At 38.4% G+C, this 56,447-nt stretch overlaps 4 protein-coding genes and 1 pseudogene across 4 annotated transcripts; all 5 read right to left on the bottom strand.

Annotated features, from left to right (window-relative positions):
- Window positions 1–476: 476 nt before the first annotated feature.
- On the bottom strand, window positions 477–50,517 carry LOC140156786 (dynein axonemal assembly factor 3-like). The gene is made up of 10 exons (XM_072179765.1): window positions 50,321–50,517; window positions 9,008–9,153; window positions 7,402–7,589; window positions 6,779–6,925; window positions 5,882–6,098; window positions 4,775–4,897; window positions 3,821–4,055; window positions 2,432–2,546; window positions 1,850–2,006; window positions 477–676 (listed from the first exon to the last, which is right to left on the bottom strand). Exons 1-10 carry the CDS (start codon window positions 50,385–50,387, stop codon window positions 605–607), a joined length of 1,467 nt encoding a protein of 488 aa, XP_072035866.1. The 5' UTR covers window positions 50,388–50,517; the 3' UTR covers window positions 477–604.
- On the bottom strand, window positions 15,526–18,512 carry LOC140156790 (tubulin alpha-1D chain-like). Its single transcript, XM_072179769.1, has 3 exons — window positions 18,295–18,512; window positions 17,009–17,157; window positions 15,526–16,520 (listed from the first exon to the last, which is right to left on the bottom strand). Exons 1-3 carry the CDS (start codon window positions 18,413–18,415, stop codon window positions 15,537–15,539), a joined length of 1,254 nt encoding a protein of 417 aa, XP_072035870.1. The 5' UTR covers window positions 18,416–18,512; the 3' UTR covers window positions 15,526–15,536.
- On the bottom strand, window positions 21,793–26,733 carry LOC140156789 (tubulin alpha-1C chain-like). Its single transcript, XM_072179768.1, has 4 exons — window positions 26,605–26,733; window positions 24,858–25,080; window positions 24,330–24,478; window positions 21,793–23,868 (listed from the first exon to the last, which is right to left on the bottom strand). Exons 1-4 carry the CDS (start codon window positions 26,605–26,607, stop codon window positions 22,885–22,887), a joined length of 1,359 nt encoding a protein of 452 aa, XP_072035869.1. The 5' UTR covers window positions 26,608–26,733; the 3' UTR covers window positions 21,793–22,884.
- Window positions 28,326–33,775, bottom strand: LOC140156788 (tubulin alpha-2/alpha-4 chain-like; annotated as a pseudogene).
- On the bottom strand, window positions 36,310–43,125 carry LOC140156787 (tubulin alpha-1 chain-like). The gene is made up of 4 exons (XM_072179766.1): window positions 42,876–43,125; window positions 41,795–42,017; window positions 40,888–41,036; window positions 36,310–39,523 (listed from the first exon to the last, which is right to left on the bottom strand). Exons 1-4 carry the CDS (start codon window positions 42,876–42,878, stop codon window positions 38,540–38,542), a joined length of 1,359 nt encoding a protein of 452 aa, XP_072035867.1. The 5' UTR covers window positions 42,879–43,125; the 3' UTR covers window positions 36,310–38,539.
- Window positions 50,518–56,447: the final 5,930 nt, after the last annotated feature.

The following is a 56,447-nucleotide window of genomic DNA, read 5'->3' as shown; positions in this document are numbered from 1 at the left end:
TTTAATCTGGAAAAGAGGAAATTCTTCATTATGTTTTATTAAAATTTTCCATAATTTTGAACAGAAAAAGTTACAAATTAGTACTATACTTTTGGGTATCGATTTCTGACAATTTGATATATTTTGGGGTATGTTTTCAGGAATCCAGCTGCACATCCCTGCACAATCCAAAATCAATGCCCCCTTGAAATTTTGCTCATAAAATGACTTCTTTGAATCATTCACAGAATTAAAACCAGAGAACCAGGACTCGACCGCCATCTTGATACAGACATGGAGCAAAAATTGGGGGTATTCGGTTTCCCTCGGAATGCGCTCGAGGCATTCGTTGTCATGCAAGCGCGACATAGATGATGGGCGCATTTGAGAGACGCACTTGATGCGACCTGCACTTGAGTACCAAGGCGCTACAGATGAGGCAGAATTGTTTTTGTTCGATCTCCAAGCACCGTCGGCAAAGACCGAATACCCCAATTTTCTCCCCATAGCTGATGGCGCGATAGTACGTGGCGGTATAAGGAGTCCCGGTTCTCCTTCTCTAATTCTGTGGAATCATTTCATCACATTTACAGCACACACAGTTATTTATCTACACTGCTTGTGATCATGTTTTTCTCTCAAATTTGAACTTCAAGAAAGACTGCTTGGTAACATCTACTTTTGATTGGTCACTCTCCTGAAAAAAAGAAAAGGGAAAAAATATTATAGAATCTAATTAAAGTAAACACATTTCTAAATAAAATTACCTGAATAAGTGTGTCATGGAAAATATAAATCCTTTCCTTTTAATATGAAAATGAACTAGCCAATCTTATTTCTTATTATTTGGCTTTGTCATTGCAACTTACTTTAAAAGTGGAAATTTTTGTCTGAATAATTGTTTGCGCTTTGACAATCTTGAACTGTTTCAAATATTTTTGAAGTCGCAATTTTAAGCTTCCTTACATTGACCTATACACAAAAGGAATATATTTGTGTGTTGTCATTTTCACGACAGCTGCTTGTACTACAAACAGCATAAAACATAAAAACAGCACAAAAATATCCACTCTTTACAGGCTTTCTGGTTTAATACATTCATTTATCTTTAACCTGTTCTCTTTCTATAAGTTGTTAATGCCTGCATGAATCAAGTCCCAACTAAAATTTGTGTATATTCTCAAAAGTGTGAGCAGTTATCATTCACATTCTACATAGGTACCATCTTTTAAACTCTTAAAACTGTGAGCGGGCACTCAACAATATGCCAAGTCCGGTTGTTTAAGACCATCACATACTGGTCTGCTCATTATTTGATACTGTATTTAGATCTTCTGTTTAAATTATGTAGATTGTAGTTGTAGAGGTTACTGCACAATCCAATATATCAATACTTTGTATTATATCTATTATACATTCTCTATATTAATTAATTTTTATACAATTATATAATATTTGATCATATTACTCTTCTTTATATTATTAAATTTTATTTATAACACTACATTACTTTTGCAATTTATATAAATGATATACTGTGCTGTATTATTTAATAATCTTGATGTGAGACAAAATAAAACTGAACTGAACTGTGTATAAACCATTCTATATCATCCACAATGTTGTGAGTCTAGTCTATTACTAAGCAATAGATTTATATAAGGCAAAAAAAAAAACACCCTGTCCTATGGGCCCGACCGTTCAATATTTTGTGGGGATCTTGGATCTTTTTTGCTGTATGGATGCAAAATCAGCTTTTTTGTGAGGGGGGGGGGCAAAAGTGGATTGAGTTTGACTGAAAAATGTGTGCAGAGTGAATTTGTTTTTACAGAATTGGGTGATGGGTCATTTCAGACATTTTCAAACTCACCTTACAGCCTGCATTTGTAGCCATACCAGTGACCTTTGACACAAACTGTTCACATTGTTCTGGATTGAGTTCTAACATGAATTGTGCCGTCTCTGTGATGACAGTTGTTCTGTCTGCAAATATTGCACTGGTATCTTGGGTTAGATGATGAACCATACTGAGGAAAAATATGACAAAAATTAAGATTTCTATTAAGTATTGCTTATTTCTAGGAACATGGTTGCTCCAGGGGAGATTCCCACAATTAAGTTTACATGCAGTGGTGTGGTATTCAAGATCACAGGGACAAAACATTGCAAATGTCATTCATGGTGGCTTATAAATGCTGACAAGGTTTTTTGGAAAAACAAAGTCTACACCACATTCAACCAAGTAGAAAAACTGACAAGAAATACAGAAGGGTTTTCATGCTTTTAATGTCAGAAACTCTTACTTTTACTAAGATTTTACAAAGTATTGGTTTCACATGTCACATCAAAACTGCTTTCCATCAATATCTTTCTTCTTTACACTGGAAGGATTCTGAATCAGCTGGATTCACTCTTTGGCATACAGGATGGAGTTTGGAATGGAAATAGTTACCTATTTGAGAAGTAAACCAGATTGAATTGGTCTCTATACTTTGCCTTCTTGTGTAGGTCTGTAACACATCCAAGAGGTAGAAAATATACCTTTACATTATCTAATGGAATAGGTTCTGCAATGAAAAATTAAAAAATAAAGTAATTATAGAATTAGACTTTAATTTACATATTGCATACATGGAGTGTTATGCTAAATAGGTGAAATTCACCAACAAATCACAATGTGCAGAAAAATACACATTTCTAAATAAAGGCAGAATTATTCATACTCAAGTTGCATGTGAGGCTACTGATATCTGACCAATAGGGTGGATCCTTCATTGCTGCTTTGGAAAGAACAAGCCATTTGATTGGTCCAAAATCAAACACCTGATGGGCATGTCATTTTCAGAATTCATTACAAAGTATTTCAGCAAAATTTTAGGAAGGACAGCAAACAAACCAATATTAATATTGAATCTTTCAGAACTTGTTAACAATATCCTTCTAAAGGGTCTTAACAAAAAGATGTTGATAACTGACCTATTCCATTTACAGGATGTGAGTGACTGCTCATAGAAAAGAGGAAAACTATCATCAAAAAGCTGAAAAATGTTGAAACTCCTTTACTTTTGTACAAAGCAAGTGAAGGAAAAAAAGGAGGAATATCAAATTGAAAAAAGAGGAAATCAGCTTAAAAGAGGAATTACTCTCACATGCCAGCAGTTGAAATCCCCACCACTCTGTTGAATATTACAATGTTATCTCAAGAGTCAATTCCAGTTGCACCTCCTAATCAATCTATCTAGATTTTTCAGACTTTTATGCTAAATTCCATCTGAAAACTTTGAAATCAAGTGGGGTTTTATACTTTCCTTATTGGAACAATTTTGTTTGGAATTTCATAATCTTCCATACATTTTCCCTTTTTATCTTCGTCCAGTAGTTCCAAAAAATCTGTTTGATGATGGTGTGTCTCCGCTGTGTACAACCGTGTAACAAGATCAGTGACCACTTGTTCAGTCCTGAAGAAACAGTTATTCTTGACGAGGAGAGGTGGTTTGAAAGAGCAGTCGGAGAATCCATATGTGAGAGAGTGGAGGAACCTGCCTTTAACAACAAAGATGGACTCCGTTTCCAGTTGTCACATGCATGGAACAGGGCATTGTGAGACATTCCTCACCATCTGATGTCACACCATCATCAATCAGATGCCTGATGAAGTCTGATGGTTTCGGACGCAATGTAACAAAGTGAGTTGCAAATTTTAGTTCCAGTATTAGATTTATTTTACAAAACAATCTTTTTCCTTTTTGCTAGGTCAGGAATGGCTAATATTGTTTGGAATTCAAAAATCTTCTTCAAGAAAGTGGTGTGGTTTTGAAACTGATTAGTAAAGTCTTCCTACCTGTATCTTCTTTGTTGTCATGACTACCCTGCACACCACTATCTTGAGTTTGCTCATCACTCTTAGTCTCCTCCTCATCTTCTTCCTCTTCCTCAGTGATTTCTTCCAACTTAGCTGGTTCTGGTTTATTAGTCCCTTTCTCATCAGCCTTGGGTTGCGGAAGAATGTATTTCTCTTTGGTGGTTAATTCATGTAGCATTGATAAGATGTTATATTCCGATATACCTTCCGCAGTCTGGAACAAAATGCATGTGAGCAACAATGACATAATAACATTAGCCAGAAAGATCTAAGATAGGGATAAGGATTGTACAGTAATTGAAGTTACCATGAGATCACCTGTCTTTCACAGTTATCTTTGAGCACTCATGAATAGAGAGGTCAATATTATTGTCATCATTATATGTAAATAAGATAATGGTCACTATAATGGTGTTATATATAATGCTCAAGATGTTTATAGTATATACTGTTTGGTTGCTTGACGCATAGTAGTGACCGGATTCCAGACTACAGGCATATGATCTTCAGACAGATGATAGGACAAAAGCCTTAGGTCAACATTAGTGGATTGTGTTGGTGTGAAAATATTTAGCTCGCAGAGAGCTTTCAGTGCTTTTGAAACTACTTAACTTAATTTGACACCCTTAAAACGTAAACAAAAACAAAATTTGATATTTTATTGTGGTGGGGACAACCTTATTCTTTGCATCGCAAAAATCTGTTTTACAAAATAATGTAAACTGTAAAAGTTTTTAGAGTTACCAATTTGCCAAACGGCCTAATTTATTATAGATCCTAGTTCTAAAAGAGTGTAAGTCACACTGAGTGTATTTTGAGGTAAACAGCAAAGAATGTGGTTCCAAGATAAAGCAGATGTGTGCAATTACAAGAGTCTAAAATAGCGTATAGCATTCATTCAATTTCATTCCTGACTATAAATTAATATCTTACCTTGACATGAACACCATTAGCTTTCTTAAGCAGACTATCCTCCTCACATTCAATGCCAAAAGCCAAATAAGGACTGCTTACTATATCACCCCAGTAACCTCTCTGTGCAACTCTTTCACCACCCTGAAATATTATATGAAATTGATTAAAACAATCAGTAACATCTATACTACATTTGCTATGACAAAACAATTTTGAGCATTGCAGAGTCTGCATTTCATTATTTCAAAGGGTCAATGTTACTTAGTGATTTGCAATTCAGAGCACCCTAAAAGTCATCAAAATTCAGATTTGTTACTGCTACGAATGGGCTGTAATGTCAACAAAACTTGTTTTTGAGATATGGTCACTTGAACCTCTCAGTAAACAAAGGATTTCTCCACTCTTTTACTGATTTTTACTACCTTGTAAACAAGCAACAGGAACAATATATCAATGTAAAGCTTATTTTGGTGAAAATGCTGACATTACAGCCCATTTAATTTGTGGTGAACATCACATTTTTGGAACAAGCATAGGCTAAATAGCAACCCTAACAACAATCTAGAAAAAACAAAAATCTGACATATAACATAAGAGTATGAACATGTTTTTATTGTTGAAATTAGAAAATAAGGTTGACATATGAACTGAACATGAGCAGTCAATGCTGGGTACAACCATTAACACTTACAGAACAAATTTTGTGCCATGTTTAATGAAATAGGCATGATCTATTGATCAAATTGGGGACTGACCTCTATTTCAATGGTTCGCTAGTCTTAAGGCTCGCTAGTCCAAAACTAAGGTCTGCTAGTCTGAAAAAAGGCTTGATAGTCCCCAAAATAACACAGGTTTGCTAGTTCATAATGCTTAGGGTTAGTGTTATGAGTACATACATACATACAACGGCATTTATATAGCGCAATTTCAAAGAAATGATCATTGCACTTTACAGAAAAACTTACCCTACTACTAACAAACTTTCGTATTTGTGACCCTTAGGACTAGTGACCCTTAGGACTATTGGATCAAATTGACCTCTTTGTGCTTGTTGATCATTTGGGGGGGGGGGGGGGAGTAAGACAAAATATTGTTGCTTTAATTCCTTATACAAGAATCACTTACAGCTTTGACGAAGAGCCCAGATGCTAGCGTTCTATTAGGTACATCATATGTCCCCTCTCTCACTTCAAAAGCGACACCACTTTCCCTCCACTTAGCATAGTGATGGTGATTGATGATCCCAGCTCCTCTTTCTAATAACTTCATATTGTAATCCCAGTCATATGCGCCACGGCGTGAGTCATATCGTACTTGCAGGTGCTTTCTTAACCTATTATCCCTATTTATAGGAGATACATAGAAAATAGATCAATAGAAACAGAATTGCTAAGAGTACAGTGAATTTCCTTTGACATAATCTTGACAATTGTGGTTCCAGCACCTCTTTCTAGTAACTTCATACTGTAATCCAGGTAGTATGCACCTTTGCCAAACAATATCTTACTTATGAACATAATGAATGCTTTCTTAATCTGCTATTGTAACCAAAGGACATACAGACATACTATTGGCTTGAAAAGGTGCATGTGAAACAAATAACAACAACACAGCAGCCAGGACATCTCGAAACTACCAACTTGCCGCTTTACGCTTAATTTGTGTAGCAGGTCATAAATGACCTTTGACCTAGAAAATAACTTGATAGCTTACTATAGATGGAAGTGACAGGGGCATGATATTTGGGAAGAGGCCATTTTACCAGACCTTAACATATACATCCAGCCACACACACACATCCATCCATCCATCCACATAGCGGATTATAGTGACCCCCTCAAAAACTAATGTTGTGCGACCCTAATACCAAGGGTTTAAGGCAAAAAGGCATATCTGCAATAGCTGGCAGGTGTCATATTTTTAGATGTATGCAATATAGAATGAAGAAATTGTATAATAGAATAAAGGGCAGCTAAATTGCAGATAGGTCCTTCTTGAAAACTAAATTCTATTGATACTTACCAACACTTGGATACATCAAATATCCTGTTGTCAGGATTCCTCCAAAATTTGAATATAGCTTCCAGGTGATCTCTTTCTTTGAATTTCAAAGCTGACATATCCATGATAGGCATCCTCTCTGCCATGTGGTCAAAATCTGTCACCATTCTGAGCTCAGGAGAAAGAGACAAGGTGAAAGTGAAAAAATAATGAGAGCATCGATTCATTATGTAAATGAAATAAGTGCAAAGGGCTATTCTAGTTGAAATCCATACACCCCCTATGGAAGACATACCCTTAACCTCCCATACAGTGGGTGTAGATTTCGAACAGGGTCTCTCCCATTAGCAATTCTCACTCCCTGTGTGGGCGATTATGGCCAAGTCTTTCATATGGGGTGTATGGATTCTGTGGTATTGGGGGTCGATGCTTTGCGTCACACACACTATGTTTTAAAAAACATGACACATGGAGAGCCTGGTGCGCTTGGCAAGTACAAATCGCACAGCAGTTGGCACGCCAAAGAAACATTTACACACGCATTGCACTGAAATAATTATTCTCATACCTCCCGTTTCTGAGGTCTATTTACTTTGTACTTCTGAGTTGACGAACTATAACAATAATTGTTGTAATGGACTTACTTTATAAATTGATTTGCTTTAGTGATAACATAATCATTTGTCTGTTGTCGTATGAGTGTATTGCCAAACAGCTCCAAGAACAGCTCTGTTTTCTCTTGTAATCCCATTCTATCTGGAGACTCCAGGCATAATGATAGGAACAGCAGGTGTCTTGCAAGGACCTCATGGTTGTTTTCTATTATATAAAACTGAAATGAAATAGATGGTGATAAAGTATTTTGCTGCAAACCTTTGACGAGAGCATACTTCCGCAGTGTTAACAATGCACCGCCGAAGTGTATTATGCGCATACGCCTTGTCAATTCCACCACCACACACGTCTTAAATGTTATGACTTGTGCCTTGTCGACATGAAACTTGCGCTCTTGTCAAAGGTTTACAGCAATTTACTTTACAATGTTATCACAACATGCAAAGTAAAGTAGAAATGCAAAAATTTAAAAACCATGTAAAATTTGACCCAATTCATGTAAAATTTGACTCAATTCATGTAAAATTTGACTCAATTCATGTAAAATTTGACTCAATTCATGTAAATTTTAGCTCAATTCATGTAAAATTTGACTCAATTCATGTAAAATTTGACTCAATTCAAGTAAAATTTGATTCAATTCATGTAAATTTTGACTCAATTCATGTAAAATTTGACAAGTAATTGGATTGGATTTTGACAAGCAATCTAGTGAGATCTTATTTTACTAGGTATCTTGTTAAATTCAACTAGACATTTGTAAGAGTGTAGATATAACAGGTATCATGTAAACAATCAAATTCAACATTCTTCCTAAAAAAAGGAACAACTCATCGCTGTTTGACATACTGTCGTATGACGAAAAATGCAAACTCATACGACAGTATGCCAAAATATGCACAATTTGAAAACCTATGTATTAATAATGATACAAAATTGTGACACGACAGTATGTCAAAACAATATGCAACTACAGTTACACGGTGGCCTATGGCAAAGTATCATGATACAACTGTATGTCAAAATACAGAATGACGTTTTGGGGGGGTTACATAAAAACCATGTCGTATCATACTAATTAGTGCCATATCTCATTAACTAATTACATTTAGGTCTCAAAACTTTGTGAATATATATAGAGTTTCATTCACAGATTTTGAAAGTTTATATAACTCATTTTCCCCAAAAATCGTTATATGACAGTATGTCAAAACAGCGACGAACTGATACTTATGCAGAGTTTGTTGGTACAGAAGAAAAAACTACGTAGAAGGACCTGTAGATTCCACACCACGAAATAGAAATCTGGGCAAGCACAATCACAATTTTTGAAGATTAAATCAAGATTAAAATGAGCAAAAATATGCATGATTTTGGCTATAAATTAGATTGGTCATGATTAGCAGTGTTCAACCCTGTAAGTTTACCACAGATGTGATATAAAGTATTTTTAATGATTTCAAGCACCCCTTGTCTTTTGTGTCTAGAAACTCTAACATGATTTGTAAGGGAGTCTCAAACACCATGGACTTTGAGGGCCAGTCATAAAAAATGATTATGATCAATCTATTGTTTTTCTGATATCTTTTCCATTTCCCTATAATGTCTTTTGAATTTTTTCATCAAGTCACTTACATTAAGCTTTCTTTCCTTGTGTCTTCCAGCCCTGGCAATTGTCTTTATAATGTGTCTTGAGTCTCCTGCTCCTATAATCAAGGCATGGAGAGCACCTTCATCCTGCTTCTCATTTATGGACAGGTTACTGGCTGCACCACACAAATCTGAAAAAATTATAAATAAAATAAAACAATATGGTAAGACATTGCTTGAAATTGCTAAATGTGATGCGATCAAGCAACATGAGTCAGATGTCGGGAATATATATAGCCAATTATATAGTATTGAACTTCCTTTGTATTTTATTGTTCTGACCAACACTAAAATAACCATATCTCTGGAACTGTAAGTCTAATTATGATTAAGAATGGCTCATGTAATCATGGTTATGAAATTGAAAACTGAATTTTGATTTTGATCAACATCAGACTCATTTAGGGACCCTTCACAAACACTTGTAAGGGGGGGCCTGGTGCAAAAAGGGGGGCCCTGAAAATTTTTGACCCTCCTAAGGGGGGGCCCTGAAAAAAATGACGACAAATTTTCCTGGAAAAATTAAGTTTATATGCTTTTCTATGGGGTTGACCTGTAATTTTCATGTTAAAAAGGGGGGCCCTGAAATTTTTGAGATCTGTAAAGGGGGGGCCTGAAAAATTTTCGCGATGAAATTTTTTTGCATCAGGCCCCCCTTACAAGTGTTTGTGAATGGTCCCTTAGCTTGATCCATCACAAATGTTTTTTAAACATTTTAATATCAACATAATTATACAAGCAATCAAAGTGGTGAAAATCTCCAAAGGTTTGAATAGTTAAGGGTAATATTTCAGAGATCTGTCACTCAAATTGCTCAAACAAGCACTTCACCATTACTGTTTCTCTTTATGCAGGGGTGCATGTTCCACCTCACAGATCACTTGTTTGGTGGTAATGGGCAATAAAATTCGCACTTTAATTTGTTGAAAGCCTTAAAGTTTTATGTTTATCCAATTTTTGCTCTTATTTAAAAAATTTTCCCAATTTAATTGAATAAAATTTGGTGCAACTTTTTTACAATGACTCATCTGTACTTTACAACATCCGCACATTTTCTCCAAAATAATCACTCTCCTACCCTCTCCCAAAAATACTCTTTGTGGAATGTGGATGTTGTGGACCATTGCAAGGTTGGGTTGTGTAAAAATTGCTGCCAAATCATCATTTTAATTTTATTAAACTGTTGCATAAACTTCAAATAATGTGACATAAAACAACCAATCATAAAGCAGCTTTATACGGAACAATTGCGAAGACAATCCTTGCTGCTATAAGCATTACAGAATGTATGTACAATTGTACATAGTGCAAGTATGGCAGTATGCAATGTAAAGATCCAAAACGGCATAAGAATGCATTACAGCCATTGGCCATATTTGCCAATGGAGGGTTAGGGCTGCATGTGGATAGTTAACATTTTTAATTTTTAATGAAGAATGCGGCCTGTATGTGTCAGCCTAGCAGAGCGGAAGACAAATAATATATGTGAGGATGAAGGATGCAAGCCCAAGAATTTATAATTTAAAACTTGGGACAAACTAGACTCGCTTACCAGTCCTATACACCGTGCCTATGTATTGGACTGGCTTACGCCATTTTGGATGTCAATGGGAAATACACACTTAACAATTTGTGCAGGTCAGAAATTTCCAAAAATTTCTTTAAAATGTCATCAATGTATATAAAATTGATACCCACCTTATTGTGCTTGCTAATTTAAGACTCGGTTGAAACAAAATTAAGGATCAAATGCATTTTAGTGTCCAAAATGCAAAATTATTGTCAAAGTTCTGCCGAATTCTGCACCCAATCAGGAATAAAAATATCCAATCTTTGCGATCAAAAACACAAAATTACAACTTTAAACATACTATTGGCAAAACACATTATTGCCAAACAATATAGAATAGAACATTCGACATCAACTTCTCAAAATATTGGAGAAATGTGCTCACCAAACATTGGGAAAGTATGCAATCCAAATCCCATTCAAACATGTGGGAAATTGAAAGTACATAACTCTGGCCAGGGCAAACTGACATATAAACCAAGAGAGTTTATTTTTGAAGTGATTTCCACCAAGGATGTCTTGTAGAAAAGTGTCACACAAAATGGACCAAAATGACAATATGTATATTGCATTAGTTTTCTATCTAACAAGATTGCATGCTAGACAATAAATCTGGAACCAGTTCCAGTACCATAACTTCATGCATCGTGCCATACTTAACATTGCCTGAGAATCACCTGAATGCACTGCACAGAGCACTGTGCACAGGAAACTCAACATCAATACTCATACTGAAGCAGTGGTGTAGCCAACATAGCCAATGGGAGAAAAGGAAGAAGCTGCTCCCTGTGAGAAGTCCCCCCATCTTGCCTCTCCCCTGTGGGATGTTGGCTGTCCAGATATTTAAAATTTGTATGGGTTTTTTTTGGTACTTTTTGGCACATTTTTGAGTTGACCATTTTCTTCAAATTTCACTACCCCTTGAAAGTTGCCTTCACCCTTTGCCCCCCTCCCGGCCCTTGCAAAAATCCTGGCTACACCACTGGGTTAAGGTACATGCACTAATATAAGAAAGCATTTACAACATTCAATTGGACACATAAAACATGTGACAAGTTACATAAATTGTTCAATTTGGGAGTTGACTAATGTTTAACTTAGTGACAATGCTAAATTTCAAATGATTTGGAAAATGTCTCAATTATTAAAGGTTTTTATTTTGAGACTTATGTTTAAGTCGCATCCTCCTTGTATTAAATACAGTTTGTACCGGTACCATGTGATACATTCAATAAGACACGATGCACACAAAATGTAAAGTAAATCCACATTTATTTGTGTACACTATTAGCAAGCATGTTGATAAAAACATGACAAAAACGTAATTTTTCAAAATAGCGAAATTAACAGAAGCAAATAACATCATCATGGTGTTCATATAGAAGATTAGCTTTGATAGTATTTCCAAAATGCTTTTTATTGCTTATAAATATCTCAAAATTATTCAAAAAAGGGCAATTGAATTACAAATCTGTAAAATATGTTGGAACCAGAACTTATTTCTGCCCATTTTGACACCTCATTTGTAGCAATTGTCTAAATTTTGCTTCCTACGCATTTTACAGATTTGTATGCCTAATCAATAGCCTCTTTTGAATAATGGCCATTATTTAAGGGGGTTGGTTACTTTTTTTTTGAGATGGCTTAATTATGTTTTTGTTCTATATCTCAATAATATCAAATTGGTCACTGATTACTTTTGTCGCAGTAGGGCAGTATATAACTCCTGTTCTATATTTATAGAAAGTAGGAAGATGAATTTCAACCCAGAGTTTGTTCAATCAGCAGAAAATAGGAATTCAATTTATCTCTTTTTATAAAAAAAAAAATAGCTGGTCCTCATGTGGGAAAATGACATCATGTGACCTGATACATACATACATATTGGCTTTTATATAGCACCATTTCATTAAGATAGCAAGAAGAAAAAACTCCAAGATTGGAAATCAGTCAAAAGTTGAAAATAAAGAGAAAAAAAAGACAAAAAAACTAACAACAATCAAAATGTAACTTCACAACAAAGCAGGCTAGAATTATGCAGTTTTAGGCATTGTGAAGCTTTTATAATGGGCAATGATTCTATGGTCATAACTAACATTTCGAAATTGCAGACAGTTATGAGTGGATCAGAATATATGTCACATGTATTGTAATGAACTATTAATTAAACCCACGATTGTATATACTTAGTCATAATGCTCCTTGGTCCTGAATTAAATTAAATCTTGAGGAACTTGATGAGCCTGAGTTTTTGAATGTCACACATGTTTTCCTCAACACAACTAAAGACAATGACAAATGAAAAACCTGCATTGATCATTTGATTTGGCTCTGCATGCATAGCATTATTATATTACCATTAGCGAGCATTTACAACATTCAATTGGACACATAAAACATGTGACAAGTTACATAAATTGTTCAATTTGGGAGTTGACTAAGGTTTAACTTAGTGACAATGCTAAATTTCAAATGATTTGGAAAATGTCTCAATTATTAAAGGTTTTTATTTTGAGACTTATGTTTAAGTCACATCCTCCTTGTATTAAATACAGTTTGTACCGGTACCATGTGATACATTCAATAAGACACGATGCACACAAAATGTAAAGTAAATCCACATTTATTTGTGTACACTATTAGCAAGCATGTTGATAAAAACATGACAAAAACGTAATTTTTCAAAATAGCGAAATTAACAGAAGCAAATAACATCATCATGGTGTTCATATAGAAGATTAGCTTTGATAGTATTTCCAAAATGCTTTTTATTGCTTATAAATATCTCAAAATTATTCAAAAGGGCAATTGAATTACAAATCTGTAAAATATGTTGGAACCAGAACTTATTTCTGCCCATTTTGACACCTCATTTGTAGCAATTGTCTAAATTTTGCTTCCTACGCATTTTACAGATTTGTAATACAATAGCCCGTTTTTGAATAATGGCCATTATTTAAGGGGGGTTGGTTACTTTTTTTTGAGATGGCTTAATTATGTTTTTGTTCTATATCTCAATAATATCAAATTGGTCACTGATTACTTTTTTGTCATGAGTAGGGCAGTATATAACTCCTGTTCTATATTTATAGAAAGTAGGAAGATGAATTTCAACCCAGAGTTTGTTCAATCAGCAGAAAATAGGAATTCAATTTATCTCTTTTATAAAAAAAAATAGCTGGTCCTCATGTGGGAAAATGACATCATGTGACCTGATACATACATACATATTGGCTTTTATATAGCACCATTTCATTAAGATAGCAAGAAGAAAAAACTCCAAGATTGGAAATCAGTCAAAAGTTGAAAATAAAGAGAAAAAAAGACAAAAAAACTAACAACAATCAAAATGTAACTTCACAAAACAAAGCAGGCTAGAATTATGCAGTTTTAGGCATTGTGAAGCTTTTATAATGGGCAATGATTCTATGGTCATAACTAACATTTCGAAATTGCAGACAGTTATGAGTGGATCAGAATATATGTCACATGTATTGTAATGAACTATTAATTAAACCCACGATTGTATATACTTAGTCATAATGCTCCTTGGTCCTGAATTAAATTAAATCTTGAGGAACTTGATGAGCCTGAGTTTTTGAATGTCACACATGTTTTCCTCAACACAACTAAAGACAATGACAAATGAAAAACCTGCATTGATCATTTGATTTGGCTCTGCATGCATAGCATTATTATATTACCATTAGCGTACATATCAATGGTGTTTACACTAATTTGTACATCTATTTCTTAACACATAACATTACTTTAACAGCAGAATATTTATTGTAACAAAAACATACATGGTAAGATGGGAAAATCACTCAACGCATAAATTAAGTCAATTTTAAAGAAGTCTCCGGCAATAATAACGTTATGCCTTCTATGTAAGAAAAATAATTATCAAGCACGAATCACATGGTTTTATTTAAAACAACGATATTCAAAATTCCCGGGCACATATGGAAAAGTTTTCCTATGAAAGTCTCTTTAAATAAATTATACTCGACTCCAGTGTGTGCACGCTGTGTGTGCAGAGGCGTTCGAGGTCAATGCACAATGCATACATTACCACACAGCACACTAAGCAGGGCTGTAATGGAAGAGGGTATGGTTTTCCCTGGTTTTTCCTACTGTACGACGGCATTTTATAACCAATCAGATTCCTTTTTAGAGAGTAGAATCTGGCAAAGTATTTCTAGGAAATATTGTGTGAGCCAAGTCAATCGGACTGACTATTATCATGTGAGGGCCGTCTATAGCATGCTACTTTAATAACACGGGGTGCATGTCAGTGTATTTCGCAGTAAATTGAGTGAGATTTTGGGAATACCTTGCAGTGTTTAGTGCTCCTGTACGACGAGGTCTTTCATCAGATTTCCTTGAAAATCGGGGAAAGTAGAGTTTAATATATGCATGAGACAATTAAGAGTGAGCCAAAAAATAAAAGACTTTCCCTTTATAATAATTGAAGTTGAAAGTGAAAAAAGACAATTTTCTCCCATTGCTTAACTGTGGGACCCCTTTTATTTGAGCAAAAGAGACTACTTTTCCATATGCGAAATTGTCGAGTGCAATGACGTCCCAGTAATACAATGAAGGCTGACGACAATTGAGCACAAATAATCATTACGTCACTGCACTTAGACCATTTCAGCGCAGGAATTTTGAATATCGCGTGTTGAGAGTCGACTGTTTTTATTTGTTTATATGGTCAGTACGAGTTTGTTTTAAATAAAACCATGTGATTCATGCTTGAGAATTATTTTTCTAACATATAAAACATAATGTTATGATTGCCAGAGATTCCCTTTCAAGGAATGACTATAGGAACTGTGCAAATGTAATCTACAGTTTATTGTCAAAATTCAAAATCATCTTCCAAACAAGTTATGGTGCTCAAAATCAACATTTTCTAAATCTTCTTCTGTTCATTTTCATTTAATATTCGTCTTGCTCCTCTTCACCACCTTCCCCTTCAATTGAATCCATGCCAACCTCTTCATAATCTTTCTCCAGAGCAGCCAGATCTTCACGAGCCTCAGAGAACTCACCCTCTTCCATACCTTCACCCACATACCAGTGGACGAAAGCACGCTTGGCGTACATCAGATCAAACTTATGATCCAGACGAGCCCAAGCCTCTGCTATGGCAGTTGTATTACTAAGCATACAAGTGGCTCGTTGGACTTTTGCCAGATCACCACCGGGTACGACAGTTGGTGGTTGGTAGTTGATGCCTACTTTGAAGCCAGTTGGACACCAGTCGACGAATTGGATGGTACGCTTGGTTTTGATGGTACCAATAGCTGCGTTGACATCTTTAGGGACCACATCACCACGATACAAGAGACAGCAGGCCATGTATTTGCCATGACGAGGATCACACTTGACCATCTGGTTGGCTGGTTCAAAACAGGCATTGGTGATTTCTGCAACTGTGAGCTGCTCATGGTACGCTTTCTCTGCGCATATGATCGGAGAATATGTCGCAAGTGGAAAATGGATTCTGGGATATGGCACCAAGTTTGTCTGGAACTCGGTCAAATCAACATTGAGGGCACCATCAAAACGTAAGGATGCAGTGATGGACGAAACAATCTGAGCCATCAAGCGATTCAGGTTGGTATAGGTTGGTCGCTCAATATCCAAGTTGCGGCGGCAGATATCGTAGACAGCCTCATTGTCAACCATAAATGCACAATCTGAATGCTCCAGTGTGGTGTGAGTTGTCAGAATAGAGTTGTAAGGCTCCACCACAGCAGTTGAGATCTGTGGTGCAGGGTAAACCGAGAACTCTAGCTTGGATTTCTTGCCGTAGTCAACGGAGAGTCGTTCTAGGAGGAGGGATGTGAAACCTGATCCGGTGCCACCACCAAAACTGTGGAAGACTAGGAAGCCTTGCAGACCTGTGCACTGGTCAGCCTATTGGACATAGAAAGGGAAAATAAAATACATTAGACAATAGAAACAAATAAGTTCGATCTTTTGATCGACCATCGATGCTTGGTCGATCCTTATTATTTATGAAATCAATTAAATTACTGTTGTTAATTGTGATAAAATAGTAAATTGTGCCTGTAGTGATATTGACACATATAAATTTAATGTTAATTTTGATTAATTAATTTAAGATTGTTATGCTGTTCTCAAAATGCTGAAATATTACTAGTAATAATTGTCGGGGAGGGTTTCTGTCCATAATAAAATAATTATGACTTTACGTCACACTTTGTTCTGTGGACCTACAAAGACAACAAATTTGGCCAATTCCATTTAGGTGCAAGTTAGGACATGTGTAAATATTACAAATATGCAAAACAATCAGGTTTGAAAAAAACACACGTATATATGGCTTTAAAGTATGTTCATTATTTTACTGGCCTTATTATTAATATCAAACTAAAACTCACCAATTTCCTGATTCTATCCAATACCAAATCAATCAACTCCTTGCCGACAGTATAATGTCCTCTTGCATAATTATTGGCTGCATCTTCTTTGCCAGTAATCAGCTGCTCGGGGTGGAAGAGCTGACGGTAGGTACCAGTGCGGACCTCATCTGTTGACACGAATACATAAAATCATGTTTAAATTATACAAAAACGGTCACATCCAACATTGTTTAACCCACTCCACATGGGTGTCAACTGCAGACGACAAGTTTCAAATTTTTCTTTAAACATTTCAAAACTGTCAGAATTGTACATTTTCATGACCATATTTGGAATCAACATTAAAAATACATTACAATGTGTACAAACAAGCCTAGTACTGGTTCAGTGGTTCTAAAGATACTGTAAAAGTCAATATTTTCGCGAGAAGATATTTTCGCGATTTTGAAGATTTTGTCAATTGCGCGAGAATTAAATTTCGCGGTTTTGATATTGATACAATAGAAACCTAATGCAAAAGGTTATTTTCGCGAGTTTTTATTTTCGCGATTTTATGTCCACTCATGAAATTCGCGAAAAATAAAAACCTCATGAAAATTTCTACTTTTACAGTAGCTCTTGATATTGAGAAAATATCTCAAAACTTGGACTTTTTATGTTAAAGCCTTTGACCAGCATGCAGAGCATTAATGTTGTGAAATCTTGCAGTTTACTTCTTTCGCACGGATGATATCAAACTGCACGACAAAATTAACAATGGCCTATACCATGACCTTAATAGCCCACACAGGGAGTGTAGATTTCAAATGGAGTACCTCATTGAGGTAACTCAATTTGAAATTGAAACTCCCATTTCTTCCATAGGGGTGTATGGATCTCAAGTGGAATAGCCTAATTCTGTACACTTCCATACCTATGTTTCCAATCACCTATGAAATGTAAACAAGAATTGCTTAGTCCCCAATTGGGGGGGGGGGTACTCATACTTTTTTTTAATGAAATTCCATTTTCTGAAAGTCAGACTACTCATAAGCCTCATGTCAAAATGTTGTTTTCTTTTTGAATAATTCTTGTGACCCCAAATTGAGGTTGTGATGACCATAGGGTGAGAAACTCCTGCATAAATGTTCGGCAACTACAAAATATGCAGTACAAAGGTGTAATTTATAACATAGATGTGAGCAAAACTTACAGATTTAATGTGTGCTTTCTTTTACAAGATGTTCAAGGTGATTTACAGCATGTTACAATAAACCCACAAGCCTCAGCACATTTCCAATTTTTTTCATACATAACGCACATACCTATGACAGTTGGTTCCAGATCCACAAAGACAGCTCGTGGTACATGTTTCCCACTGCCAGTCTCGCTGAAGAAAGTATTGAAGGAGTCATCACCTCCTCCAATGGTCTTATCACTAGGCATCTGACCATCAGGCTGGATACCATGCTCCAAACAGTACAACTCCCAGCATGCATTGCCAATCTGCACACCAGCTTGACCAACATGGATTGAAATACACTCACGCTGAAAAACAATTCAAAGTTGACACATGTAAGAGAACATCTTCAACCAATTTTGTGCATGTTATCAGAACTTTACACTGGGGCAAAAATTGCACAGTCACTATGTTCATTTACATCTTTTGAACAAAACAAAAATAAGTTTGATGTTTAATACACTTTTCCCAATTTATACTGATCAATCTTTAACTTTAAGGGTTTTTAACCCTGTTTATATGTCTTATGTTACTCCCCCATTGGATGTTGTGTCATATTTTCCCTGTTTTTAATTTTATCCATTGCTAGTGTGACACTGTTGTATCCTTTTGGATCCATCCTTTGGTTCACCGCTGGTCAGTTGGAACAGATTTTCCCTGTTTTTATATTCAATCTTTAACTGTTAAATGGTAGCCAAATTGCACACTATATCAGAAATTAATTAAAGTTGTCTTACCATTATAAAACCCAAAGTCAAAATAATAATATAATGCACACTCTTACTGTTTCACACAAGGAAAAGTTAATAAATCACATAAAGTTAATACTTTATTCTATATGAATTCTTAGAAATCAACTTACCATTTTGAAATCCTGAAATTCTCCTGAATATGTAACACAACTGCAACTTTAAACCTGAAATAATTCCCGAATATTTAACAAAAGTGCAACTTTCAACAGGAGCGAGAGTCAACACCCTACTGTGATGAATGAGTGCAGAATTGTAACTGAAGTTTGTAACGGTTTACCGTGTAAATATACCGCTTCAACACTGGGATCATCTTTCACTTTTGATTAGCATTACAATGTTGTCATGGGAATCAATGATGCATACATTGTAACATATCTGGTTCCAGGGTAGGATTCATGTTGACCGTTGTTTTGTAAGCACCAAATAACAGTCAACAAAATTGGGTTCCGCTTACAACGGTCAAGTAGATATCAACAAACACAACTCTCTTCTTCTTAACATCCTTGTTATTATCTTCTGAAGTAATTGTATAGGCCCCACAAGATGGTCAGGAGTAAAAGGGTAAATATACATGTATCGTATCCCTTGACCATTATATATGACCCCAAATGATTGTTTCATTCTCATGATGTAAAGATAATGAGAGAGTCCTGTGAAAACATTTTCAATGAAATGTGCATTTTTGTACTGCAATCTGATTTGCTCACTCCTGTCGATGTGAGAAGCTAAATCCTCTCTATATAGAGACCTTTGTAAATAGCCCAGGAGCAGCAGGAAAGCTAGGGCCCAGGGGAGGGGGACTCACATAGATAAGGCATGTGCTGCTAAAATCTTAGAAATTATAGGTAAGGGCTCGAAAGCTCAAGCCGCACATCCCTTTCAAAAAATAAGTTAAGTACCCCCCTAAAAGGGCCCTGTACCCCCTCCCCCTAATAGGGTCCTGACCTCCCTGGCTAGGGCCTTGACTGTGGGGCTAATTCATATTTTCAGATTCTGCTTATAATGCTCTAGATAACAACATTAAATTAAATTATTCTTGTTTCCAAAACTTTCCTAATTTGGAGCTTCTTTTGTAAAAAAATGCAATATTTAGTATTCATTGCACTTTTTTAAAATTCAATTTTAACATCTGGAGTGATCTTTAGTAATTACTAAATCAATCAGATCATTATCAATGATGATAGTAAAATAATGACAAGATAAATTACCCCGTCATATCACAACAATACAGAAACAATAATACATCACAGAACCACCTGCCGCACAGAACATGATAGTCTCTAGAAACACTGTCACCATGGTAACCCTAAAACTGTGTCTCCTAGCACCATGGCAATGAAAAGGTACTATTCTCAGGTTTTGTCTGGTCTGAAAATCAATCTGGTCTTTACAGATATCTGATATACTTTGCTTTGATGACTTTTTTGATGCTAAGAATTTTTAATGTAAACAGATTTAATGCAGGTTTGGTTGCAGAAGCAGTTTGTTAGCAAATGGTTTGAAGAAAAAAAACTTGATACAACCATGCAGTCACTTCATAACTTCATAAAGTAAAAAATATCTTAGCAGTGATCCAATGTGCTTTTTATGATCTGATTTTTATTGAGACAAATTGACATTTGAGAGATAACTTGTGATTTTCATGTGAAGCAAACTTCACAAAAAGAGTGATTTTGAATTGATTCCAACTGATGTTTGCGTTAAGTTTGTAATTGTTGAAAACTGCAACCTGCATTTTTGTCTAGTCTTTTTAGTTTCTTTTTATTTTGGTTTATTTTGATTTAAAGCTTTATTCAGGGATTTATTCATTCAGAAACTTGCAAAAATCATCAAAGAAACAGAGTCCATCTCTCAATGAACTCAATTTCACATCAAGCTCAATTTTCACATGACAAACCAGAGGCAAAATGGGCATTTGGGGCATGAACCTGGGATGAGTAATGGTACTTTCAACAAATGTTGTTTCAACAAGCTGCATGGAGCAGGGGCGTAGCCAGTTTTCTTGGTCAGGGTGGCAAAATAAAATTCTGAGGGCACAGACAAAAAAAATTGCAACTTACATAACCGGTTTTGTTTTTTAGAGAGACTGTATGTGTCTTAAAGCTTCCAAAAAAGCTTTTACTGGGATGATGTGCGTGCATAGCGCACAAAATGTTTGTATTTTACACTATTTATGCCCATGATTGGGATAACAGGGGCTTTATTGTGGCAATGTAAATGTAAAATTTAAAAAAAAGGCCGAGATGGCCGAGTGGTTAAGGCGTTGTGCTGCCGGCCGGGAGATACGATCGACGAGGGTTCGAGCCTTGGGCTTGCCTTAGGTGAAAATTCTCTTCCCTCCCAAAAGTTCCTATATGGTCAGAAATCCTTCAATTCAGTTCAGTTATTTAATTTCAGAATTTAATTGAAGAATTTCTTCTCGCCCCCATACACTGCTTATCACATGCAGATATAGGTAGTGTATGTGCTTTGTCCGTGATTCGGAAGTCACGTAAAGCCGTTGGTCCCGTGTACAGGAAGAGTCAAACCCTGTGCACGTTAAGTGTCAGAGCTATTCGAAAAGAGAAGGGGGACCATCCCCGGTTCTGATATCTGCAATCAATCCTAGGTTCCAGGATCGTGCATAGGTAAAAAAAAACCTGTGCACGTTAAGCCCGTGCGACAATACTCAATTTGAGGTATGCACGTATAGGAAGAAGAAGAAAATTTTGTATTTTACACTATCTTAGCCCATGATCTGGTTGAGGTTGAATTTTTTTCTTTGCCCTCCAGATTTTCTTTCATTTTTTGAAAGCGCTTTGATACATGTGAAAAGCGCTGTATAAATGACAACATTTATTATTTTTATTTATTTATTACCCAATTAAACAAGATTAAGTGTTTTATTAATTAAACCCATAATGTACAACTTTCATCAAATTTTGTTATTCTTTCCCAAAAATATTGAAATAATATTAGTCATAACTGTTAGACTGTTATTGGACTATGTCATCATTGGCATTTGCTTAAAAAGTTACCTTTTTCAATTTCAGAGTCTTGGTTTAGCAAAGCTGAATACGACCTGCCCGCATCTACGATGTTCTGCTGATACTTGACCACCCATTGGGTTGTCATGTGACTGGAGGATTGTAAATACTATGCTGAATGAAGACACTGTGATGGTGTCACAAGCTACGTCGCTGCTAAACCAAGATTCTAAACTATTATTAGATCGTACATTATGGATTTAATTTCAAAGTACAATCGAAAGAATATTTGAGGTTCTTTGAATTTCTTTTTTGTAAATGGAAAAACATGTGAAAATTTATTTCACATGATAAACAACTCATTTAGCTTTATAATGATCACATTAAATTAGCCTGACAGATTCTGTAATGGGCAAGTGTTGGATATTCACTTTAAAAATCTGTAAACAATATTTTGCTTATATACATAATATTCCTGAGCTAGTACCTATCATTGGTTCACCTCAAGTTCGGTAGTAACATAAGTGCGTATTCTGCTGGTCTCACAATCAAATCGCATGTGTAAAGTTAATCACGTGTACAGCCATGTATAAGGGCGGTTTGTCAACATCCTTGCCGCGCAACCGCAAAAAAGGATTGACATCAATGTCGAACTTGAGGCGAACCAAAGGATATATTAGATTGACCAAAGTACAGAGAGCATGACATCACATGTTTGCAATCTTTTAGGTACAGACCTTTTATGGGTGCCTTCAGCATTCAATCCTTAACGCACAAACACAAAACACTGTGCGAATGCAGAATAACAGTTTGCATGATCAGATGTGATCAGATGCACTGTGTCCAACGTATATACACACAAATCAATTTATACCCAAAAGATGGCAAAAGGAGGAATAACCTCTATACATGTAACTTATCATTGTTTGTACCAAATGTCTCTGTCTTCAAAATGTGTTAATATTCTTCTTGATCCTCTCCATGATCTTCTCCTTCAACTGAGTCAACACCAACCTCTTCATAATCTTTCTCCAGAGCAGCCAGATCTTCACGAGCCTCAGAGAACTCACCCTCTTCCATACCTTCACCGACGTACCAGTGGACGAAAGCACGCTTGGCGTACATCAGATCAAACTTATGATCCAGACGAGCCCAGGCCTCGGCAATGGCGGTTGTGTTGCTCAACATGCAGACAGCACGCTGGACTTTAGCCAGATCACCACCAGGTACGACAGTTGGTGGTTGGTAGTTGATGCCTACTTTGAAGCCAGTTGGACACCAGTCAACAAACTGGATAGTACGCTTGGTCTTGATGGTAGCAATAGATGCGTTGACATCTTTAGGGACCACATCACCACGATAGAGGAGACAGCAGGCCATGTATTTGCCATGACGAGGATCACACTTGACCATCTGGTTGGCTGGTTCAAAGCAAGAATTGGTAATTTCAGAAACAGTCAACTGCTCATGGTAGGCCTTCTCAGCAGAGATGACAGGCGCATAGGTTGCCAAGGGGAAATGAATACGTGGGTATGGTACCAAGTTGGTTTGAAACTCTGTCAAATCAACGTTGAGGGCGCCATCAAAGCGAAGAGATGCTGTGATGGAAGAGACAATCTGAGCAATCAGACGGTTAAGATTGGTGTAAGTTGGTCTCTCGATGTCTAGATTACGACGACAAATGTCATAGATGGCTTCATTATCGACCATGAAGGCACAGTCTGAGTGCTCAAGGGTGGTATGAGTGGTCAAGATGGAGTTGTATGGCTCAACAACAGCAGTAGATACCTGTGGTGCTGGGTAGACAGCAAATTCCAGCTTGGATTTCTTGCCATAGTCGACGGACAGACGTTCCATGAGTAGAGCAGCAAACCCAGATCCAGTGCCACCACCAAAGCTGTGGAAAATCAGGAATCCTTGAAGCCCTGTGCATTGGTCAGCCTACATAAAAAAGGAAACAAAAAACTTCAAATTAGTATGAAGAAACCACCTGGTTTCACTCTTGCAAAGAAAAAATGTGAGAATGACCTCATTGTGATACTTTTTAAAGTTTTGAAAATGAAGAAGATGAAAATTATATCCTACCCTAAAGAAATTGCGATGTATCATATTTCACTTAATTAGACCCCTACCATAATAAATGTTTCCTTGACTGATGCAACTTATACCTGTCTATGAGAGTGTTTCACGCTTTCGCCTTCAACCACATTTTAATCCTTTAAAATCATTTGTACATCATCACCGGGCTATTTCTACTGTGCTGTAAATGCAAGGTAATGATTTGCTACTCACATATTTGGTGGGGAGGGTGGAACTCCAGAAAATATTTTTCTGACCTTCAAGATCAGATTTTGACTGCATGTGCTGTATTTTCCTTTTTCAAAATTTCCTCCAAAACTTACCAATTTCCTGAGTCTATCCAACACCAAATCAATCAACTCCTTGCCAACAGTATAATGTCCTCTTGCATAATTATTGGCTGCATCTTCTTTGCCAGTAATCAGCTGCTCAGGGTGGAAGAGCTGACGGTAGGTTCCGGTACGGACCTCATCTGAATGGTAGAGAAAAATCAATAGTAATTAACAAAGTCAATCATGGATGAATCAAGTATTGATTTGATTATTTAATCAACAATTTAAGTCAAAAAGTACTATGTTTGGGCATTAATGGTTTCAAGTTGAGTTGCAATGATCCCCATTTTTTTTATAAAAGGAAACTCATGCATCAAGCTTAATATATTCTCTCTTACAATGAAAATTATTTGTAATATTGAATCAAATTATAATTACAAATATCTGAAAAAAATACACATGATTCTTGCACTTACAAAGAAAATACTTCCACTAAATGTATTTGAGCATTATTAAGGCTTTACAGACCTCTTTTTGTGTTTTTTTATGTTTTCTGATACAATTTATTCATGAACTTACCTACTACAGTTGGCTCTAAGTCCACAAATACAGCTCTGGGAACATGCTTGCCAGCTCCAGTCTCACTGAAGAAAGTATTGAAGGAGTCATCACCTCCTCCAATGGTCTTATCACTAGGCATCTGACCATCAGGCTGGATACCATGCTCCAAACAGTACAACTCCCAGCATGCATTGCCAATCTGCACACCAGCTTGACCCACATGGATTGAAATACATTCACGCTGAAACAAAATGATCAATACGTTATATAATATTTCATTTTTTGTGTTATTTGCACATTTTTACACAAATTTTAGAGAAAATGTTTTCAAGTTGGAGTGGCACTTGCCATGATTTTGATCTTTATCATCCCAATTTTGCCTGTGGTTTTCTTTTCTCTGCTGCTGGAGCATGCACTTTGCAAATCACCCACACTCAATGACCCACCCAAAACCCTACCTCATCTACAAATCAGCCACACCCAATGACCCACCCAAACCCTACTTCATCTACAAATCAGCCACACCAAATGACCCACCCAAACCTTACCTCATCTAAAATCACTCACACCCAATGACCCCCCCCCAAAACCCTACCTCATCTACAATATACCCTGCTCAAAATGAAACAATTTCAAAGCCAAGTATTATGTTATAATGTTATAAAAATACAGCAAGTAAAACTTTAAAATTCCCCTGGCAAGTTGTTAATATCCAGCTTTCACAGTTCTTAAAAAACAACAGAAAAAAAAAAGGGAAATCAGTTACATAATTTTACCCTGAAATTGAATCAGGCCCTCATATCCCCTAACAAGTTAAAGCACTGTACCCCATACACATGAAAAACCTAACCAAAATGAAACACATCTAAACTCCTCAACAAAAGTTTGGAAAGTTTTTTCAAGCATCTGTATTTCAAATTATTTGCGACATATTCATATTGTGTTGCATATCAATGGATAGCTACAATACTCCCCTTTACAATGATACCCCATTTGAAACAATAACATTTTACACGGCTGAGTACACGCCTTGTGAATGTAGTGGGGTCTCAAAAAGAATTTGCCAAATTGATCATTATTCTGTGCAGCAAGCTGCAATCCCATAACTTTACATCTGGGACCTAATGGAATCCTCCAAGATGAAACCGCTCGCCACACATAGCCACGGTAGTCAACGACTACCTACAGAATATGGGAGTAGAGTAAAATGGCCTGCCATCAGGCCAGACCGGGGGCCAGACATCACCCGATCGAACATTGTGGGACCAGCTTGATTGTGCTGTGAGTGCCAGAGAAGCCCGTATGCAACCACATTGAATGACCTGCGACGAATACTTGTTGAAGAATGGAATTCCATCCCACAGTAACATGTAACCAGGTCGGTGAGCAGCATGAGGAGAAGGTGCCTGACTATTGTGGCTGTCTGTGGTTTTTCTACCCGCTATTGAGGCTAGTGGCTAGCGTTGTTTGAGTACAAAATAATGATCAATTTGGCAAATTCTGGTTGAGACCCCACTACATTCGCAAGGCACATACTCAGCCGTGAAAATTTTTATTGTTTCAAATAGAGTGTTATTGTAAAGGGGAGTATTGTAGCTATCCATTGATATGCAACACAATATGAATATGTCACAAATAATTGGAGATACAGATGCTTGAAAAAACTTTCCAAACTTTTGTTGAGGAGTTTATATACCTCTACACACACCCCTCCATCTATATACATACATATTGAATATTCAATCTAATCTAATATTCCACTTACCATTTTGAGTTAGTTGTCCGTCTTTTACGTCACCAAAGTCTTCACAAATTGAAGAAATCCTAGCAAGGCTGATAAAGATTCAGTCCGTTAAAATACAACTATGATGGTTGAGTGGAGATCAATAACTGAGTTTACAAAAAAAAATCTTACCAACAGTATCTCGGAAACAGAGTTGCCAGATTTTTTTTTTTTCACCAATTTAGTTTTAGCTAATTGTGCATGACCTGAGTGCATCCAGGTTGAAGGAAGATACCAGATATTTTATCATTTGTAGAGTTTGATTAGTGGTATATTTTTAACAATAAAAACAGCACAATTGTGTGCGTCAGATGGCAACTTTGGTTGGATAGGGGATCTACCAATCATATGTTTGTTGGTATGTTACCATAGCAACAATAATAGCAGGTGTTTCTCTTTTCCTGTTTTAGGCATTCATCACCATGGGTGAGTATAATGAGTATTTAAAACGTTTGCATGACTAATTCATCATGCAGTTTTTGCCATGGCAAATGTCACAGTAAACCACTCTCTCTTTTACTCTATACAACACAGTGGATGGTGCAATCAATAATTACCATTTTGTATTGACTAAAGTCTGATTCTTACTCCACATTTTAATTTCATCGCGCAATGCTGCGATGTTTTAAAAGCATGTGGGGTTTGCATCTCCTTTTATGGTCATTCTGCCGACCTTGATTTTCCTGCAGCCAATCACAAGCGTGCACGGTTGCGATATCGCAACGCGATGCTATAAAGTTGAACAAAATCCAACTCCATCGCGGACCGAAATTTCCATCGCGCGATGAGAATTTTCACTGCTGAGCTCGTAAAAACCTGGCTCAGATTACAGTTTTAATGCATTTCTGTCGGACATCATTTACCATGACATCCATCACATACTTTCTCAAAAGTCGATACTCTTTTGAGGTTTTGCACAGTACCGGAGAAGAAGAAGAAGAAGCCAACCAAAGTTCTTTTTGACACATTTTTTCCGATAAAACCTGACAAAAAGTTTTGTGAGTATAGATCAAGCCGTTTTCTGACCACACCAATAGAAGTTTTCAGATAAGTTGTGAGGCACATTTGCTGTTTGATATTTTGAGAGGAATAGCTCTGACATCAACTCATAGAGTCATAATGTATTACCGTAACCACTCAGGTATAAGCCCACCCCCTAGATGGCAGATTTCACTTCAAAAATGGGGTGGGCTTATAACCGAGGAAGGGCTAGTGCTTGAATTTAAAAATAAGAACAATCACCCCCATTTGAATATGCCCAATGTACCAGTAATTTCTATCACCTATGTCAATTACTTAAAATTGTAAGTGTGGAATGTTAATTTTCAACTGATATTGTTTAAAATTTGTTCTTAAATATGAGAGCAAAGCATTGATTTGATTTAAGAACTTGGCCAAAATTTACTACTGGGCTTAAACCCGAGTGCACCCTTGTTCCCAGAATGTTTTGAAAAATAGGGGGTGGGCTTATAGCCGAAGGTGGGCTTATACCCGGGTGGTTACGGTATATGTTCTGAATAATAACTTATTTTGACAATTGGAACCATGAAAATAAAATACATTTTCTAGATTGTGTGAATGTTCCATTGAATTTAAGAAAATAATTTTGCCAAACCTATGCTAACAAGCAATGATCTGATTTTAGACATATAATCACACACAGATTCAACTAATTACAAACAACATTATAACTTTTTTTCTCATTTTATTATCAATATCTGTATGAGCATATTTCTATAAACAATAATAAAAATGATAATAATAACAATGATAATAATAGAATAAACAATTATAGGTTTAACATGTATCACTTGTTGGGGAGTGAAATTGTGCAAAATAATGCATGCGTACTGAGATGTTGATGCGTCTAATGCACGAGCCCCAAAGGGGGGAGTGCATTAAACGCATCAACATCTCAGTACAAGTGCATTATTTTGTACAATTTCTCGAGCAACAAGTGATTCGTGATTTATTAACCTTTTTCATACATGACTAAAATCCCGTGATTTTTGCTACAAAATTGTCTTTAAAAATGTTAGAAAATGCATGCAAGCAAATTTAAATGCATCCTCCAAGAAGAAAAATTAACACGTCCTGCAAGTACTGCGCGTACTCACGCAGAGTGTGTGCAATTATACAATATTTATGTACGGCTAGTAATTTACTAACATTTGCTCTGATTGGTTCTCACTATCTTGGAGTGTATGAAATGAATTTAAAACAAATTTTTATGTGACTCAGTTCCATAAACTATTGTTTCGGCATCATATTCAACATGTTTGTAACATAGATAGATATGAGATTAAATAAAGCCATTATGCACATTTCTGTTAAATTTTAATTCTAAAGTTAAAGAATGAGCTGTTGGAAAGTCTTTAGGGGCCGGAGCTGTTGATCCTAGCAATTGTTATTCTTTACCAAAAAAAAGCCAAACTTTACAGAAAGTGAAATGTTTGATCTTGTAAAAACAGAAGAATGTAATATCATGTGTAATATACAATTGGTGTAAGACTAACTACTAGCAACACAGTGATGCAGTGAGCCCTGGTTACATAAATACATAATGTCATAACATCAGAAATTGAGTTGCATCATGCATAATCTTGCATTTTCAGCTTACTCGATATTCAATGTTAATAAATGGTCACTACAAATCTAGGCATAATTATATAAGTGGTCTGATTTTCAGTAACCATATCTGTTCAATCAAGAACATTGATTACAAACATAGTCTTTGTCAAAGATGCTTGGGAGGGGCCCGCACCGAAGATAAGTAAACCACACAGACCCGCTGGACGCGAGTTGTTAATCGGTACGGGATGAACAACGGTGAAACATGATTCAATCCCTTGCAACAACGAAAACAAGCTAAATATCGTCTAATTCTCATGATTTCCATTCGGAATATCCGTTTGTTATTGCCACTCAACCTTAACATCTGTGATTTCTATGTTGATAGCATATCACCAATAAAACAAAAGAATGAAGCAGTTATGTTTCGCTGCTACTTTAATAACATTAAGAAAGTGTTTACGCATAAGTTCCACTCATGACGAATTTTACGCTCATGGGTACCGCGCATACACGAACCCTGCATTCAGCAGATACGCTACTTGAAAAGTGTGGATTCATCACGGATTAACAACGCTTGGCTCCTGTACAAAGGAATAGGAAGGAATAGGAAGAGTTGTTGAATTGTCAATCAAGCTTGCAAAACTGCTCAGACTGAGGGAGTATGGACTATGGTCACTGAAAAGATCGGATTAAATCCACCTTTGTACAGGTGCCTATAAATATTAGATTGACTAATTTCATAACAGTTCATTTTATGTACCAAATATCTATCTCCATCTTCAAAATGTTCTAATATTCTTCTTCCTCCCCTCCTTCTCCTTCTCCTTCAACTGAGTCAACACCAACCTCTTCATAATCTTTCTCCAAAGCAGCCAGATCTTCACGAGCCTCAGAGAACTCACCCTCTTCCATGCCTTCACCTACATACCAGTGGGATCTAAAGCACGCTTGGCGTACATCAGATCAAACTTATGATCCAGGCAGCCCAGGCCTCGGCAATGGCGGTTGTGTTGCTCAACATGCAGACAGCACGCTGGACTTTAGCCAGATCACCACCGGGTACAACAGTTGGTGGTTGGTAGTTGATACCTACTTTGAAACCAGTTGGACACCAGTCAACAAATTGGATAGTACGCTTGGTCTTGATGGTAGCAATAGATGCGTTGACATCTTTAGGGACCACATCACCACGATACAAGAGACAGCAGGCCATGTATTTGCCATGACGAGGATCACACTTGACCATTTGGTTGGCTGGTTCAAAACAGGCATTGGTGATTTCTGCAACTGTGAGCTGCTCATGGTAGGCCTTCTCAGCAGAGATGACAGGAGCATAGGTTGCCAAGGGGAAATGAATACGTGGGTATGGTACCAAGTTGGTCTGAAACTCTGTCAAATCAACGTTGAGGGCGCCATCAAAGCGAAGAGATGCTGTGATAGAAGAGACAATCTGAGCAATCAGACGATTGAGATTGGTGTAAGTTGGTCTCTCGATGTCCAGATTACGACGACATATATCATAGATGGCTTCATTATCGACCATGAAAGCACAGTCTGAGTGCTCAAGGGTGGTATGAGTGGTCAAGATGGAGTTGTATGGCTCCACAACAGCAGTAGATACCTGTGGTGCTGGGTAGACAGCAAATTCCAACTTGGATTTCTTGCCATAGTCAACGGACAGACGCTCCATGAGTAGAGAGGCAAACCCAGATCCAGTGCCTCCACCAAAGCTGTGGAAAATCAGGAATCCTTGAAGCCCTGTGCATTGGTCAGCCTACATAAAATAAAGAATAGCAAAATACTGCAAATTAGTATGAAGAAAGCAATTTGGAATCACTCTCTGATGGACAAAAAATGTCAGATTTACCTCGTTGTGAAACGTTAAGGTGATAAAAATAACTACAATGCCCTTATTGCCCTACCCTTTCCATAAAGAAATTGTGATGTAAGACCTCTTACAGAGTTTTGCAACATGTTTAGGCCTGAAAAAAAGAGAGATTTGTATTGCCCTTTTTGACCGACCCTAAAATCTGAAAAAATAGGGTCACATTTTTTTTTCAAAATGTAAATTTCATATTTGGTATAAAATACACAAAAATGTTGCGAAAATGTTTTGTCTGTTTGTAATTCATACTGCACAATTCTGATATACTAAACACAAGACTATGAAACTCTATAAATCATTGCTTATCATGGTATTTTATGGTGAACTTGCATTTCTTGATATTGTATGTGGTAAAATAACAAAAACGAAAGTAAATGGACCGACCGAGACTTTGGAGCTCTTAGGGCAATACAACTTTTTAGGTCTTATGTCTATTTTTTTGCCTTATAAATAGGAGTTTACTATTTGCCATCCTAATATTTTGTGTCCTTCAGAAGGGTCAGAGTAATAGGTTCCCTTTGTCACTGCTTGTCTTCCCCCCCTTTTTTTAACAAGCAAGGGACCTCAAACAAATTCAATGTACCACTGTTTCTTGTCTTTGACATTATAACATTCTGATCAAATCATACACTTTTTTAAATCGTCAATGCTTTGCCAATTTTGAATTATCCCTCTTTCTTTAATTTAGTTCACCAGTTTGTGATTTTGAGCTTCCTTTTATCCATGTTTACCTTCCTCCCCTCCCCCTTGGGGCACCAAAGCCACCACATCTGAAGAATGTGAACAAAGAAAAGTGACATGTATTTGAGAAAACAGTTTTAGTTCTGTGCCTTTAGAACATTTAGATGCAGTTTTTATCACTTTGAAATTTTAAGGTAAGTTGTTATAGTGGAAAAAAATTGGCATGGAAAATCAAATTTTGCGCTTTTCTCAAAAACTGCTAATTGTTTCATCAAAATGCCATGCTAGTTGGATTCCAGGCATTTCCTTTCTGAAAATGTATACTTTTATTTTGGGTGGTCTCCTTAAAATTTGAAGTTCAGGTGAAGTACATGTAGTAATGCACCATTGTTTTTTATCATATTTAAACTTCCTCCAAAACTTACCAATTTCCTGAGTCTGTCCAACACTAAATCAATGATCTCCTTGCCAACAGTATAATGTCCTCTTGCATAATTATTGGCTGCATCTTCTTTGCCAGTAATCAGCTGCTCAGGATGGAAGAGCTGACGGTAGGTTCCGGTACGGACCTCATCTGAATGATAAAAAAAATTCAATTATGAATTTAATTAAGTATTACTATTAATCTTAATACTTAAAGGAGTATTTCGAAATCCTAGCATCCTCTTTTTATGACATTTTTCAGTAGATATTCACAAAAAAGCCTATTCCCAAAATTTCAGTTGATTCCGATTTTGCGTTTGCGAGTTATGCATGATTATGTGTATTACACTGCTCCATAGGCTACTGTGTGTAATTTCGTTCTGGTATACCAGAACGAAATTCAAATTTTACGATATTTTTGCTGAACAAATTAATCCGCAAGAAATTTTTGGTACATAAACATTAGGTAGCCAGAGGCTTCCAGTGGGATGAGGCTGTGGATCACGAAATGCCCTTTTAATAAATCAATAATTTAGTCATGAATATTTTCTTTAGCTGCGTGTCATAAAAACAGTTATTTTTTTCCTGAATTTGATTGATTTGGACTAAAATTTGTTGACTAAAATTCAGCAAATTTTCCAAATATGTTTTGGAAAGTCTGTCTGCCCATAGAACAGGGTGAATTTTATTTCTTTTCGTGTTTATTCATGAACTTACCTACTACAGTTGGCTCCAAGTCCACAAATACAGCTCTGGGAACATGCTTGCCAGCTCCAGTCTCGCTGAAGAAAGTATTGAAGGAATCATCACCTCCTCCAATGGTCTTATCACTAGGCATCTGACCATCAGGCTGGATACCATGCTCCAAACAGTACAACTCCCAGCATGCATTGCCAATTTGCACACCAGCTTGACCCACATGGACTGAAATACATTCACGCTGCAAGAAAATTATCAATTTTAATGTCATTTGCCCGAGATTTTGTTTTCTCTGCTGCTAGAGCAGGCACTCACACTCAATGACCCAACCCTAAAACACTACCCCATCTCCTGCCTTTGGCTACATGCCCTGCTCAAAAATGAAATAAGTTCTAAGCATTATAGTATTAAAACGTAACATACACTTACAACTAGTGCATTTTTATTTAACAACGCAATCAAGAAGAAGTTATAAAATGAGTTTACATTTTGCATACAGTTTACACTGTCATATTCTTTGGGATTTACAGTTTTTAAAACCAAAGAAATTCTAGTTAAGTATCTTGATGTTGTTATTTCCGAGTTTTTTTTAATCATTTGATTTTTAATTTGAAAATTCAATCAAATCGAATAAACTCACCATTTTGGATTAGTCGTCACGTCTTCACTGAAGTCACAAATTGTTGAACAAATCCTACCAAGGCTGATAAATATTCAGTTCCTTAAAATACAACGGTCGATGGTTGAGTGCAGAAACTATATGACTGAGTTTACGAATAGATTTCTTAACAACAGTATCTTGGAGTCGGGTTGTCAGGTGTTTTTTTTCACAATTCTATTTTAGCTGATTGCGCATGACTTGAGTGCATCCAGCTTGATGTTATAATCATTTGTAAAGATATAAATGATATATTTTTTAACAATAAAAACAGCACAATTGTATGTGTAAGATATGGCAACTATGCTTTGATCAGAGATGGAAACAGATCTACCAATCATATGTTTGTTGGTATGTTACCATAGCAATAATAGCAGGTGTTTCTCTTTTCCTGTTTTAGGCATTCATCACCATGAGCAAGTATCCCGAGCACTGTATTTACTCAAAAAGGGGAATGTTTAATAGAAGGGGAGCGTTTGATAGAGTAAATATGGTATGTCTAACATTTTCATGACTAACAAAGCACTGTTTAATTAACCCGTCACATGTACTAATGCAGACAGTGTGGCGCTGTGGGGGGGGGCAAGGGGCATTTTTCTTACCCCCCAGTTTTTCCCCATCTTTGTGTGCATTTTGAACAAATTTAACATTTTTATAGCAATTTTATCTTCAAATGGCAAATTTGTGCAAAATTTAACACTTTGTCCAGAAAGATATTTTTCATGGTCAATGACACCCAAATTTTAGCATTCCCACACATAATGACCCCCATTTTCTTGTGACCCCCACTGTATGACCCCTTTTTTGACAAAAATCCCCACTGAAAGATCCCAAAAGTTTGTTCAGTTTATCGTCGAAAGTAAAAAACAAAAGTGTATTGATATAGATTCATGCACTCTTATACAGCGCGAACCAATCAGAGCAAGTGTTAGAAAAATAAATGCAAACCATGCATTGATTGTGTATATACATACATGCACGGGTGTACTATCTGCAGTGCTTTTCAGACGTGTTTATTTTTCTTGCGGGTTGATGGATTTAAATTTTCTGTGTATTTTTCAAGACTTAATGACAATATTATTATAACATTATAGCAAAAATCATGGATTTTTTTTCTCGTGTATGAAATAGTTTGATAAATGCGTATCACTTCTTGCTCGAAAATTGTTCACAATAATGCACTTGTACTGAGATATTGATGCGTCTAATGCACTCCCACTTCGAGGCTTGTGCATTAGACGCATCAATACAATATCACTCAATGCCTGTGCGCTGTACAGGTAATTCAGCTGACGCCAGTACATCATTCAGACCTCACTCATCATACGTACAAAAGTTTCTTTTGTGTACACTCACGCTATTTGCTCTATTTTTGAGTTCGTTCAGATCACACAAACCTGACTTAGCATTGACCCCCAAGGGCAACATGCCCCCATTCCGTGGTATGTAAAAGACGAACAAACCTAAGTGTCGTACTCCGGTACCACACTTTCATATTTGAGTACCCCCAGATGCTACCTTAACATCACTAGGTGAGTCAGACAATACGTTGATAGTATATTGGTGAAAAGCCTAGCGCCTGAATTTTATACATAAGGACTCGGACTCGGACATTGAGGACTCGGACTCGGACATCATAAATTGGCAGGGACTCAGGACTCGAACACCAAGGACTTGGACTCGGACATTGAGGACTCGACTACACCACTGAAAATAATATTCCAATAATACAGCATTTTTGAAGTGTTATAAGATTTATAAGTAGGCACATGTCTGCTTATTGGCTATTTGCCATGTTTCTTAGCCTTTAAAAACAAATTAAACTAACACCATGGGTTTTGTACTTTATAGTACACAGCATACATTGTGTTAAAAAGACTGTCTGTGATCACAGTTAAAGCACACACCAACCCCCACCCACACACACGAAATTGAGGCAAGTTTTCCCCAATGATGTTCACATGTTTAAAACATGCTGTTGTTTGATTGCTTGCCTTGACAGTAATCAATGTGGGCATACCTAACTATCTGAGAAAAACTATGTTTTTCACAAGAGATAAACTAAGTTTATTTCAGATAAACTGAGTTTATCTAGTAATTAGAAAACAGGGTTTATCAAGTGAACTTTGTTTATCAAGTAAAAATCATAGTTTTCCTGACAGATAAACAGGGTTTTTTCCTGATAAACTTTGTTTATATGAAAGTTGATCGAAAAGGTTTTTCTGTGATAAACTAAGTTTATTGTTTATCTGTGATAAACTAAGTTTATAGTTTATCTGTGATAAACTAAGTTTATCTGTGATAAACTATGTTTTCACTTGATAAACTATGTTTTCACTTGATAAACTATTATTTGAAAAACTGTATTTATCACTTAATAAACTAAGTTTATGTTTATTTCAGATAAACTGAGTTTGTCTAATTACTGTACATCCAGCCTGCCGTCACAGGTCCAGGGAGATCTGATTTTAGACCTAATCACACAGAGTCAACAAATTACAAACAACATTGTAATATTTTCCAATTTTATTATCAATATCTGTACACATATTTCTAAAACAATATCTGTACTCATATTTCTAAAACATAATGTTTCTAAACCCATAATAATAATAATAATAATAATAATAATAATAATAATAATAATAATAATAATAATAATAATAATAATAATAATAATAATAATAATAATAATAATAATAATAATAATAATAATAATAATAATAATAATAATAATAATAATAATAGAATAAACAAATTTAAAACAAATATATAGAAATAGTATGTGACTCAGTTCCATAAACTATTGTTTCAGCATCATGTTTGTAAACATACATAGATATGCGTTCAAATAAAGCCATTACGCACATTTTCTGTTAAATTTTATTTTTAAAGTTAAACAAGGCGGTTCTCGAACCACGAGTCTTGCCTGCTTTCGCGACCGCCTGCTTTTACGATTACTTTTGGTAAATCAATTTGGCGGTTATCGGCTGGGCACAATTATCTGGCTGATGGTGACTGTACCCACCAAGTTTCATGCCCATGCAACAGTTTTTACTAATTTGACTTCAGATGACCCCTGGTGACCCTGAAATGACCTTCCAAAAATTTGGCTCTAAATGTTGACTGTACTCACTAAGTTTCATGCCTATCCGACAGTTTTTACTAATTTGACCTCAGATGACTCCTGGTGGCCTCGAAATGACCTTCCAAAAATTTGACTTTAAATGTTGACTGTACCCACCAAGTTTTATGCCCATACAACAGTTTTTACTAATTTGACCTCAGATGACCTCAGTGACCTTGACTCACTAACCAATACATAAAGGTCTGACGCATAACAAACTATACATTTTTGAAATCCTCATGACCATACTTTTTTGATATTTTGATATATTACTTGACATAATTGGAGCATTCTGAAAATTTGACCCCCATGTGACCTTGATTGACCCCTCCCCGGAATGCCCGGAAGTTTCAGGAGGTGAGCCCAAGCTAAATTTATTCAGAATCAATCAAAGATCCCAAAATGACTCTCAAACTTTTGTTCTATGATTTGGTCACGGAGTCTACAGGCTGGTCCTGTACTAGTACCCACCAAGTTTCATGCCCATCTGCCAGTTTTACTAATTTGACCTCAGATGACCCCTGGTGACCTCGAAATGACCTTCCAAAAATTTGGCTTTAAATGTTGACTGTACCCACCAAGTTTCATGCCCATATGAGTTTTTACTAATTTAACCTCAGATGACCCCTGGATGACCTCAGTGTCCTTGACCCACTAACCAATACAAACCGGTTATGTCTCGGGTCAAGATGCACCCACCCACCAAGTTTGAGGAACATGCGACTCCTAGTCTCCGAGAAAATTGGCGGAAGGCAAACTTTAACCAAATTTGTCACATACACACATACAAAAAAGTGATTATATAGTCTCTTGCATTTTCAGGCGAGACAAAAATGAGCTGTTGGAATCCTAGGGGCCTGAGCTTCTGATCCTAGCAGGATCTTTGATAAAGATCCTGCCTGTCATAAAGATCCTACTAGGATCGAAAGCTCAAGCCCCTAAACCTTTGACATTTTAATTTTGTTATGCTGGGCCAAAAAAGCCAAACTGTACAGAAAGTGAAATGTTTAAAGACAGAATAATGTAATATCCTGTGTATATACAATTGGTGTAAGACTAACTACTAGAAACACTGTGATGCAGTGAGCTTTGGTTACATAAAGACATAATGTCATAACATCAGAAATTGAGTTGCATCATGCATAATCTTGCATTTTTCAGCTTACTCAATATTAAATGTTAATAAATGGTCACTACAAATCAAGGCATAATTATATAAGTGGTCTGATTTTCAGTGACCATCTTTCGTGTAAAAAAAATTGACAAAGACACTCGGGAGGGGCTTGCACCAAAGGGGGGTCTGTGCTAAAGGGGGGGTCTGTGCCAAAGGTGCGAGACGAGGGCGATTATGACCATGCTAAACTAACAGGTATAGTAATCAGTTTCCCAGTTTTGTGCAGGGTCTGTGACTCCAATAACACACATTTTGTTAATCAGTGACTAAGATCTGTCAATTATACACAAATCTAACCGTAAGGACAAAATAAAAGTTTAGAGTCAATGTAAAGTGCAGCAAATTCCACTGATAGGTGGTTTATATTGTGGTTTAGATTTTAATACATTGCATTATTGGCCTTTATTATCTTGTGATCAGTCGTCGAAATCTATTAATTTCTTAATTTAGTGATCCAGATTTCGGATTGCACTGAACAATCTCACCCATTGACGACAAAGTAAGTCAGCTAACCGTAAATGCAAAGATAAGATAGTTGTTCACTTGGCGATCAAGCGGGCAAAACTGTTAAGAGTTAGGGAAAATGGTCACTGAAAGATCATATTAATTAACTGTACACAAATCCACTTTTTACAGGTACCTATAAATATTAGATTGACCAAGTTCATAATCGTCTGTCTCCATCTTCAAAATGTTCTAATATTCTTCTTCCTCCCCTTGCTCTCCTTCTCCATCAACTGAGTCAACACCAACCTCTTCATAATCTTTCTCCAGAGCAGCCAGATCTTCACGAGCCTCAGAGAACTCACCCTCTTCCATACCCTCACCGACGTACCAATGGACGAAAGCACGTTTGGCGTACATCAGATCAAACTTATGATCCAGACGAGCCCAGGCCTCGGCAATGGCGGTTGTGTTGCTCAACATGCAGACAGCACGCTGGACTTTAGCCAGATCCCCACCAGGTACGACAGTTGGTGGTTGGTAGTTGATGCCTACTTTGAAGCCAGTTGGACACCAGTCAACAAACTGGATGGTACGCTTGGTCTTGATAGTAGCAATAGATGAGTTGACATCTTTAGGGACCACATCACCACGATAGAGGAGACAGCAGGCCATGTATTTGCCATGACGAGGATCACACTTGACCATCTGGTTGGCTGGTTCAAAGCAAGAATTGGTAATTTCAGAAACAGTCAACTGCTCATGGTAGGCCTTCTCAGCGGAGATGACAGGCGCATAGGTTGCCAACGGAAAATGAATACGTGGGTATGGTACCAAGTTGGTCTGAAACTCTGTCAAATCAACATTGAGGGCGCCATCAAAGCGAAGAGATGCTGTGATGGAAGAGACAATCTGACCAATCAGACGGTTCAGGTTTGTGTAAGTTGGTCTCTCGATGTCTAGATTACGACGGCATATATCATAGATGGCTTCGTTATCGACCATGAAAGCACAATCTGAGTGCTCAAGGGTGGTATGAGTGGTCAAGATGGAGTTGTATGGCTCCACAACAGCAGTAGATACCTGTGGTGCTGGGTAGACAGCAAATTCCAGCTTGGATTTCTTGCCATAGTCGACGGACAGACGCTCCATGAGTAGAGCAGCAAACCCAGATCCAGTGCCTCCACCAAAGCTGTGGAAAATCAGGAATCCTTGAAGCCCTGTGCATTGATCGGCCTACATAAAATAAAGAATAGCAAAATACTGCAAATTAGTATGAAGAAAGCAATTTGGAATCATTTTCTGGTGGACAAAAAATGTCAGACTTTACCTAATTGTGAAACTTTAAAATGATAAAAATGACTACAATGCCCTACACTTTGCCCCCGGCCCCCCAACTCAACACAAAAATTGACAACCATGAGAGTTACCAAATAGCGCGGAAAAGGGGTGATTTTTTTTACCAGTAGCGAGGACCGCGAAATTGGGAAAATAGGGGGTATTTCATTTGGACAGTCCGCGAAATTTGACCGTAAAATCAGCAAAATAGGGGGTATTTCATTTGCACTGTCCGCCAAAGTTGGAAAAAAGAGGTACTTGGGAAAATCCGGTAATTTTATGTCAATATTTAGTGTCACTGAAAAGGGGTGTTTGAAATTCTAGTCATTGAAAAGGAGTGTTGGAAATTTCTAGTCATTGAAAACCACAAAAAAGGGCTTGTTTTTGGCAAAATTTCATTGCAAAGGGGTCTTAAAAAGATTTGGTAACTCTCATGGTTGTCAACTTTTGTGTTGAGTTGGGGGGCCGGGCACTTTGCATAAAAGAGATTGTGATGTACATGCATATTCCACCTATGTGTATACCTTTCTCGAGTCATTAATCTAGATATTGTTTTTTTATTGTATTTTAAATGTAATGATATATATAAAAGTATACATATTCAGAAGAGAAATGATGCAAGGAATCAAACTAGCATAACAGATTCCTTCAAAAATTAACACTTTTTGAGAAAATCTCAAAATTTGAGTTTACTTTACTGACTCGAGGAAGAGATACTTTTTCTAATACTCAATGCTTTGCCAATTTCGAATTATCCCTCTTTTAATTCACCAGTTTGCAATTTTGAGCTTCCTTTTATCAGTGTGTAAAATTCTTGCCATACACCCACCTTCCTTCCTTCTCCATTTTACCTCCCCGAGCTAAGGCAGGCATTCTCGGGCTGGTTTTCAAGTATTTTTTGACATTTGACTTTATATTCTACCTTGTACTCCTGAACTAAGCACCGTAGAAAAATATGACAATTGACTCTGATGAGAGGAACAATTTGAGATATATTACAACATGATGGGACTGTTTTTAAGTTTTCCCCACTGTGACCTTCGACCCCTTGTGGGGCACAGAACAAAATGGAACCAATCAAATTCTTATCATTTCAGGTTTAAGGATGCCAAAAAACATTGGTTCCACTAATGTAGAAAAATATAAAATCCCAAACCCACAGCGCCCTCTACTATTAGAGTGATCAATTTTGAAGTTCAGGTGAAGTAGTAATTATGCATCTTTTATCTTTTTATCATTTTCAAATTTCCTCCAAAACTTACCAATTTCCTGAGTCTGTCCAACACCAAATCAATAATCTCCTTGCCAACAGTATAATGTCCTCTTGCATAATTATTGGCTGCATCTTCTTTGCCAGTAATCAGCTGCTCAGGATGGAAGAGCTGACGGTAGGTTCCGGTACGGACCTCATCTGAATGGTAGGAAAAAAAAATTTAGTAATAATATTAAGAAATTCAATTATGAATTAATCATGTACCGTTATTTAAAATCTTAAGACGCTAAATCAAAAATTTAGTCATAAATATTTTCTTTAGCTGTGTGTCATAAAAACAGTTATTGTTTGCCTGAATTTGATTGATTTGGATTGAAATTTGGTGACTAAAATTCAGAAAAATTTTCCAAATTTGTTTGGAAAGTCCATTTGCCCTTAGGGGCTATGCAATAATTATGAGCCCTGGGGAGGGTAAAATTGGGGGAATATTTGGCGAGCCAAAAGGGGGGGCAAGCAATTTTTGGCAAGCCGAGAGGGGGGGGGGCAAGCAATTTTGGCAGGCCGAGAGTGGGGGGGCAAAAAAACCTAAAAAGGCTTAGGAAAACGGTACAGAAACGCTTAAATATGTAAATTTTCCTGCTCGCGGTGCTTGCAACATGTATATAGACCATTTAAGATTTGGAAATTGGGATCCCAAAAATTTGGCATGTGCAAGGGGGGGAAAAGTTTTTTTGGCGGAGAGGGGGGGGGGGGGGCAAGCGATTTTTGGCAGGCCAAGAGGGGGGGGCTCATAATCAGTGTCCGAAATAAGGAAAATGTGGAGGTTATGCTGAGGATAACTAAAGCATAAATTCTGCTTATCCTCAATACATTTTGGTTGTCCCCAAAATGTGTCATACTTTTGGAGTAAAATATAGTGGTTGTCTTAGAACAGGGTGAATTGTTTCTAAACTTACCTACTACAGTCGGCTCTAAGTCCACAAACACAGCTCTGGGAACATGCTTTCCAGCTCCAGTCTCACTGAAGAAAGTATTGAAGGAGTCATCACCTCCTCCAATGGTCTTATCACTAGGCATCTGACCATCAGGCTGGATACCATGCTCCAAACAGTACAACTCCCAGCAGGCATTGCCCATCTGGACGCCAGCTTGTCCGACATGGATAGAGATACATTCACGCTGCAAGGAAATTATCCCCGGAAATTATCAATATGTTATATGATAATCCCCTTTTTAATGTTTTTGCCTGAGATTTTGTTTTCTCTGCTGTTGGAGCAGACACTCTGCAAATCACTCACACTCAACATACATTTGACCCAACTCTAAAACCCTACCACCTCCTGCCTTTGCAAGCTTTGTCGTTTGAGGAGAGCTAGAGCCATTGCTCCACTCCCCTCAAATAAAGCCGAGGAGAGCTTTTTATTGCTCGCCTACCTTTTTGGTGTAACAATAATAATTAAATGCTCTCCTAGTGCTCTCCTGTAGCACTCAAGGAGAGCGATTAAAAGCTCTCCTACAAATTTCAAATGGCAAAGCCTGCTTTGGATTCATATGCAGTGGCGTAGCCAGCCTTTTAATGTGGAGGAGCCAACCACATTGTCGTCCCCATTGTGAATTTTTTGGTCGCATTGCAGGGGCAAAACCAAATTTTTGTCCCCACTTGTCAATTTTTGTCCCATTTTCAGTAATTTTAATGACACTTTGCTCTTTGCCATCCCCATTTTATCCCTGAAACATTTATGTGGGGGAAACTTTCCCCCGGCTACCCCTGGCTACGCCACTGTACATATATGATGCCTACCCTGCTCAAAAATGAAACAAGCCCAAAGTAATGTATTTTTATTTAACAACGCCATCAAGAAGAAATTATAAAAAGAGTGTAACTAACAGCTACTAACACTTTCATATTTTTTGGGATTTACAGTTTAACCAAAGAAATTCTAGTTAAGTACCGGTACCTTGATGTTGTTATTTCTGTTTTCGTTTTTGATCATTTCATTTTTAATTTGAAAATTCAATTAAATCAAATAAACTCACCATTTTTTAATAGTCGTCAGTCTGTCACGTCTTCACTAAAGTCTTCACAAATTGTTGAAGAAATCCTACGAACGATGATAAATATTCAGTCCCTTCAAATACAACTATGATGATTGAGTGCAGAAACTGTAATGACTGAGATTGCAAATAGATTTCTTACCAACAGTATCTTGGCCTCAAAGTTGCCAGGTGGTTTTTTTGATCAATTCTATTTTAGCCATTTGATTGTGCATGACTTGAGTGCATTTAGCTTGATGAAAGATGCCAGATATTTAATTGTTTGTAATGATTTATAGTGGTATATTTTTCTTAACATTAAAAACAGCACAAGTGTATGTGTAAGATGGCAACTATGCTTTAGATCAGAGATGGAAACAGATCTACCAATCATATGTTTGTTGGTATGTTACCATAGCAACAATAATAGCAGGTGTTTCTCTTTTCCTGTTTTAGGCATTCATCACCATGAGTGAGTATTATAACATTTTCACAACTAACAAAGCAACACTGTTTAATTATTAACCTGACACAAACACGTACAGAGAGCAAAAGTATTACACAGTTCAAGTTTTTCTTTATAAATAATTTACCAGTCATAGTCCTGGCCCTGTCCTACAGACCCGTATACATTTGTCAAAGAGGAAAGTTTGAAAGTTGATTCGAGTAGGGTATGCATAGGTCTTCCAAATTCTACTAGGTGGAAAATTCCAAACCCGGGCAAACTCTGTATATGGCCATTTTTCAAAATGGCCGCCAAAATGTACTTATGATCCAGGTAAAATGACAATAACTCTGAAACTACTTGACCTAGAGGGGTGATTGAGGTGTCTATCCCCACTAAATCAAGGCTGTCTGATTGCATGAAGGGGTTTTCATGGATGTCTGAGGTCCAGGACACCTGGAATCCAAGATGGCCGCCCGTAGCAACCATAATCATGATATTAGCCAGATGATATGACAATAATTCGGAATCTGCCTGACCTACAAGGGTCATTGAGGTGTCTATCCCCACTAAATCAAGGCTGGCTAGGTGAATGAAGGGGCTTTCATGGATGTCTGAGGTCCAGGACACCTGAAATCCAAGATGGCTGCCCATAGCAACCATAAATCATCATATTAGCCAGGTGAAATGACAATAATTCGGAATCTGCTTGACCGACAAGGGTCATCGAGGTGTCTATCCCCACTAAATCAAGGCTGGCTGAATAAATGAAGGGGGTTTCATGGATACCTGAGGTCCAGGACACCTGGAATCCAAGATGGCCGCCCATAGCAACCATAAATCATCAAATTAGCCAGGTGTAATGACAATAATTCGGAATCTGCCTGACCTACATGGGTCATTGAGTTGTATATCCGCACTAAATCAAGGCTCGCTGAATGAATGAAGGGGGTTTCATGGATGTCTGAGGTCTAGGACACCTGAAATCCAAGATGGCCGCCGTGCATAAGCCAGATGAAATGACAATAATTCGGAATCTGCTTGACCTACAAGGGTCATTGAGGTCTCTATCCCTACTGAATCAAGACTGTCTAATTGAATGAAGAGGGTGTCGTGGTTGTCTGATGTCTAGGACACCCACAATTTAAGATGGCCACCCATAGTAACCATATAATATTCACATTAACCAGGTGAAATGACAATATCTCGGTAACTATTTAATCTAGAAGAGCAATTAAGGTGTGTGGCTTCGCTAAATCAAGTCACACCAAATCCAGATGGCAGTCATAGCAGCCACTATAAACCAAATGAAATGTCATCAATTAGAACCTATGTACCTATGAAAATCAAGGCTAGTTTCCATGATTATCTGAGGTCTTGGATCTCCTTATTCCCATGCTCCTCCAGACCCTGAAAAATGTATCATTTGTCAAAAGAAGAGCAAGAAATCACAATCACTTCAGAATGGTGAAACTGGTAGGAAACGTGTGCGAGCAGTGACGAGAGGTAGCTGAACTCAAAGATGATGATGTTCACAAAAAGCTTAAGGTTTTTGGACCTGATTATACATTCAAGTATCATAACATGATTGAATGTTATAAAAGATATATACAAATACACGAAACGTCCACATACCACCAGAGAAACCTCAGGTTGATGAGGGTCCTTAAGCCCCCCTCATGCCAGTCATGCGCAGCACCGTCGTTCCCCGTCCAGGGCCTAGTAGCCAAACCAAACCTATTTATATTAACTGTGCGATATGTTGCTCTAACAGGGTACGAATAAAAGAAACAAAGGTGCGAGAAAAAAATTCAAATTTGTAATAGAGGAAGTGTCTATGCGTCTCTGAGAATTTCCCCACACGACTTAGCAACATTCATGTCTGTCATTTTGGCAGCAATTTCTAATACGCAGCAATTTCTAATACGCTAATACATTTCATTTTCATTGACACGGTGACTAGGACAGAACCGTGTCTTGTCACCATCTCTATTGTATATCTGTACGATATCATTCTTTCCTAAACTCAACATGAAATCTCTTTATTTCAGAAATGGTACACCCATACCCATCTTAAATAAGTGGATCTAAGTGAGACAAAGCTTTCATGAACGAATTACGTTTAGAGTTAGGTTGGGAATTTTGACTTGCATCATTTTCTTCCTGATATGATAAAGTAACATATTGTTTAAAACATTTATTATGACAATAAATGTCAGCAGCATTATACATCTTCAGGAGTAGCCAAGTCTGCGCATCTGATAAAGACGTCATCTTTCCTAGATTTCATTCCTTCTAAAACCTCAATGCAATTTCTCTATTACAAATTCGAATTTTTTCCCGCACCCTTGTTTCTTTTACTCATACCCTATCAGAGCAATATATCGCACAGTTAATATAAATAGGTTTGGTTTTTACTAGGCCCTGGACGGGAACGACGGTGGTGCGCGTGACTGACATGAGGTGGGCTTAAGGACCCTCATCTACCTGAGGTTCATCTGGTGGTATGTGGACGTTTCGTGTATTTGTATATACCTTTTATAACATGTAATCATGTTATGGTACTTGAATGTATAATCAGGTCCAAGAACCTTAAGCTTTTTGTGAACATCATCATCATTGAGTTCAGCTACCTCTCGTCACTGCTCGTACACGTTTCCTACCAGTTTCACTACTCTGAAGTGACTAAGGTTTCCTGCTCTTCTTTTGACAAATGATACATTTTTCAGGTTCTGGAGGAGCATGACCAGGCTTGAGAATAAGGAGATTAAGTCCATCGATCTCAGATGTACTTTCTTCCTTTTCTTCTGTCATGTCTGTCAATCTCTACTCACCTGTAACATTAACAAACAGAATTAACAATCAATAACGTAACATTGGTTAAGTGGGCAACATTTCATGTACCTATACCCCGAGTCAAATCATTTGCAAGAGTTATAACTGTAGAAATATGCATGTGGTTGCTATGGGTAGCCATCTTGTGTTTTAGGTATCCAAGACCTCAGATAACCATGGAAACTAGCCTTGATTTTCATAGTACATAGGTACACAGGTTCTAATTGATGACATTTCATTTGGTTTATAGTGGTTGCTATGACTGCCATCTGGATTTGGTGTGACTTGATTTAGCGGGTTACACACCTTAATTGCTCTTCTAGATTAAATAGTTACCGAGATATTGTCATTTCACCTGGTTAATGTGAATATTATATGGTTACTATGGGTGGCCATCTTAGATTGTGGGTGTCCTAGACATCAGACAACCACGACACTCTCTTCATGCAATTAGACAGTCTTGATTTAGTAGGGATAGAGACCTCAATGACCCTTGTAGGTCAAGCAGATTCCGAATTAGTGTCATTTCATCTGGCTAATATGACGATTATGGTTGCTACGGGCGGCCATCTTGGATTTCAGGTGTCCTAGATCTCAGATATCCATGAAACCCCCGTCATTCACTCAGCCAGCCTTGATTTAGTGGGGATATACACCTCAATGACCCTTGTAGGTCAAGCAGATTCCGAATTATTGCCATTTCACCTGGCTAATATAATGATTTATGCTTCCTATGGGCGGCCATCTTGGATTTCAGGTGTCCTGGACCTCAGACATCCATGAAACCCCTTCATTCACTCAGCCAGCCTTGATTTAGTGGGGATAGACACCTCGATGACCCTTGTAGGTCAGGCAGATTCCGAATTATTGTCATATCATCTGGCTAATATGATGATTATGGATGCTACGGGCGGCCATCTTGGATTCCAGGTGTTCTGGACCTCAGACATCCATGAAACTCCCTTCATTCAATTGGACAGCCTTGATTTAGTGGGGATAGACACCTCAATCACCCCTCTACGTCAAGTAGTTTCAGAGTTATTGTCATTTTACCTGGTTCAAAAGTACATTTTGGCGGCCATTTTGAAAAATGGCCATATACAGAGTTTGCCCGGTTTGGAATTTTCCACCTAGTAGAATTTGGAAGACCTATGCATACCCTACTCGAATCAACTTTCAAACTTTCCTCTTTGAAAAATGTATACGGGTCTGTAGGACAGGGCCTGGACTATCAGGGTTTTAGCTACGGTGGGTGGTAATGGGCGGTAGAGCCCACCACTCAATTATGGAGCCCATCACTGAAATTTCATTTTGAAGCGAGAGCCCACCACTCAAACTAAATTTTACCAAATTTATCCTTACATGTGTCCACTTTAATTCAATTTCTGCTAGCTACAACCCTGACCCTGTTTCCAATTCTACACTTTCGAAGTGTCATGCACTGGTTTAAGTAGGTACATGACTACAGTACTATTGGCTAGTATTAATTAGCAATGATTCTTAGCATTTAAAAAAATAACATCATGAGTTCTGTACCTAAAGAGTAGATCAGTGATCTCAGCAAAAGCACACAAACACAAAAATTTGCTAAAACTGGAAAAATAAGGCTCAGAGTACCTGCCATCCCACTAGCCCTCAACTCACTATTCAAATGTGAGACCAAAATAAAACGAAAACATGTTAATAACATGTTTATAACATTTCAAAATATTTTTTATTTACTGGGAAGTCATGAGTTTGGTTGTTGTATTTATTTGCATCTCCTGTCCAACCGATTTGGCTGATTTTTTGACATCATGACATGTTGTATGTATTTTTCATAAGAAGACACGCATAAATTTAACTTCTGCACCTGTGTCGTAACTATGGGGGGGGGGGCAACATGCCCCGGGCGCCACTCTTAGGGGGCGCCAAATTGACAAATTCAGCATCGATTCTGCGCCCCTCCAAGCGATGAAAGTCAAAAGCGCGTATTTCAGCACAAAATCAATTGAAAGAACATTTTAAGACCGATATTCAACTTCTAGTACGGTAACCAAAATTAATTAGTTGTGGGCCTTATTTGTCCAAAATTTTGCATGTGTGGGCGCCATTATGTATTCTTAGCCCTGGGCACCATAACCCCAAGCTACGCCACTGGGTGAGGGGCAGGGGGGGGTAGTGGCGCCAATTTTGTTTCTTGCCCCGGGCGCTACCAACCCTAGTTGCGCCAATGTTCTGCACAACAACAGTATGAGTATAATTCATGGTGTAAAGAAGAATTTATACGGTACATAATGATAATAATTATTATAATAATAATAACAAAGATAAAAAAGCTAAAAACAGGCATACGATAAAACACTGAAAATTAGCTAAAAAGTACATATTAAAGCAAATACAAACTACACACGAGAGAATACTGAAAACAACCACCGATACATATAATACAAGGCGGCAAAATTTGGCAACCGAATGCATGCGAAACATTGTAAAAACATGATTATTTATACAGTTTTAAAAATATGAGTCTTTACGCGTGATTTGAACCGAGTTGCAGATTGTGGAGTCCTGAGTAGGAGAGGAAGCGAATTCCATATAGCTTTGGCGCAGCCGACGCAAATCCTCTTCCGTAAGTCACAGTTCTACCAGAAGCTTCTTGGAGGAGATGAAGTGACGAAGAACGCAATGTTCGATTAGGCTGATACTCCAAAATTAGCTCAGAGATATATATATACACGGGTGCCTGACCGTTCAGGGCTTTAAAAGTCAGAAACAGAAGTTTGAAAATAATTCTAGCTAGCATGAATTGGCAGCCAGTGTAGCTTGCACATGACAGGGGTGATGACACAATTGTAGAAAGTACAATTTGTTTACTTCTTTCAAATGAATTATGGAAATAATACCTAGATAGACTACGGTATTACTAGGTAATTATTGGCCACGCTGGAATACTCTGCATGCTTGAAAGTTGTTGCTCTGTGATCAACACTGAATACGCGTATACATGTTGCAAAAGAATTTAGCAAAACTGAAATGTTGGAGGAAAAGTCGAAATATGCGATTTTTTGCGTTTCGGTACTGATCTTTAAAACACCATTTCTCTTGAACGGAATGTCGCAGAGACATGAAATCTTCGGTGTTGAGCTTCAAATTTTCTCTATAGTTTACTTAATGATTGACAAATGTGGATTTTGAAACACTAAATCACTACGCATTTTATGTAACAACAAAATTCGGCTAATATAGTCCATAGCGAATATGCGATTGTAGTGACCATATCTACGGACAAGTTCACTTCAAATCACTCAATATCAGCTCATATGAATTTGGCAAGTATCTTTAATGATAACATGCAGAAAAAACTGGACATTTGATCTCTAAAGCAATTCTCTGTGGCAGATTAATATTTTTAGCCATTATTTTTTGCACCGCGAAATAGCAAAAAATTTCAATGGTCATCGATATATGCTGACAAAAGTTTTGGAATCTACAGAAACAGAGCTTTAATTTGATATCAAATTTATTTTGCCAAGTATTGCAGGGACGCCAGGAATGGAGATAAAGTAGGCCGAATTCACACATTATCCTATGGTACGCTGATTTAGTGTTGCACCACCTTGTGTACATGAGTGTGACCCCGGATTGTAAGGGGGCACACCACCAAAACCATAAGATTCCGCGGTCAAAAAGTGCAACCCGTAAATAGTCCCAACATAAAAATTGAGCTTGTTAAATTTTTCAGCTAGTGAGTCCGAGATACCTTTCTTTGAAGCAAAACCTGAGTGATATGCCTTTGAATTGATGAAATTTATATACGAGCAGAAAAAATGATTTTAAATCTGTCCTAGCAGACTAATCGCGCAAATCATGTATCGATGTCAAATCCCAAGAATTGAGTTTTCAACCGCTAAAATCACAGGATGGGGTAAAAATGTCAAATTTGCACAAAACTGACAGTCATTGCCATTGGCGATCTATGTGCAAAAGAAAATATATTAAAGCTTAAGAAGGATCATTCCATAACCATGCCCAGTTTTATTGCTCTATCTATTGCAGGGAAATAATTAGAAGAGATTTCCGAGAGGCTTTTTTGCACGTATTTCAATGGGAAGCGTAATAAACTTGTAAGCTTACTGATGGAGCAGAATTCGGAACCATTTTCACTGTTAAACAAGTGCCAACTTACCTTCCTCCTGGAGATCAATTGCAGGGGTAAATCCCCACCACGTTACTGCACCGAATGCATCTACCATTTTTCTTCAAGGTTCCCTTACGAAATCGAATTAGATACGTTTCAGAAGTGCAAAAAACACACGATTTCTCCCTTCGCTACCGACGGCAACGGTAAACAATATATCGTCGATGACAGAATTCCTTTTTATGATGGAGCACCAAAACAAAATGTTTTCTTCAAGCTTCTTCGGTAGATGCCTCATTTAAGGGATCACGATATGGTAATGATTACCTCATTTACATGTGTACTATACGTCATTTGCATGTGTACAGTACATTTGCATATAATACACCAACCGTCACCAACCATCACCAGCCATCACCAACCATCACCAACCGTCACCAGCTATCACCAACCATTACCAACCATCACCAGCTATCACCAATCATCACCAACCATCACCAGCTATCACCAACCATCACCAGCTATCACTATAGCCATCACCAACCGTCACCAGCTATCACCAACCATCACCAACCATCACCAGCTATCACCAACCGTCACCAGCTATCACCAACCATCATTAGCCATCACCAACCGTCACCAGCTATCACCAACCATCACCAGCTATCACCAGCCATCACCAGCTATCACCACCCATCACCAGCTATCACTAGCCATCACCAACCGTCACCAGCTATCACCAACCGTCACCACCTATCACCAACCATCACCAACCGTCACCAGCTATCACCAACCATCACCAGCTATCACCAGCCATCACCAACCATCACCAGCTATCACCATCCATCACCAAGCCATCACCAACCATCACCAACCATCACCAGCTATCACCAGCGATCACCAACCATCACCAACCATCACCAGCTATCACCAGCCATCACCAACCATCACCAGCTATCACCAACCATCACCAGCCATCACCAACCATCGCCAACCATCACCAGCTATCACTAGCCATCACCAACCGTCACCAGCTATCACCAGCCATCACCAACCATCACCAGCCATCACCAGCCATCACCAACCATCACCAGCTATCACTAGCCATCACCAGCTATCACTAGCCATCACCAGCTATCACCAACCATCACCAACCATCACCAGCTATCACCAGCGATCACCAACCATCACCAACCATCACCAGCTATCACCAGCCATCACCAACCGTCACCAGCTATCACCAACCATCACCAACCATCACTAGCCATCACCAACCGTCACCAGCTATCACCAACCATCACCAGCTATCACCAGCCATCACCAACCATCACCAGCTATCACTAGCCATCACCAACCGTCACCAGCTATCACCAGCCATCACCAACCATCACCAGCTATCACCAGCCATCACCAAGCCATCACCAGCCATCACCAGCCATCACCAGCCATCACCAGCCATCACCAGCCATCACCAACCATCACCAGCTATCACTAGCCATCACCAACCGTCACCAGCTATCACCAACCATCACCAACCGTCACCAGCTATCACCAACCATCACCAGCTATCACCAACCATCACCAGCTATCACTAGCCATCACCAACCGTCACCAGCTATCACCAACCATCACCAACCATCACTAGCCATCACCAACCGTCACCAGCTATCACCAACCATCACCAGCTATCACCAATCATCACCAACCGTCACCATCACCATCACCAACCATCACCAACCATCACCAACCATCACCAGCCATCACCAGCTATCACTAGCCATCACCAACCGTCACCAGCTATCACCAACCATCACCAGCTATCACCAGCCATCACCAGCCGTCACCATCACCAGAACCATCACCACCCATCACCAACCATCACCAACCATCACCAGCCATCACCAGCCATCACCAGCCATCACCAGCCATCACCAGCCGTCACCAGCTATCACCAACCATCACCAGCTATCACCAGCCATCACCAACCATCACCAGCTATCACTAGCCATCACCAACCCATCACCACCATCACCAACCATCACCATCACCAGCCATCACCACCATCACCAGCCATCACCAGCCATCACCACCATCACCATCATCACCATCACCAGCCGTCACCAGCCATCACCAACCATCACCAGCCATCACCAACCATCACCAGCCATCACCAGCCATCACCAGCTATCACCAGCCATCACCCCCTCTCACCAGCCATCACCACCATCACCACACCATCACCAGCCATCACCAGCCATCACCACCATCACCAACCATCACCAGCCATCACCAGCCATCACCAACCGTCACCAGCTATCACCAACCATCACCAGCCATCACCAACCATCACCATCACCAACCATCACCACCTATCACCAGCCATCACCAACCATCACCATCACCAACCATCACCATCACCAACCATCACCGACCACCACCAACCATCACCACTATCACCAGCAACACACCATCACCAGCTATCACCAACCATCACCAACCATCACCAGCCATCACCAGCTATCACCAGCTATCACCACCAACCACTCACCATCACCAACCATCACCAGCCATCACCAACATCACCAGCCATCACCAACCATCACCAGCTATCACCAACCACCACCAGCCATCACCAGCCATCACCAACCATCACCAGCCATCACCAACCATCACCAGCCATCACCAGCCATCACCAACCATCACCAGCCATCACCAGCCATCACCTATCACCAGCCATCACCAACCATCACCAACCTATCACCATCACCATCACCAGCTATCACCACCATCACAACCATCACCAGCTCATCACCAACCATCACCAGCCACCCATCACCAACCATCACCAACCATCACCAGCCATCACCAACCATCACCACCATCACCAGCTATCACCAGCCATCACCAACCATCACCAACCATCACCAGCCATCATCACCATCACCAGCTATCACCAACCATCACCAGTTATCACTAACCATCACCAGCCATCACCAACCATCACCAACCCACCACTATCACCACCAACCATCACCAGCTATCACCAACCATCACCATCACCAACCGTCACCAGCTATCACCAACCATCACAACTATCACCAGCTAGCCACTAGCCGCTATCACCAACCATCACCAAGTATCTGTGAAAATCAATTGATATTTCCCATGCAGTAAGGATTATCAGTAGTAATACAGGAGCACTGCACCTTGAATATTATGGGATTGTGAATTGATACTGTGAAATAACAGAAAATGTGAGTACTTGAAACTAAATTTGTGCATACCTCAAAACTCCATTTTGGACCATTTAGCCTGATGGGAGCACACCACTAATTCAGCGTCCCATTGAAACACACGGGAAAACACCTTTTCTTTGCGCGATTTTAGACGTTTTCGGCAACAAATTGACTATAAAAATACTACCAATCGATTGCAAATCGATGAAAATTTAATATATGTTTCAATGTACGGGTAGTCTTCCGATTAAATTTCGAGATGGGCGTTTAAACAGCACCATGACCATTTTAGACCCGTTTTTACCCTGAAAACCCGTTTCTGGCCATTTTCTCATTCCGAGGGCCTACTTTTTTCAAAAATTAGGGAATGCAACTTTTTTGGGATCCAATTTCATGTATATGTCTCAAACTTGTATTTTAGCTATAACATGCTTTTCTTTTTGATTACAAGTTCACAGAGAGGCCCAAAATACCTCAAAAAGATTTCTGTTTTTACCGGAACTCATTAGGTTACACAAATGGCGCATTGATTTAGAGGTGTGCGCCCTGATATGCTGAGATAAAATAAATTATTTTTTATGTTTCCCGTAGCTGATTCATAAAATTTTGATATGCATGTGTTAGCTGATACTTCAAAGAAATAATGTAGGGAATAATTGTGTCGATATAGTGGCACACTAAATTAATATTGTTGTTGCAAAAAAGACGACATTTACCCCATCATTTTCATTGACATTCTGTGAACAGATTGTAAGCTTACTGTTTCAAATCAGGAGGACCTATCGAAAGAATAAATAAGTACATTATTAATTGGTTTGTTTGTAACACATATCCGAAATCGCAATGAAATCGGACCCTCTCCCCATATTTTCCTGGCCTCTTTCCCAAAAAACCTCATGCTCATGAAATTGAACACAAATTGAAACACTTACAAAGTACATGTGTATGAGCTATGACGTTAAAAGTATTACAATAATAATCATTAGCGTGTCAACTTTAAGATGAAGTATGATTTTTAGGCATGCCGTGTTTATTTTTTTGAAAAACAAAATATTTTAGGTGGCTACGTGAAGCCAATTTGCCTACACAAAATTTCAAAATCCTGCGTAACCTTAATGCAGTCAGTTATGTTATCTTCAGTAGATAGCAATATTGATGGCTAGTGATAGCTGGTGATGGCTGGTGATAATTGGTGATAGCTGGTGACGGTTGGTGATGGCTATTGATAGCTGGTGATGGTTAATGATGGCTGGTGATAATTGGTGATAGCTGGTGACGGTTGGTGATGGCTGGTGATGGTTGGTGATGGCTAGTGATAGTTGGTGATGGTTGGTGATAGCTGGTGACGGTTGGTGATGGCTAGTGATAGCTGGTGATGGTTGGTGATAGCTGGTGAGCTGGTGATAATTGGTGATAGCTGGTGACGGTTGGTGATGGCTAGTGATAGCTGGTAATGGTTGGTGATAGCTGGTGACGGTTGGTGATAGCTAGTGATAGTTGGCGATGGCTGGTGATGGTTGGTGATAGCTGGTGACAGTTGGTGATGGCTAGTGATAGCTGGTGATGGTTGGTGATAGCTGGTGACGTTTGGTGATGGCTAGTGATAGCTGGTGATGGTTAGTGATAGCTGGTGACGGTTGGTGATGGCTAGTGATGGTTGGTGATGGTTGGTGATAGCTGGTGACGGTTGGTGATGGCTGGTGATAGCTGGTGCCGGCTGGTGATGGCTGGTGATAATTGGTGATAGCTGGTGACGGTTGGTGATGGCTAGTGATAGCTGGTGATGGCTGGTGATGGTTGGTGATAGCTGGTGATAGCTGGTGACGGTTGGTGATGGCTAGTGATAGCTGGTGATGGTTGGTGATAGCTGGTGCCAGCTGGTGATAATTGGTGATAGCTGGTGACAGTTGGTGATGGCTAGTGATAGCTGGTGATGGTTGGTGATAGCTGGTGACGTTTGGTGATGGCTAGTGATAGCTGGTGATGGTTAGTGATAGCTGGTGACGGTTGGTGATGGCTATTGATAGCTGGTGATGGCTAATGATGGCTGGTGATAATTGGTGATAGCTGGTGACGGTTGGGTTGGTGATGGCTGGTGATGGTTGGTGATGGCTAGTGATAGCTGGTGATGGTTGGTGATAGCTGGTGACGGTTGGTGATGGCTAGTGATAGCTGGTGATGGTTGGTGATGGTTGGTGATAGCTGGTGCCAGCTGGTGATAATTGGTGATAGCTGGTGACGGTTGGTGATGGCTAGTGATAGCTGGTGATGGTTGGTGATAGCTGGTGACGGTTGGTGATAGCTAGTGATGGTTGGTGATAGCTGGTGACAGTTGGCGATGGCTAGTGATAGCTGGTGACAGTTGGTGATGGTTAGTGATAGCTGGTGATAGCTGGTGACGGTTGGTGATGGCTAGTGATAGCTGGTGATGGTTGGTGATAGCTGGTGACGGTTGGTGATGGCTGGTGACGGTTGGTGATAGCTGGTGATGGCTAGTGATAGCTGGTGATGGTTGGTGATAGCTGGTGACGGTTGGTGATGGTTGGTGATGGCTGGTGATGGTTGGTGATAGCTGGTGATGGTTGGTGATGGCTGGTGATGGTTGGTGATGGCTGGTGATAGCTGGTGATGGTTGGTGATGGTTGGTGATAGCTAGTGATGGTTGGTGATGGCTGGTGATAGCTGGTGCCGGCTGGTGATGGTTGGTGATAGCTGGTGACGGTTGGTGATGGCTAATGATGGTTGGTGATGGTTGGTGATGGTTGGTGACGGTTGGTGATAGCTGGTGATGGTTGGTGATGGTTGGTGATAGCTGGTGACGGTTGGTGATGGCTAGTGATAGCTGGTGATGGTTGGTGATATCTGGTGGTTTGGTGATGGCTGGTGATGGCTGGTGATAGCTGGTGATGGTTGGTGATGGCTGGTGATGGTTGGTGATG

Source organism: Amphiura filiformis, chromosome 7, assembly GCF_039555335.1.
Source record: "Amphiura filiformis chromosome 7, Afil_fr2py, whole genome shotgun sequence".
Classification (NCBI taxonomy): domain Eukaryota; kingdom Metazoa; phylum Echinodermata; class Ophiuroidea; order Amphilepidida; family Amphiuridae; genus Amphiura; species Amphiura filiformis.
This window is presented reverse-complemented; position numbering and strand designations above follow the sequence as displayed.

Excerpts from the sequence above, each read along its gene's own strand:
- LOC140156787 (XM_072179766.1), bottom strand. Across the intron at positions 41,037-41,794 it reads CTTAGAGCCGACTGTAGTAG|ATGAGGTCCGTACCGGAACC; the intron begins GTAAGTTTAGAA and ends CCTACCATTCAG. Across the intron at positions 39,524-40,887 it reads TGGACAGACTCAGGAAATTG|GCCGATCAATGCACAGGGCT; the intron begins GTAAGTTTTGGA and ends TATTTTATGTAG.
- LOC140156786 (XM_072179765.1), bottom strand. The coding sequence starts at position 50,387 with ATGGTAGATGCATTCGGTGCAGTAACGTGGTGGGGATTTACCCCTGCA. Across the intron at positions 6,926-7,401 it reads AAAGCAAATCAATTTATAAA|AATGGTGACAGATTTTGACC; the intron begins GTAAGTCCATTA and ends TCCTGAGCTCAG. Across the intron at positions 677-1,849 it reads CTACAAATGCAGGCTGTAAG|GAGAGTGACCAATCAAAAGT; the intron begins GTGAGTTTGAAA and ends TCTTTTTTTCAG.
- LOC140156790 (XM_072179769.1), bottom strand. The coding sequence starts at position 18,415 with ATGCCTAGTGATAAGACCATTGGAGGAGGTGATGACTCCTTCAATACT. Across the intron at positions 17,158-18,294 it reads TCTGGAACCAACTGTCATAG|ATGAGGTCCGCACTGGTACC; the intron begins GTATGTGCGTTA and ends TCGTGTCAACAG. Across the intron at positions 16,521-17,008 it reads TGGATAGAATCAGGAAATTG|GCTGACCAGTGCACAGGTCT; the intron begins GTGAGTTTTAGT and ends TATGTCCAATAG.
- LOC140156789 (XM_072179768.1), bottom strand. Across the intron at positions 24,479-24,857 it reads CTTAGAGCCAACTGTAGTAG|ATGAGGTCCGTACCGGAACC; the intron begins GTAAGTTCATGA and ends TCTACCATTCAG. Across the intron at positions 23,869-24,329 it reads TGGATAGACTCAGGAAATTG|GCTGACCAATGCACAGGGCT; the intron begins GTAAGTTTTGGA and ends TTTTTTATGTAG.